At 48.1% G+C, this 52,057-nt stretch overlaps 1 protein-coding gene across 3 annotated transcripts; it reads left to right on the top strand.

Annotated features, from left to right (window-relative positions):
• The first annotated feature begins 3,783 nt into the window (after positions 1-3,783).
• Positions 3,784-51,255, top strand: LOC140730199 (zinc finger protein 395-like). 3 transcript variants are annotated; one of them, XM_073050363.1, is made up of 7 exons: positions 3,784-3,994; positions 4,202-4,308; positions 11,249-11,463; positions 12,536-12,636; positions 27,140-27,389; positions 30,824-30,936; positions 50,339-51,255. In XM_073050363.1, the coding sequence occupies exons 1-7, from the start codon at positions 3,909-3,911 to the stop codon at positions 50,454-50,456; spliced, it is 990 nt and encodes a 329-aa protein (XP_072906464.1). In that variant the 5' UTR covers positions 3,784-3,908; the 3' UTR covers positions 50,457-51,255. The 3 variants fall into 3 exon arrangements, with proteins under 3 accessions (XP_072906464.1, XP_072906465.1, XP_072906467.1); XM_073050364.1 differs by having other exon boundaries at positions 3,786-3,994; positions 4,205-4,308; positions 50,339-51,254; XM_073050366.1 differs by having other exon boundaries at positions 3,787-3,994; positions 50,335-51,254.
• The last annotated feature ends 802 nt before the right edge of the window (positions 51,256-52,057 follow it).

The raw sequence follows: 52,057 nt of genomic DNA on the forward strand, positions 1-52,057 counted from the left end.
ACAACACTCTGATAGCGGGGGGGCAGAAGCTTCCTCTTAGTGTACCACACCTGAATTTCGGGGGGAGCAGGGGGGGCAGAATCTAGGCCTTTATTAACAACTCTGATAGCGGGGGGGCGAGATCTGTCCTCTTATGTACCACACTCTGATAGCGGGGGGCAGAGCTGTCCTCTTATTGTACCAACCTCTGATAGCGGGGGGGGCAGAAGCTGTCCTCTTACTGTACCACACTCTGATAGCGGGGGGGCAGAAGCTGTCCTCTTATTGTACCACACTCTGATAGCGGGGGGGGGCAGAAGCTGTCCTCTTACTGTACAACACTCTGATAGCGGGGGGGCAGAAGCTGTCCTCTTCATTGTACAACACTCTGACTAGCGGGGGGGGCAGAAGCTGTCCTCTTATTGTACAACACTCTGATAGCGGGGGGGGCAGAAGCTGTCCTCTTATGTACAACACTCTGATAGCGGGGGGGCAGAAGCTGTCCCTCTTATTGTACCACACTCTGATAGCGGGGGGGGGCAGAAGCTGTCCTCTTATTGTACACCACTCTGATAGCGGGGGGGGCAGAAGCTGTCCTCTTACTGTACAACACTCTGATAGCGGGGGGGCAGGAAGCTGTCCTCTTACTGTACAACACTCTGATAGCGGGGGGGCAGAAGCTGTCCTCTTACTGTACCACACTCTGATAGCGGGGGGGCAGAAGCTGTCCTCTTATTGTACCACACTCTGATAGCGGGGGGGCAGAAGCTGTCCTCTTATTGTACCACACCTCTGATAGCGGGGGGGCAGAAGCTGTCCTCTTACTTGTACCACACTCTGATAGCGGGGGGGGCAGAAGCTGTCCTCTTATTGTACCACACTCTGATAGCGGGGGGGGGCAGAAGCTGTCCTCTTATTGTACCACACTCTGATAGGGGGGGGGGCAGAAGCTGTCCTCTTATTGTACCACACTCTGATAGCGGGGGGGGAGAAGCTGTCCTCTTATTGTACCACACTCTGATAGCGGGGGGGCAGAAGCTGTCCTCTTATTGTACCACACTCTGATAGCGGGGGGGCAGAAGCTGTCCTCTTATTGTACCACACTCTGATAGCGGGGGGGCAGAAGCTGTCCTCTTAATGTACCGACACTCTGATAGCGGGGGGGCAGAAGCTGTCCTCTTATTGTACAACACTCTGATAGCGGGGGGGCAGAAGCTGTCCTCTTATTGTACCACACTCTGATAGCGGGGGGGCAGAAGCTGTCCTCTTATTGTACAACACTCTGATAGCGGGGGGGCAGAAGCTGTCCTCTTATTGTACCACACTCTGATAGCGGGGGGGCAGAAGCTGTCCTCTTATTGTACCACACTCTGATAGCGGGGGGGCAGAAGCTGTCCTCTTATTGTACCACACTCTGATAGCGGGGGGGCAGAAGCTGTCCTCTTATTGTACCACACTCTGATAGCGGGGGGGCAGAAGCTGTCCTCTTATGTACAACACTCTGATAGCGGGGGGGCAGAAGCTGTCCTCTTATTGTACCACACTCTGATAGCGGGGGGGCAGAAGCTGTCCCTCTTACTGTACCACACTCTGATAGCGGGGGGGCAGAAGCTGTCCTCTTACGTGTACCACACTCTGATAGCGGGGGGGGCAGAAGCTGTCCTCTTATTGTACCACACATCTGATAGCGGGGGGGCAGAAGCTGTCCCTCTTACTGTACAACACTCTGATAGCGGGGGGGCAGAAGCTGTCCTCCTTATTGTACCACACTCTGATAGCGGGGGGGCAGAAGCTGTCCTCTTATTGTACCACACTCTGATAGCGGGGGGGGCAGAAGCTGTCCTCTTATTGTACACCACTCTGATAGCGGGGGGGCAGAAGCTGTCCTCTTATTGTACAACACTCTGATAGCGGGGGGGCAGAAGCTGTCCTCTTACTGTACAACACTCTGATAGCGGGGGGGGGCAGAAGCTGTCCTCTTACTGTACCAACACTCTGATAGCGGGGGGGCAGAAGCTGTCCTCTTATTGTACCACACTCTGATAGCGGGGGGGCAGAAGCTGTCCTCTTATAGTACAACACTCTGATAGCGGGGGGGCAGAAGCTGTCCTCTTATTGTACAACACTCTGATAGCGGGGGGGGCAGAAGCTGTCCTCTTATTGTACAACACTCTGATAGCGGGGGGGGCAGAAGCTGTCCTCATATTGTACCACACTCTGATAGCGGGGGGGCAGAAGCTGTCCTCTTATTGTACAACACTCTGATAGCGGGGGGGCAGAAGCTGTCCTCTTACTGTACAACACTCTGATAGCGGGGGGGCAGAAGCTGTCCTCTTATTGTACCACACTCTGATAGCGGGGGGGCAGAAGCTGTCCTCTTACTGTACAACACTCTGATAGCGGGGGCAGAAGCTGTCCTCTTATTGTACCCACACTCTGATAGCGGGGGGGCAGAAGCTGTCCTCTTATTGTACCACACTCTGATAGCGGGGGGGGGCAGAAGCTGTCCCTCTTACTGTACCACACTCTGATAGCGGGGGGCAGAAGCTGTCCTCTTACTGTACCACACTCTGATAGCGGGGGGGGCAGAAGCTGTCCTCTTATTGTACCACACTCTGATAGCGGGGGGGCAGAAGCTGTCCTCCTTACTGTACCACACTCTGCTAGCGGGGGGGCAGAAGCTGTCCTCTTACTGTACCACACTCTGATAGCGGGGGGGGCAGAAGCTGTCCTCTTATTGTACCACACTCTGATAGCGGGGGGGCAGAAGTTGTCCTCTTACTGTACAACACTCTGATAGCGGGGGGGCAGAAGCTGTCCTCTTACTGTACAACACTCTGATAGCGGGGGGGGCAGAAGCTGTCCTCTATTGTACCACACTCTGATAGCGGGGGGGCAGAAGCTGTCCTCTTATTGTACCACACTCTGATAGCGGGGGGGCAGAAGCTGTCCTCTTATTGTACCACACTCTGATAGCGGGGGGGCAGAAGCTGTCCTCTTATTGTACCACACTCTGATAGCGGGGGGGCAGAAGCTGTCCTCTTACTGTACAACACTCTGATAGCGGGGGGGGCAGAAGCTGTCCTCTTATTGTACCACACTCTGATAGCGGGGGGGGCAGAAGCTGTCCTCTTATTGTACCACACTCTGATAGCGGGGGGGCAGAAGCTGTCCTCTTATTGTACCACACTCTGATAGCGGGGGGGGCAGAAGCTGTCCTCTTATTGTACCACACTCTGATAGCGGGGGGGGCAGAAGCTGTCCTCTTATTGTACCACACTCTGATAGCGGGGGGGCAGAAGCTGTCCTCTTATTGTACCACACTCTGATAGCGGGGGGGCAGAAGCTGTCCTCTTATTGTACCACACTCTGATAGCGGGGGGGGCAGAAGCTGTCCTCTTATTGTACCACACTCTGATAGCGGGGGGGCAGTAGCTGTCCTCTTATTGTACCACACTCTGATAGCGGGGGGGCAGAAGCTGTCCTCTTACTGTACAACACTCTGATAGCGGGGGGGGCAGAAGCTGTCCTCTTATTGTACCACACACTGATAGCGGGGGGGCAGAAGCTGTCCTCTTATTGTACCACACTCTGATAGCGGGGGGGCGAAGCTGTCCTCTTATTGTACCACACTCTGATAGCGGGGGGGCAGAAGCTGTCCTCTTATTGTACCACACTCTGATAGCGGGGGGGGCAGAAGCTGTCCGTCAGCCTGATGGTGCGTACTTCCAGGCTTTTGTACTTTTGCCCGCTGGGAGAGGGGAGACGAGAGAACGTCTGGGGTGGGTGGGGTCCTCTGATGATGCTGCCCGCTTTACTGAGCATCGTGGACAGACTGTATGGAGGGGAGGCTGGTTCCTGCGGTGTGCTGAGCTGTGTTCACAACTCTCTGCAGGTCGGAGCATTACGTTTGGATTCCGGGAGCAAAGATGGCTGATTCATGGACTGAAGCGAGGATGTCATCGGCCCAGGCTTCCGGAGCCTGGCACAGGTCAAACTCCGCCTGGGACAGGAGGTGGGTTCACCGCGGGTCTAGCAACCCCCTGCAGGAGCTCGGCCGAGGGAAAGAAAGAGCCCGGGGAGAGGGAGAAGGGAGGGAGCCTGGAGCAGAGTGAGGGAGCTCAAGGCCGAGGGAAAGAGGGAGCCTGAGGCAGAGGGAGGGAGCCAAAGTGAAGGTCTGACCCCTTCGCCTGCTCCACCTGACCCCCTGCTCTCTACCCAGCAGGGCGTCAGCCACAGTCGACCTGGACGAGATCACGGCTGCCTTGGTCCTCAGCAGCCTCTCCTGCAGTCCACGGGTTAACCTTTCGTACCCCACACCAGAACCAGGTAGGACCATCACCTCATTGCGGAATCTCCGTGTACACAGGGTTCAGTGCAAACACACGGGTGTGATCGGGTGTATTGTGAATTCACATGTGTGGAGGGAGATTTGTGAAAGGGTTCTCCCTGTGACGTCACTAAAGATTACCGATTAGCCTGATGTGTCACGTGTGCACTGAAACACAGAGTGAAATGCATCATTTGCATCAACAGCCTACACCGTCCGAGGATTTGCTGGGGGCAGCCGGCAAGTGTTGCCATAATTCCAGCACCAACGTAGCATGTCCACACATCCTAACTCTGACCTGTGGAATGTGGGAGGGAACCGGAGCACCCAGAGGAGAGGCACGCGGGCACAGGGAGAGCGGGCAAACTCCCTCAAAGTATGTCTGCAGTATCCAACCCTGAGGTTTGTCTTCTCCAGGCAGCCACAGAAACCACGTTCAGATAACCCTAATCCTAACCACCCCCCACACAAAATCATCAACATCCCCCCAACCCCACATACAAAAAACAAATTGCATAAAAGGCAGTAAGAGAGAGCGAACTCCGAGGAGGGAGAACCACTCAAAGGCAGGGGTCTTTCCTCGGGACAGCGGCAGGAATCGAACCACCATCGCTGGTCCTGTCATAGTGCGATGCTCACTGCTACACTGCTCTGCTACCCAGGTTTGCCCTGCATGCTTCCACTTCCTCCCTTATAAATCCGGTTTATTAGTGCAGGCTTTCAGACCCCTGTAGCTCATCTCGATGGTGGTAATTGTGTGTGTGTGTGTGTGTGTGTGTGTGTGTGTGTGTGTGTGTGTGTGTGTGTGTGTGTGTGTGTGTGTGTGTGTGTGTGTGTGTGTGTGTGTGTGTGTGTGTGTGTGTGTGTGTGTGTGTGTGTGTGTGTGTGTGTGTGTGTGTGTGTGCGCGCGCTACTCGATGGTAGTAATCCATTGTGAGAAGGTACAGGAGATTGTGTGTGTGTGTGCGCGCGCATGCGTGCGCGCTACTGAATGGTAGTAATCCATTGTGTGTGCGTGTGTGCGCGCTCGCTACTCGATGGTAGTAATGAGAAGAGGGCATGTCCCAGATGTTGATGGTCCAGAGGAGATTTCACTAGAATGATTCTGGAGTGAACGGGTGAATGTATGAGGTGTGTTTGATTGCTTTGATTTTGTGCTCATTGGAATTTGCAAGAATGAGGTGGGATCTCATTGAAACCTATCGAAAGTTGAAAGGACTGGACAGAGTGGATGTGAGGAGGATGCTTCCGTTGGTGGGGGAGTCTAGGACCAGAGGGCACAGTGTTAAAACAGGGACACGCCCATTGAGAACAGAGAGGAGGAGGAGTTTCTTTAGCAAGGAGGTAGTGAATCTGTGGAATTTCTTGTCATGGCTGCATGCATTAAATGCAGAGGCTGCTAGATTCTTGATTATTCAAGGGTTGAAAGCTTACGGGGAAAAGGCTGAAGAATGAGGTTGAGAGGGAAATGGATCAGTCATGATGAAATGATGGACAGACTCGATGAGCTGAGAAGCAGGACCTCCAGGGTAGTAATTTTTGGATAGTTGCCAGTGAGGGTAGAAACAGGATGATTTGGCAGATAAATGTGTGGCTGAAAAGCTGGTGCAGGGGGCAGGGCTTCAGGTTCTTGGATCATTGGGATCTCTTCCGCGGGAGGTCTGACCTGTTCAGAAGTGACGGGTTGCACCTGAACTCGAGGGGGGCCAATATTCTTGTGGGCAGGTTTGTGAGAGCTGTTGGGGAGGGTTTAAACTAATTTGGCAGGGGGTGGGAACCAGAGTGAAGGGACTCAGGATAGGATAGATGGCAAAAAAGCAAAGATAGCCGGCAGTCAGACTGTCAGGAAGGGCAGGGAAATGATAGGACTTAGTTGCAGTCAGCTTACTGAGTATCAAATCACTAGGGATGCAGAATCAGAAAGGATAGCAAATACAGTACTCAGGGTATGCACAGAGTATAACAAATAAGGTAGATGATCTAGTTGCAATATTACAGATTGCCGGGTATAATGTTATGGCCATCACTGAGTTGTGGCTGAAGAATGGTTGTAGTTGGGAGCTGAATGTCCAATATCACAGGTTATATCGGAGGGACAGGAAGGTAGGAAGTGGGGGTGGTGGGGCTCTACTAGTAAAGAATAGAATCAAATCAGTAGAAAGATGTGACAAGATCGGAAGATGTTGCATCCTCGCGGGTTGAGTTAAGAAACTGCAAGGGTTAAAGGACTCTGATGACAGTTATCTACAGGCCTCCCAACAATGGCTGGGAGGTGGACCACAGGTTACATCAGGAAATAGAAAAGGCCAGTCAAAATGGCAATGTTATGATAGTCATGGGAGATTTTAAGGTGCAGGTCAATTGGGAAAATTAGGTTGGTGATAGCTCAAGAGAGTGAGTTTGTTGAATGCCCAAGAGGAGGCTTTTTAGAGCAGTTTGTCATTGAGCCTATCAGGGGATCAGCTATACTGGATTGAGTGTTATGTAATGAACTGGAGGCAGTTAGGGAGCTTAAGATAAAAGAACCCTCTGGAACCAGTGATCAACTGGTTCAACTTGAAATTTGATGGGAAGAAAGTAAAGTCTGACATAACAGTATTTCAGTGGAGTAAGGGAAATTACAGTGGTATGAGAGAGGAGTTGGCCAAAGTAAATTAAAAAAACTTACAGAGAGCAACTTAAAAGATCATTACAAGAGAAAAGATGAAATATGAAAGCAAGCTAGCAAATAATATTAAAGTAGATAGTAAAAGTTTTTTCAAGTTTCTTAAAAATATAAGAGAGATGAGAGTGGATATAGGACCGCTAGAAAATGAGGCAGGAGAAATAATAACGGGTGACAAGGAGATGGCTGATGAACTAAATGAGTATTTTGCATCAGTCTTCACTGTGGAAGACACTAGCAGTGTGCCAGGTGTTGATGGGTGTGTGAAGGAAGAGAAGTGGGTGCAGTTATTGTTACAAGAGAGAAGGTGCTCAAAAAGCTGAAAGATCTAAGGGTACATAAGTTACCCGGACCAGATGAACTCCACCCTAGGGTTCTGAAAGAGGTAGCATTAGAGATTGTGGAGGCATTAGAAATGATCTTTCAAAAATCATTGGTGCCAGAGGACTGGAAAATTGCAAATGTCACTCCACTATTTCAGAAAGGAGGAAGGCAGCAGAAAGGAAATTATAGACCAGTTAGTCTGACCTCAGTGGTTGGGAAGATGCTAGAGTCAATTGTTAAGGATCAGGTGATGGAGTACTTGGTGACACAGGACAAGATAGTACAAAGTCAGCAATGGTTTCCTTCAGGGAAAATCCTGCTTGAGGAACCTGTTGAAATTCATTGAAGAGATTACAAGTCGGATAGATAAAGGGGATGCAGTGGATGTTGTATATTTGGTCTTTCAGAAGCCTTTGTCAAGGTGCCACACATGAGGCAAGTTAAGAGCCCATGGTACTGCAGTAAAGTTACTAACATGTTAGAGCATTTGCTGATTGGTAGGAGGCAGCGAGTGGGAATAAAAGTGAAAATAAAACTTTTCTGGTTGGCTGCCAGTGACTAGTGGTGTTCTGCAGGGTTGGTGTTGGGACCACTTCTTTTCATGCAGTATATCAGTGATTTAGATGATGGAATAGATGGCTTTGTTGCCAAGTTTGCAGATGATACGAAGATTGGTGGGGGGAGGTAGTGTTGAGGAAACAGGTAGGATGCAGAAGAACTTAGACAGATTAGGAGAATGGGCAAGAAATTGGCAAATGAAATACAATGTAGGAAAATACATGGACATGCACTTTGGTAGTAGAAATAAATGTGCGGACTATTTTCTAAACGGGGAGAAAATCCAGGATCTGAGATGCAGAGGGAGTTGGGAGTCCTTGTGCAGAACACACTGAAGGTTAACTTGCAGGTTGAGTCGATGGTGAGGAAGGCAAATGTCATGTGAGCATTCATTTCAAGAGGTCTAGAATACAAGAACAAGGATGTGATGCTGAGGCCCCATCTTAGGTGGGGGAGTGTAGGACAAGAGGGCACAGGCTCAGGATAGAGGGGTGCTCTTTCAAAACAGATGCAGAGAAATTTCTTTAGCCCAAGGGTGGTGAATTTGTGGAATTTGTTGCCACATGCAGCTGTGGAGGCCAGGTCGTTGGGTGTATTTAAGGCAGAGATTGATAGGTTTTTGATTGGACATGGCATCAAGGGTTACAGGGAGAAGGTTGGGGAGCGGGGCTGAGAATGGGAAGAAGGTTCAGCCTTGGTTCAATGGCGGAGTGGACTCGATAGGCCAGATGGCCTCAAGCAGCTCATGTCTTCTTGGCTGAATGGTCTAATTCTGCTACCAGGTCTTATTGTCATTGACATGTGTCATGAAATGTGTTGTTTTCTCAGCAGCAGTACAGTGTAAGGTATGAAAAATATTTCTACAAGTTACAATAAATAATAATTCATTAATTAGTGCAAAACAAAAGAGCAAAAGTAGTGACATTGACAGCTGAGACATCTGATGGCAGCTCTTGCCGGATCACTGAGTGCCTGCCTTTCCCCTCACTGGCAGTAAGGAGAAGATGGCATCTCCTCGATGGTGAGGGTCCTTACTGATGGGTACTCCCTTCTCAAGCTGATTACAGACACACTGGGCTGAAGGAACTGTGTCCATTTCACGTGCTGTTCCCGTGTTCTCTCACACGCATCCCTCTACACGTGTAAATGTGTTTTGCTCATTGGTTCATTCCTGTTACAGTGAAAATTATCTGCCCATCCGATCCCTGCCTTGAACCGAGTGCGGAATAGAGAGTGGCGTGTACAGGCAAGGGGCGGTGCAGGCAGACAACAGGGTGCAAGGACCGTGACAAGGCAGGTGGCAAAAACCAATCTATTTATTTCGAGATGCAGCGAGGAGCTGGTCTTTCTGACCCACCCAGTTGCAGCCGTTGATTTTAACCCTAACCTCATCACAGGACAACTCACAGTGACTACTTCACCTACTTTGGACTGTGGGAGGAAAGCAGAGCACGCGGTGGAAGCCCTCGTGCACACGAGAAGGAACGTGCAAACTTGCTGAGCGAGGTCGCTGGGATTGAACTCTGAGCTCCGACGCCCCAGGCTGTAATGGAGTCGGGCTAACCGCCATGTTACCGTTACAGCCATGGAGAGTACATCTTTTTTGGGGATTGGTTTATCATTGTCGCTACCGAGGTTCAGAGAAATAGTTCTGCACGTCATCCACACAGATCAATGCACCACAAAATGAACTGAGGTAGAACAAGGGAAACAATACCTGAATGCAGAATGAAGTGTCACAGTCACAGAGAGAGACAAAAAGGTGCAACTTCATAACGAGGTCAAGAGTCTATCTTATCGTAATGGGAACTTCTGGTTCAAGATAGCACAGCTGAAGACAAGTGACAATGTACTAGTGTTTCCTAAAACAAGAAATATAAATAAATAAATCATTAATAAGAATTTTTCTGTAAAAAAAAAGTAAGAAACCACTGCAACCAATATAGAGGTGAGTGAAGGTGGGGCTGAGTTGGGTCGAAGTGTGTGTGTGGGAGTGAGATCGAGGCATGTTTGAGGCGGTTTCTGAGCCAGAGTGGAGAAAAGTCAGAGCCAAGGAGATTTGAATCCTATCCACCTAAACCAAGAGTGGAGTTTGATCAATCTACGCGCCAGACTGCTTTGGAAAGGTTGTTATGGCGACGAGACCCAGGTCCGGAGTGTGTAGATGCGACAGGGCCGGGGTGTTAGAGCTCGGAATGACTTGATGTTTGGGCCAGATGGATTGAAAAGGCCAGGTGTTGGATCCAGAGGCGAGGCTGAGGGTTGGGCTGGTTCTGCCTGCTCCTTCACGAAATTTATTCCGCTCTTCACTGGGCCAGGGCTGTGGGCCTACTTGGCTGCTTCGAGCTTCGTATCTGCTGTGGTGGTCAGTGTGAGGGAGAGCGCAGACACACACTGGGGCTGTGGGCCTACTTGGCTGCTTCGAGCTTCGTATCTGCTGTGGTGGTCAGTGTGAGGGAGAGTGCAGACACACACTGGGGCTGTGGGCCTGTTTGGCTGCTTCGAGCTTTGTATCTGCTGTGGTGGTCAGTGTGAGGGAGAGCACAGACATACACTGGGGCTGTGGGCCTACTTGGCTGCTTCGAGCTTCGTATCTGCTGTGGTGGTCAGTGTGAGGGAGAGCGCAGACACACACTGGGCCAGGGCTGTGGGCCTACTTGGCTGCTTCGAGCTTCGTATCTGCTGTGGTGGTCAGTGTGAGGGAGAGTGCAGACACACTGGGGCTGTGGGCCTACTTGGCTGCTTCGAGCTTCGTATCTGCTGTGGTGGTCAGTGTGAGGGAGAGTGCAGACACACACTGGGGCTGTGGGCCTACTTGGCTGCTTCGAGCTTCGTATCTGCTGTGGTGGTCAGTGTGAGGGAGAGTGCAGACACACACTGGGCCAGGGCTGTGGGCCTGTTTGGCTGCTTCGAGCTTCGTATCTGCTGTGGTGGTCAGTGTGAGGGAGAGCGCAGACACACACTGGGCCAGGGCTGTGGGCCTACTCGGTTGTCCTGGGCTTCACGTCTGAGGACTCACTTTCTTTCTAAATGATATTCGCCTACTTCGATTGTTTGCCTGATCTGTTTTTTCTGCACATTGGGTGTTTGTTGGTCTTTTTTAACGGGTTATTTCAGTTCGTGTTTGGTGGCTGCCTGTAAGGAGACAAATCTCAAGGTTGTGTAATGTTTACCTACTCTGATAACGAGTGCACTTTGAACTTTGAACTTCAGGGGATCATTCAATAGACAGTCCTTCACCCTGGTTGTCATGTACTCAATGTCCTCTGCCCGACACACTAGTGTTTTCACATTAGAGCCGATCACACTCGCACTGCCTGTGGACACACGCGTGTGCCCTGCATGTGAGCAGGTGTAGGAGGAGCAAATCTGTCTGTTCAATTCATCTGCAGTGGTGGGAGACTCCAGGAAGAGATCGGGAAGTGGGAACAGCAGCGACTGTGGGACTGGTGACTCCTCTTCCCCGTCACCCCCTCCACTCAGCAAGCCCGTCACCACCGTCCCCCGATGGGACGGAGTTAATCTGCGTGACCCACGACCTCCATCGCCCGAGGAGTCGGAGCCTCGGAAGTGCAGAGTATGGACTGCTGGCCGGACACAGAGTGGGGTACGTGGGTCGGATTTGGGGACGGGGCAGGGGGCATGGGGAGAGGAAGTGGGCGCAGGGACAAGAATGGGAGCGGAGGAGAAATCGGGGAAACAGGCAGCGGTTGTAACGGAACAGGGAGACGGAGTGGGCGTGAGACCGGAATGATGTCAGATGAGGAGTGGAGGAACTGAGTGAGGAGACAGAGTGGATGGAGTGTGTGGGGGCAGATGAGGAGTGGAGGCACTGAGTGAGGAGACAGAGTGGATGGAGTGTGTGGGGGGCAGATGAGGAGTGGATGCACTGAGTGAGGAGACAGAGTGGATGGAGTGTGTGGGGGCAGATGAGGAGTGGTGGGCAGGAAGTGGGGGCAGATGAGCAGTGGGAGTAACAGAGCGGGAAGGTGGAGTTGGAGGGGACAGGAAGTGTGGGTGGGTGAGGAATGGGAGACACCTCAGGAAGGCAGGGTGGATGGGGGTGGCTGAGGTTTTATGAGACACTGGTGAGGCCTCGCCTTGAGTACTGTCAATAGTTTTGTCCCTCATCTTGGAAAAGATGTGCTGCCATTGGAGAGGGTTCAGAGGAGATTAACAAGGATGATTCCAGCAATGAAAGGGTTATCATACGTGGAACGTTTGATGGCTCTGGGTCTGTACTCACTGGAATTCAGAAGGATGAGGGAAGGATCTCATTGAAACCTTTGGAATGTTGAAAGCCTAGACAGAACAGATGTGGAAAGGATGTTTCCCATGGTGGGGGAGTCTAGGACAAGAGGGCACAGCCTCAGGATAGAGGGGCGCCCTTTCAAAACATACGGAGATATGGAGGAAGTCTTTTGCCGGAGGACGGTGACTTTGTGGAATTTATTACCACAGGCGGCTGTGGAGGCCAGGTCGTTGCGTGAATTTAAGGCAGAGATTGACAGGTTCTTGACGACATGGCATCGAAGGTTACAGGGAGTAGGCCGGGCAGCAGGGCTGAGGAGGGGAAAAAAGGATCAGCCAAGATTGAAAGGTGGTGCAGACACGATGGGCCAAAAGGCCGAGTTCTGCTCTTATGGTCTAATGACCCCACGCTTGTCCTCTCCCTCCAGAACTCGGTGAAGCCATCGTACCGCTGTATGTGGCCTTGCTGCGACAAATGTCTCTCATCGACGGTGGGAATACGGAGACACATACGGACCATCCACCTCGGGTATGGCACACCTCTGGAATCAGCTGTGCACCGTCGTAGAGCTGGGTTAGGGGACTGGTAAAGCAATGGTCTGACACAAAGTGAAGCCTTGCCTACACCGTCCCATCACATCTTCCCATCGCACACTCCCGGGGTCAGACACAGAGTGACAATCCCACCGCACCGTCCCATCACACACTCCCGGGGTCAGACACAGAGTGAATCTCCCTCCACACCGTCCCATCACACACTCCCGGGGTCAGACACAGAGCGAATCTCCATCCACACCGTCCCATTACACACTCCCGGGGTCAGACACAGAGTGACAATCCCTCCACACCGTCCCATCACACACTCCCGGGGTCAGACACAGAGTGAATCTCCCTCCACACCGTCCCATCACACACTCCCGGGGTCAGACACAGGTTGAATCTCCCTCCACACCGTCCCATCACACACTCCTGGGGTCAGACACAGAGTGAAACTCCCTCCACACCGTCCCATCACACACTCCTGGGGTCAGACACAGAGTGAATCTCCATCCACACCATCCCATCACACACTCCCGGGGTCAGACACAGAGTGAATCGCCCTCCACACCGTCCCATCACACACTCCCGGGGTCAGACACAGAGTGAATCTCCCATCACATCTTCCCATCGCACACTCCCAGGGTCAGACACAGAGTGAATCTCCATCCACACCATCCCATCACACACTCCCGGGGTCAGACACAGAGTGAATCGCCCTGCACACCGTCCCATCACACACTCCCGGGGTCAGACACATAGTGAATCGCCCTGCACACCGTCCCATCACACACTCCCGGGGTCAGACACAGAGTGAATCTCCCTCCACACCGTCCCATCACACACTCCCGGGGTGATACACAGGTTGAATCTCCCATCACATCTTCCCATCACACACTCCTGGGGTCAGACACAGAGTGAATCGCCCTCCACACCGTCCCATCACACACTCCCGGGGTCAGACACAGAGTGAATCTCCATCCACACCGTCCCATCACACACTACCGGGGTCAGACACAGAGTGAATCTCCATCCACACCATCCCATCACACACTCCCGGGGTCAGACACAGAGTGAATCGCCCTCCACACCGTCCCATCACACACTCTCGGGGTCAGACACAGAGTGAAGCTCCCACCGCACTATCCCATCGCACACTCCCGGGGTCAGACACAGAGTGAATCTCCCACCGCACCGTCCCATCACACACTCCTGGGGTCAGACACAGAGTGAAACTATCTCCACACCACCCATCACACACTCCCGGGGTCAGACACAGAGTGAATCTCCCATCACATCTTCCCATCGCACACTCCCAGGGTCAGACACAGAGTGAATCTCCCTCCACACCGTCCCATCACACACTCCCGGGGTCAGACACAGAGTGAATCTCCCATCACACACTCCCGGGGTCAGACACAGAGTGAAACTATCTCCACACCACCCATCACACACTCCCGGGGTCAGACACAGAGTGAAGCTCCCTCCACACCGTCCCATCACACACTCCCGGGGTGAGACACAGAGTGAATCTCCCACCACACCGTCCCATCACACACTCCCGGGGTCAGACACAGAGTGACAATCCCACCGCAATGTCCCATCACACACTCCCGGGGTCAGACACAGAGTGAAACTATCTCCACACCACCCATCACACACTCCCGGGGTCAGACATAGAGTGAATCTCCCATCACATCTTCCCATCGCACACTCCCAGGGTCAGACACAGAGTGAATCTCCCACCGCACCGTCCCATCACACACTCCTGGGGTCAGACACAGAGTGAAACTATCTCCACACCACCCATCACACACTCCCGGGGTCAGACACAGAGTGAATCTCCCATCACATCTTCCCATCGCACACTCCCAGGGTCAGACACAGAGTGAATCTCCCTCCACACCGTCCCAACACACACTCCCAGGGTCAGACACAGAGTGAAGCTCCCTCCACACTGGCCCATCACACATTCCCGGGGTCAGACACAGAGTGAATCTACCTCCACACCGTCCCATCACACACTCCCGGGGTTAGACATAGAGTGAATCTCCCTCCACACCGTCCCATCACACACTCCCAGAGTCAGACACAGAGTGAAGCTCCCTCCACACTGTCCCATCACACATTCCCGGGGTCAGACACAGAGTGAATCTCCCTCCGCACCGTCCCATCACACACTCCCAGGGTCAGACACAGAGTGAATCTCCATCCACACCATCCCATCACACACTCCCGGGGTCAGACACAGAGTGAATCGCCCTCCACACCGTCCCATCACACACTCCCGGGGTCAGACACAGAGTGAATCTCCCTCCACACCGTCCCATCACACACTCTCGGGGTCAGACACAGAGTGAAGCTCCCACCGCACTATCCCATCGCACACTCCCGGGGTCAGACACAGAGTGAATCTCCCTCCACACCGTCCCATCACACACTCCCGGGGTCAGATACAGAGAGTATCTCCCTCCGCACCGTCCCATCGCACACTCCCAGGGTCAGACACAGAGTGAATCTCCCTCCACACACTCCCGGGGTCAGACACAGGTTGAATCTCCCTCCACACCGTCCCATCACACACTCCTGGGGTCAGACACAGAGTGAAACTCCCTCCACACCGTCCCATCACACACTCCTGGGGTCAGACACAGAGTGAATCTCCATCCACACCATCCCATCACACACTCCCGGGGTCAGACACAGAGTGAATCGCCCTCCACACCGTCCCATCACACACTCCCGGGGTCAGACACAGAGTGAATCTCCCATCACATCTTCCCATCGCACACTCCCAGGGTCAGACACAGAGTGAATCTCCATCCACACCATCCCATCACACACTCCCGGGGTCAGACACAGAGTGAATCGCCCTGCACACCGTCCCATCACACACTCCCGGGGTCAGACACAGAGTGAATCGCCCTGCACACCGTCCCATCACACACTCCCGGGGTGATACACAGGTTGAATCTCCCATCACATCTTCCCATCACACACTCCTGGGGTCAGACACAGAGTGAATCGCCCTCCACACCGTCCCATCACACACTCCCGGGGTCAGACACAGAGTGAATCTCCATCCACACCGTCCCATCACACACTACCGGGGTCAGACACAGAGTGAATCTCCATCCACACCATCCCATCACACACTCCCGGGGTCAGACACAGAGTGAATCGCCCTCCACACCGTCCCATCACACACTCTCGGGGTCAGACACAGAGTGAAGCTCCCACCGCACTATCCCATCGCACACTCCCGGGGTCAGACACAGAGTGAATCTCCCTCCGCACCGTCCCATCGCACACTCCCAGGGTCAGACACAGAGTGAATCTCCCTCCACACACTCCCGGGGTCAGACACAGGATGAATCTCCCATCACATCTTCCCATCGCACACTCCCGGGGTGAGACACAGAGTGAATCTCCCATCACACACTCCCGGGGTCAGACACAGAGTGAAACTATCTCCACACCACCCATCACACACTCCCGGGGTCAGACATAGAGTGAATCTCCCATCACATCTTCCCATCGCACACTCCCAGGGTCAGACACAGAGTGAATCTCCCACCGCACCGTCCCATCACACACTCCTGGGGTCAGACACAGAGTGAAACTATCTCCACACCACCCATCACACACTCCCGGGGTCAGACACAGAGTGAATCTCCCATCACATCTTCCCATCGCACACTCCCAGGGTCAGACACAGAGTGAATCTCCCTCCACACCGTCCCATCACACACTCCCGGGGTCAGACACAGAGTGAATCTCCCATCACACACTCCCGGGGTCAGACACAGAGTGAAACTATCTCCACACCACCCATCACACACTCCCGGGGTCAGACACAGAGTGAAGCTCCCTCCACACCGTCCCATCACACACTCCCGGGGTGAGACACAGAGTGAATCTCCCACCACACCGTCCCATCACACACTCCCGGGGTCAGACACAGAGTGACAATCCCACCGCAATGTCCCATCACACACTCCCGGGGTCAGACACAGAGTGAAACTATCTCCACACCACCCATCACACACTCCCGGGGTCAGACATAGAGTGAATCTCCCATCACATCTTCCCATCGCACACTCCCAGGGTCAGACACAGAGTGAATCTCCCACCGCACCGTCCCATCACACACTCCTGGGGTCAGACACGGAGTGAAACTATCTCCACACCACCCATCACACACTCCCGGGGTCAGACACAGAGTGAATCTCCCATCACATCTTCCCATCGCACACTCCCAGGGTCAGACACAGAGTGAATCTCCCTCCACACCGTCCCATCACACACTCCCGGGGTCAGACACAGAGTGAATCTCCCTCCACACCGTCCCATCACACACTCCCGGGGTCAGACACAGAGTGAATCTCCCTCCACACCGTCCCATCACACACTCCAGGGGTCAGACACAGAGTGAATCTCCCTCCACACCGTCCCATCACACACTCCCAGGGTCAGACACAGAGTGAAGCTCCCTCCACACTGGCCCATCACACATTCCCGGGGTCAGACACAGAGTGAATCTACCTCCACACCGTCCCATCACACACTCCCGGGGTTAGACATAGAGTGAATCTCCCTCCACACCGTCCCATCACACACTCCCAGAGTCAGACACAGAGTGAAGCTCCCTCCACACTGTCCCATCACACATTCCCGGGGTCAGACACAGAGTGAATCTCCCTCCGCACCGTCCCATCACACACTCCCAGGGTCAGACACAGAGTGAATCTCCATCCACACCATCCCATCACACACTCCCGGGGTCAGACACAGAGTGAATCGCCCTCCACACCGTCCCATCACACACTCCCGGGGTCAGACACAGAGTGAATCTCCCTCCACACCGTCCCATCACACACTCTCGGGGTCAGACACAGAGTGAAGCTCCCACCGCACTATCCCATCGCACACTCCCGGGGTCAGACACAGAGTGAATCTCCCTCCACACCGTCCCATCACACACTCCCGGGGTCAGATACAGAGAGTATCTCCCTCCGCACCGTCCCATCGCACACTCCCAGGGTCAGACACAGAGTGAATCTCCCTCCACACACTCCCGGGGTCAGACACAGGTTGAATCTCCCTCCACACCGTCCCATCACACACTCCTGGGGTCAGACACAGAGTGAAACTCCCTCCACACCGTCCCATCACACACTCCTGGGGTCAGACACAGAGTGAATCTCCATCCACACCATCCCATCACACACTCCCGGGGTCAGACACAGAGTGAATCTCCCATCACATCTTCCCATCGCACACTCCCAGGGTCAGACACAGAGTGAATCTCCCTCCACACCGTCCCATCACACACTCCCGGGGTCAGACACAGAGTGAATCTCCCATCACACACTCCCGGGGTCAGACACAGAGTGAAACTATCTCCACACCACCCATCACACACTCCCGGGGTCAGACACAGAGTGAAGCTCCCTCCACACCGTCCCATCACACACTCCCGGGGTGAGACACAGAGTGAATCTCCCACCACACCGTCCCATCACACACTCCCGGGGTCAGACACAGAGTGACAATCCCACCGCAATGTCCCATCACACACTCCCGGGGTCAGACACAGAGTGAAACTATCTCCACACCACCCATCACACACTCCCGGGGTCAGACATAGAGTGAATCTCCCATCACATCTTCCCATCGCACACTCCCAGGGTCAGACACAGAGTGAATCTCCCACCGCACCGTCCCATCACACACTCCTGGGGTCAGACACAGAGTGAAACTATCTCCACACCACCCATCACACACTCCCGGGGTCAGACACAGAGTGAATCTCCCATCACATCTTCCCATCGCACACTCCCAGGGTCAGACACAGAGTGAATCTCCCTCCACACCGTCCCATCACACACTCCCGGGGTCAGACACAGAGTGAATCTCCCTCCACACCGTCCCATCACACACTCCCGGGGTCAGACACAGAGTGAAGCTCCCTCCACACTGGCCCATCACACATTCCCGGGGTCAGACACAGAGTGAATCTACCTCCACACCGTCCCATCACACACTCCCGGGGTTAGACATAGAGTGAATCTCCCTCCACACCGTCCCATCACACACTCCCAGAGTCAGACACAGAGTGAAGCTCCCTCCACACTGTCCCATCACACATTCCCGGGGTCAGACACAGAGTGAATCTCCCTCCGCACCGTCCCATCACACACTCCCAGGGTCAGACACAGAGTGAATCTCCATCCACACCATCCCATCACACACTCCCGGGGTCAGACACAGAGTGAATCGCCCTCCACACCGTCCCATCACACACTCCCGGGGTCAGACACAGAGTGAATCTCCCTCCACACCGTCCCATCACACACTCTCGGGGTCAGACACAGAGTGAAGCTCCCACCGCACTATCTCATCGCACACTCCCGGGGTCAGACACAGAGTGAATCTCCCTCCACACCGTCCCATCACACACTCCCGGGGTCAGATACAGAGAGTATCTCCCTCCGCACCGTCCCATCGCACACTCCCAGGGTCAGACACAGAGTGAATCTCCCTCCACACACTCCCGGGGTCAGACACAGGATGAATCTCCCATCACATCTTCCCATCGCACACTCCCGGGGTGAGACACAGAGTGAATCTCCCACCACACCGTCCCATCACACACTCCCGGGGTGAGACACAGGTTGAATCTCCCATCACATCTTCCCATCGCACACTCCCAGGGTCAGACACAGAGTGAATCTCCCACCGCACCGTCCCATCACACACTCCCGGGGTCAGACACAGAGTGAATCTCCCATCACACACTCCCGGGGTCAGACACAGCGTGAAACTATCTCCACACCACCCATCACACACTCCCGGGGTCAGACACAGAGTGAAGCTCCCTCCACACCGTCCCATCACACACTCCCGGGGTGAGACACAGAGTGAATCTCCCACCACACCGTCCCATCACACACTCCCGGGGTCAGACACAGAGTGACAATCCCACCGCAATGTCCCATCACACACTCCCGGGGTCAGACACAGAGTGAAACTATCTCCACACCACCCATCACACACTCCCGGGGTCAGACATAGAATGAATCTCCCATCACATCTTCCCATCGCACACTCCCAGGGTCAGACACAGAGTGAATCTCCCTCCACACCGTCCCATCACACACTCCCGGGGTGAGACACAGAGTGAATCTCCCACCACACCGTCCCATCACACACTCCCGGGGTCAGACACAGAGTGAAACTATCTCCACACCACCCATCACACACTCCCGGGGTCAGACATAGAATGAATCTCCCATCACATCTTCCCATCGCACACTCCCAGGGTCAGACACAGAGTGAATCTCCCACCGCACCGTCCCATCACACACTCCTGGGGTCAGACACAGAGTGAAACTATCTCCACACCACCCATCACACACTCCCGGGGTCAGACACAGAGTGAAACTATCTCCACACCACCCATCACACACTCCCGGGGTCAGACATAGAGTGAATCTCCCATCACATCTTCCCATCGCACACTCCCAGGGTCAGACACAGAGTGAATCTCCCACCGCACCGTCCCATCACACACTCCTGGGGTCAGACACAGAGTGAAACTATCTCCACACCACCCATCACACACTCCCGGGGTCAGACACAGAGTGAATCTCCCATCACATCTTCCCATCGCACACTCCCAGGGTCAGACACAGAGTGAATCTCCCTCCACACCGTCTCATCACACACTCCCGGGGTCAGACACAGAGTGAATCTCCCTCCACACCGTCCCATCACACACTCCCGGGGTCAGACACAGAGTGAATCTCCCTCCACACCGTCCCATCACACACTCCAGTGGTCAGGCACAGAGTGAATCTCCCTCCACACCGTCCCATCACACACTCCCAGGGTCAGACACAGAGTGAAGCTCCCTCCACACTGCCCCATCACACATTCCCGGGGTCAGACACAGAGTGAATCTACCTCCACACCGTCCCATCACACACTCCCGGGGTTAGACATAGAGTGAATCTCCCTCCACACCGTCCCATCACACACTCCCAGGGTCAGACACAGAGTGAAGCTCCCTCCACACTGTCCCATCACACATTCCCGGGGTCAGACACAGAGTGAATCTCCCTCCGCACCGTCCCATCACACACTCCCAGGGTCAGACACAGAGTGAAGCTCCCTCTGACCCAGCACACACTCTCACAATCTGATGCAGAGTTAAACTGCCTCTAAACCGTGTGGTGGGATGAGGAGGAGACTAATTGCTTGGGATGGTGTGCGTGTGTGTGTGTCTTGGTGAGAGTGTGTGTGTGCGTGTGAGTGTGTGTGTGTGCGTGTGTGTGTGTGTGCGCGTGTGTGTGCGCGCGTGTGTGAGTGTGTGTGCGCGTGTGTGAGTGTGTGCGCGCGTGTGTGCGTGCGTGTGTGTGCGTGCATGTGTGTGCGCGTGTGTGTGTGTGAGTGTGTGAGAGTACGTGTGAGTGTGTGCGTGAGAGTGCGTGTGTGTGTGAGTGCGTGTGTGAGTGCGTGTGTGAATGCGTGCGTGTGTGTGTGCGTGTGAGTGCATGCGTGTGTGTGTGCGTGTGTGTGTGCGCGCGTGTGTGCGTGTGAGTGTGTGTGATTGTGTGAGAGTGCGTGTGTGCGTGCGTGTGCGTGCGTGTGAGTGCGTGTGTGAGTGCGTGTGTGAGTGCGTGTGTGTGTGCGTGTGTGTGTGCGTGTGCGTGTGTGTGTGCGTGTGTGTGTGCGTGTGTGTGTGCGTGTGCGTGCGTGTGTGCGTGCGTGTGTGTGGGCGCGTGAGTGTGTGGGCGCGTGAGTGTGTGGGCGCGTGAGTGAGTGTGTGTGTGTGAGTGTGTGTGTGTGTGCGTGCGTGTGTGCGTGTGTGTGTGCGTGCGTGTGTGTGAGTGTGTGCGCGCGTGTGTGTGAGTGTGTGCGCGCGTGTGTGTGAGTGTGTGCGCGCGTGTGTGTGAGTGTGTGTGCGCGTGTGTGAGCGTGTGTGTGCATGCGTGTGCGTGTGTGTGTGTGCACATGTGTGTGTGAGTGTGTGTGATTGTGTGAGAGTGCGTGTGAGTGTGTGCGTGCGTGTGAGTGTGTGCGTGCGTGTGAGCGTGCGTGTGAGTGTGCGTGTGAGTGTGCGTGTGAGTGCGTGTGTGAGTGCGTGTGTGTGTGCGTGTGTGTGTGCGTGTGAGTGTCTGTCTGTGTGCGTGCGTGTGTGCGCGTGTGTGTGTGGGCGCGTGAGTGTGTGGGCGCGTGAGTGTGTGCGTGCGTGTGAGTGTGCATGTGAGTGTGAGTGAGTGTGTGTGTGTGTGGGCGTGTGTGTGTGCATCCTCAGCACCCTCACTGCCTGGGCGAGGGAACTGGAATGTTTGATATCCCAGATGGGCTTTGGGGATTGGGAAGCTGAAGCTGACCTGGGTGAAGGCACATCCTCCCCTCCTCCCCTCCTCTCCATCCGACTGTGACTGCAGCATCACTGGGCTTCCTCTTCTGTTCCTGCCCTCTTTCCCTGACTAGTTCGGAACATAGACCAGGACAGCACAGGACAGTCCCTTTGGCCCACAATGTTGTTAAACTAGCAATCCGATTTCCAACTGCCTACACAATGTTCATATCCTCCATTTTTCTCTCATTCATCTTATCTAAGCTTCTCAAGTGTTGTTGATGTATCTGGCTCTATCACCACCCCAGACAGAGCATTCCAGACACCCACCACTCTCTGTGTCAAGAAAACTCACCCCTTTGAAATTACACCCTCTCACCTTAGATGCACGCCCTCTGCTACTGGGCATTACAACCCTGGGAAAGGGTACTATCTGTCTATTCCATCCCTCCCGTAACCTCCCTCACCTTCACCACTCACTCCAGAGAAAGCAACCCGAGGTTAGGACCGTCAGACGGAAGCGTTTGTCCACTCTCTTGTTATAACACGACCCTTTAATCCAGGCAACATCCTTGCAGACCTCCTCTGCACTCTCTCCAAAGCCTCGACATCCTTCCTTATAATGGGCTGACCAGAACTTCATGCAACCGAACTAGAGTTTATAAATCTACAGCGTATCTTCCCAACACTTGAAACACAAGAGATTCTGCGGGGCAACACACACAAAATGCAGGAGGAACTCAGCGGATCAGGCGGCATCTGTGGATATGAATAAACAGTTACTGTTTTGGGCAGATATGGATGCTGACTGAAATGTCGACTGTTTACTCATCTCCACAGATGCCGCTAGGCTTGAGTTCCTCCAGTGTGTGTGCTCAACACTCGAACTCAGTTCATAGAATAATGAAGCAAACGTGCCATATACCCTATCAACCTATGCAGCCAATACCTGACTTTTCTCTAAATAATATATTCCTGACTGGCTGTGGGTTGCAGACTCCTTGTCGGCCTGGGGTTAGCGATCTCCTGACACAGCCACAGACTGACGGCACAGGGCATCGACTCGGAGTGAAATGCTGGGCTGTGTCTCCCCCGAGTGGCAGAGCCGGGTATTGCAGACCCCGCCGCATGTCCCATTCATGTAGACTGATGGGGCTATTAGGATCAGATTTATTATCCCAGATGACGTGAAATTTGTTCTTTTGCAGCAACAGTACTGTGAAAAGTCACAAAATTACTAAAAATCACAAAGCTTGGGGTGGCAATGTAGCATAACGCCACGAATGCTGTTCGTTTCCTGTCACTGTCTATAATGCGTATTCACGTTCTCCCTGGGACCACATGAGTTTCTTCCGGGTGCCGGGGTTTCCTCCTTAGGATGTACAAGTTAGGAGGTCAGTTGGTTACGTGGGTGTAATTAATTAGTGTGTTGCTCTTTGGGACTCTGAACAGCCTCAAGAGTAACGAGTTGGCCGTTTGGGGCAGAGAGGCAGAGAAATTCCATTGTGTGAAGGGTGGTGGGTTTTGGAATTCAAGATCAAGTTTGTTGTCATATGACTGTACATAAGAGAGTACAGTAAACAGCTCACTGTCCTGGTGGCGAGACCTCAGGATTGACAGGGTATCCATCAGTCTCACAGCCTGAGGGAAGAAGCTGTTACCCAGCTCTTGATGGTTTTCACTATCCTCTTTAGGGTTTGCGGTCCAATGCCTTCCATACCACACAATGACGCAGCCAGACAGGACTCTCTGGATGATGTACCTGTAGGAAGTTGCAATTAATTTAGCATTTCTCCACCCACTGGGCTGTGCTCAGTCCCCAAAATGGAGATCCGCATATTTCTGGACATTGTGGGAATCAGAAATTGGGGTTTATGGTCACTGTCATATGTCGTGAATTTTGTTCTTTTGTGGCAGCAGTACAGTGCAATATGTAAACATCACAATAAATTGCAATCAGAAATAGATAAAAATAAGTAAATAGTGCAAAAAGAGAGCAAAATATTGAGGTAGTGTACATGGTTCACTGTCCATTCAGAAATCTGATGGCAGAGGGGAAGAAGCTGTTGCTAAGATGCTGAATCTTTGTCTTCAGGCTCCTGTGCTTGCCTCCTGATGGTGGTAATGAGAAAAGGGCATGTCCTGGGCCATGGGGGGGCATTAGTGATGCTACTTTCTTGAGGCATCGGCTTTTGATAGTGGGGAGGCCAGTGGCTGAGTTTGCAACTTCCAGCAGCTTTTCCTGGCCCTGTGATGCCACCAGTCAGAATGAAAAAAGAAGCGATTGCTTGGAATACGTATAAGAACTTCGTATCATTTTAATACTAAACACTATCATTTTAATAGCGTTAATTCGACTGATTAATGATAATGTCAGAGGAGACCATTTAGAAGGTACTCGTTGCGTGTATTCAATTAACGGAAGAAAGTTATATTTATCCATGTCCTTAAAATTTTTGGTAATTATAATACCAAGATAAGTAAAGTTATTTTTAGCAATACTAAAAGGAATTTGATCATATTGATCCAAGTAGTTATTAATAGGAAATAACTCACTTTTGTGCAAATTTAATTTATATCCAGAAAAACTACTAAATTCAGAAAATATACATAACATAGCAGGAATAGATTTCTTAGGATCTGAAATATAAACTAACAAGTCATCTGCATACAATGAAACCTTATGCTCTTTATCTCCTCTCTTAATACCTTGAAACTTATTGGAGTCCCGAAGAGCAATAGCAAGAGATTCTAGAGCCAGGTTGAATAACAGCGGACTAAGAGGACAACCCTGCTGGTATCTCTGTATAGCCTAAAATAAGGCGATTTTTGATTGTTAGTTATAACTGCCGCCATAGGACCTTGATAGATTAGCTTAATCAAGGAAATAAAACCTGGACCAAAATTGAATCTTTCTAAAACCTTGAATAAATGGGACCATTCTACCCTATCAAAGGCTTTCTCTGCGTCAAGGGAAACAACACATTTGGATTCTCTAGATGGAGAGGAATGAATAATGTTCAATAATCTCTGAATATTAAAATATGAATATCTATTCTTAATAAATCCAGTTTGATCCTTAGAAATAACCATAGGAAAATTATTCTCAAGCCTGTTAGCCAAAATCTTAGAAAGAATTTTAGAATCCACATTTAATAAGGAAATTGGTCTGTAAGAGGTACATTCAGATAAATCTTTTTCTTTTTTGGGAATTAATGAAATTGATGCCTCATAGAAAGTTTTTGGGAGGGTCCCAGAAGATATAGAATCAGTGAAAATTTGGCATAAATGAGGTGTAAGTATTTCAGCAAATGTCTTAAAAAATTCTACAGTAAATCCATCCGGTCCCAGAGTTTTACCTGATTGAAAAGAGAATATAGCCCTTGCTATTTCCTCTCATTTAATAGGTGCATCTAATGTATTAATATCTTGAATAGAAATGTTGGGTATATTCAATCTTTGCAAGAATGTATTCTTAAAAGTAGTGTTGTCTAGAAAATCAGATTTATAAAGATTAGAGTAAAAATCAAAAATACCTTATTAATTTCCTGACAATCTGACGTTTCAGTTCTATCATTTCATCGTACTTTCAAAATCTGCCTTCTAGCCGTAGTTGCTTTAAGTTGAGCGGCCAACAATTTACCTGACTTATCCCCATGTATATAAAATGACTTTTAGATTTCAAAAGGTGCTGCTCAATGGGAAAAGTCAAAAGCAGATCGTGCTGTGTTTGAAGTTTCACCCCTTCCCTTATATAGATCTTCACTAGGTGTTAATTAATAAACTTTATCTATTTCTTTAATCCTGTTAGTAATCACTAAAAGCTTCACTTTAGTTTTCCTTCTTAAAGCTACTGAATGTGAAATTATCTGTCCCCTGAGAAAAGGTTTCATTGCATCCCAAATAACCAAATTTGACATACCCTCAGTTGTATTTAACTCAAAAATAGAGACATTTGCTCTTTAATAAAACTTACAATTGCTGAATCATGCAGCAGTGGAGCATCAAATCTCCACTGAGGTGCATTCCACATATTATCAGGGAACTTCAGTATTAGTTTCGTGGGTCATGATCCGACAATACAATTGTATCATACGCACAGTCAGCAACAAAAGACACCAATCGTGTATCCAACAAAAAATAATCAATTCTTGAATATTTATGATGTACATGTGAAAAAAAATGAAAAATCCTTATCTTTAAGATGGAGAAATCTCCAAATATCGACCAAACCGTATTCTAGTAAAAAGTAATTAATGCAGGACACAGCCTTAATAGGGAGCCACAGATTGTTTGATGACCTATCAATTGACGGATTGACACTACAGTTAAGGTCACCGCCCATGATCAACTTATATACATTTAAATTCGGTAATGCAGAGGATAAACTTTTAAAAACTTCAGCGCTACCTACATCAGGTGCGCACGCACGCACACACACACACCCTTTTGACCACAAAACAAACCAGTAACAATTAAGTATCTTCCAATTGAATCAGTGACAGTATTAAAATGTACAAAAGGGATTTTAAAACTAATAAAAATATTTGGTCATTTGGGGTTGGATTTGGTGTTTAGTGTGGGGATTTGGGATTGGGGTTGGATTTGGTGTTTAGTGTGGGGATTTGGGATTGGGGTTGGATTTGGTGTTTAGTGTGGGGATTTGGGATTGGGGTTGGATTTGGGGTTTAGTGTGGGGATTTGGGATTGGGGTTGGATTTGGGGTTTAGTGTGGGGATTTGGGATTGGGGTTGGATTTGGGGTTTAGTGTGGGGATTTGGGATTGGGGTTGGATTTGGGGTTTAGTGTGGGGATTTGGGATTGGGGTTGGATTTGGGGTTTAGTGTGGGGATTTGGGATTGGTGTTGGATTTGGGGTTTAGTGTGGGGATTTGGGATTGGGGTTGGATTTGGGGTTTAGTGTGGGGATTTGGGATTGGGGTTGGATTTGGGGTTTAGTGTGGGGATTTGGGATTGGGGTTGGATTTGGGGTTTAGTGTGGGGATTTGGGATTGGGGTTGGATTTGGGGTTTAGTGTGGGGATTTGGGATTGGGGGTTGGGAGTTAAGTTTAGAAATGAGGTCCAGCATTTCAGTTATGGTTCCTGTTGTGTTTCTGCCCAACAGCCATGGTGACTCTGAGCACAGCAATGGGGAGGAAGACTTCTACTACACCGAGATTCAGGCAGGAGCGGAACGGTGCTCAGAGAGTCCCGGAGTTCCTCGCTGTGCATCGCCGTTCCCCGGTCCACAGTTCACCGAGGCAGTTGGACCGCAGCAACTCGGCGCACCAGATGTCGCAGCCCCCACCACACCCACTCTGAGCCGGTCTGCACCCAGCTCCCTGAGGCAGGTCTGTGTGGACCGCACATTCCAGGTAGGACCAGGAACCAGGGACGTCGAGCAGATCTCCCTTGCCTACTGATTGTCCATCAGCAGCAACTCTTGACCACATTGACCTGGGTGGTGCCATGTCCACGTATCAAACACAGAGCCCAGACTCTCTGTATCAATTGGAGATCCCAGAGGCCTGTGTATTGATTAGAGGAAGGGTGTGAAGAGGATACAGGAGGGGTTCACCAGGATGCTGCCTGGATTACAGAATTTCAGGGGATATTTGTGTGGAGATCTGCATAGGTACATTCCAATGAGACAGGGAAGTTATGGTAGGGTACAGGAACCGTGGTGTACAAAGGCTGTAATAAATCTAGTCAAGAAGAAAAGAAAAGCTTACAAAAGGTTCAGAGAGCTAGGTAATGTCAGAGATCTAGAAGATTATAAGGCTAACAGAAGGAGCTTAAGAAGGAAATTTGGAGAGCCAGAAGGGGCTGTGAGAAGGCCTTGGTGGGCAGGATTAAGGAAAACCCCAAGGCATTTTACAGGTATGTGAAGAGCAAGAGGATAAGACGTGAAAGAATAGGACCTATCAAGTGTGACAGTGGGAAAGTGTGTATGGAACCGGAGGAAATAGCAGAGATACTTAATGAATACTTTACTTCAGTATTCACTATGGAAAAGGATCTTGGTGATTGTAGTGATGACTTGCAGCAGATTGAAAAGCTCGAGCATGTAGATATTAAGAAAGAGGATGTGCTGGAGCTTTTGGAAAGCATCAAGTTGGATAAGTTGCCAGGAATGGATGAAATGTACCCCAGGCTACTGTGGGAGGTGAGGGAGGAGATTGCTGAGCCTCTGGCAATGATCTTTGCATCATCAGTGGGGATGGGAGAGGTTCTGGAGGATTGGAGAGTTGTGGATGTTGTTCCTTTATTCAAGAAAGGGAGTAGGGATAGCCCAGGAAATTATAGACCAGTGAGTCTTACCTCAGTGGTTGGTAAGTTGATGGAGAAGATCCTGAGAGGCAGGATTTATGAACATTTGGAGAGGCATAATATGATTAGGAATAGTCAGCATGGCTTTAACAAGGGTAGATCATGCCTTACGAGCCTGATTGAATTTTTTGAGGATGTGACTAAACACATTGATGACGGTAGAGCAGTAGATGTAGTGTATATGGATTTCAGCAAGGCATTTGATAAGGTTCCCCATGCAAGGCTTATTGAGAAAGTAAGGAGGCATGGGATCCAAGGGGACATTGCTTTGTGGATCCAGAACTGGCTTGCCCACAGAAGGCAAAGAGTGGTTGTAGACGGGTCATATTCTGCATGGAGGTCGGTCACCAGTGGAGTGCCTCAGGGATCTGTTCTGGGACCCCTACTCCATGATTTTTATAAATGACATGAATGAGGAAGTGGAGGGATGGGTTAGTAAGTTTGCTGATGACACAATGGTTGGAGGTGTTGTGGATAGTGCGGAGGGCTGTCCGAGGTTACAGCGGGACATTGATAGGATGTAAAACTGGGCTTAGAAGTGGCAGATGGAGTTCAACCCGGATAAGTGTGAGGTGGGTCATTTTGGTAGGTCAAATATGATGGCAGAATATAGTATTAATGGTAAGACTCTTGGCAGTGTGGAGGATCAGAGGGATCTTGGGGCCCGAGTCCATAGGACACTCAAAGCTGCTGCGCAGGTTGACTCTGTGGTTAAGAAGGCATACGGTGCATTGGCCTTCATCAATTGTGGAATTGAATTTAGGAGCCGAGAGGTAATGTTGCAGCTATATAGGACCCTGGTCAGTCCCCACTTGGAGTACTGTGCTCAGTTCTGGTCACCTCACTGACAGGAAGGATGTGGAAACCATAGAAAGGGTGCAGAGGAGATTTACAAGGATGTTGCCTGGGTTGGGGAGCATGCGTTATAAAAACAGGTTGAGTGAACTCGGCCTTTTCTCCTTGGAGCGATGGAGGATGAGAGGTGACCTGATAGAGGTGTATAAGATGATGAGAGGCATTGATCATGTGGATAGTCAGAGGCTTTTTCCCAGGGCTGAAATGGTTGCCACAAGAGGACACAGGTTTAAGGTGCAGGGGAGTAGGTACAGAGGAGATGTCAGGGGTAAGTTTTTCACTCAGAGAGTGGTGAGTGCGTGGAATGGACTGCCGGAAACGGTGGTGGAGGTGGATACAATTGGGTCTTTTAAGAGACTTTTAGATAGGTACATGGAGCTTAGAAAAATAGAGGGCTATTGGTAAGCCTAGTAATTTCTAAGGTAGGGACATGTCTGGCACAACTTTGTGGGCCGAAGGGCCTGTATGGTGCTGTCGGTTTTCTATGTTTCTATGTGTGTGCACTGAAAGGTTGGATAAACTTGGAGCAGTGGAGGCTGAGGGGAGATCTGATAGAGGTTTATCAGATTATGAGAGGCATAGTTGAGGTAGACAAGCTCATAGAGTTATAGAGGGGTACAAAGCAGAACCAGACCACGTCAGCCTGATCTCCTGACCAGTCCCATTGACTCGCACCCAGACCAGACCCTCCATACCCCTCCCATCCATGTACCTATCCAAACTTCTCTTAAACGTTGCAATCAAACCCACATCCACACTTCCTCTGGCAGCTCATTCCACACTCTCACCACCACTGAGGGAAAAAGTTGCCCCCCCCATGTTCCCCTTAAACATTTCACCTTTCACCCTTAACCCATGACCTCCAGTTCAGTCTCACTACCTCAGAGGGGAAAACCTCCTTGCATTTACCCTATCTGTACCCCTCCTAAAATCTCCCCTCCCAACCTTGTCAACTTCCCCAGGGTAGAAATGGCAATTCTTCGGGGTGTTTATTGAAGATGAGGAGGAGTAGCTGAAAGAAGGGGTGTGGGTAGGTTTTCTTTGACCCACAGTGGTGGCTGTTGGAACAGACTGCTGGGGCAGTGGTGGAGGCAGAGAGGGCAGTGCTGTTTAGGAGGTTTTTAGATAGACGTATGTACAGGGAGGGAATGGAGGGATATGGACCATGTGCAGGCAGACGGTTTGTTTAATTGGGCATCATTGTTGGCATGGACAGGATAGGCTGAAGGTCCTCTGTACCATCCTGATCTGGGCTAGACAATAAGACATATCAGCAGAATTAGGCATTCATCCCATCGAGTCTGTTCTACCTTTCCATCATGGCTGATGTATTATTCCTCTCCAAACCATTCTCTCCATAAACTTTGACACCCTGACTAATCAAGAACCCACGAACCTCTGCTTTGAATATACCTTGGTTTCCTCAGCTGCCTGTGGCAATGAATTTCACAGATCCACTCCCTGTGGCTAAAGAAATTGCTCCTCATCTCTGTTGCTAATGGACGTCCCTCTGTCCTATGATCGATTGATCCTATGGCCTGTGTATCGAGTGGAGACCTCGGAATGAGGTTTCATGTGGTCTCTGATCTGGCCAACAATGTGATCGACTCTCCTTCATTCCCAGGTTTCGCCGGAGTCCAGCTGCAGCTTTGTGAATTTGTCCAGTACGCCACAGGTGGCTCTGCTCAAACCACGCATCGTATTCGCGTCCACGCCAGCAATACTCCACGGAGGCAAGTAAGTGATGGAAGGGTAGTTGTATAAGTAATTGGTGAGGCCACGATTCAAGTTCAAATGTTCGAAGGTTCATTTATTGTCAAAGCATGTATCCATTACAACTCTGAGATTTGTCTTCTCCAGACAGTCACAAAACAAAGAGAGAGCATGAGTCATTCAGAGAGAAACATCAAACCCACCCCATCTCAATTATCAACCCCCCAAAACCCCCCTCAAACCCACCCCCATCTCAATCATCAACCCCCCAAACCCCCCTCAAACCCACCCCATCTCAATCAAACCCCCCAAAACCCCCTCAAACCCACCCCATCTCAATCATCAACCCCCAAAACCCCCCTCAAACCCACCCCATCTCAATCATCAACCCCCCAAAACCCCCTCAAACCCACCCCATCTCAATCATCAACCCCCAAAACCCCCTCAAACCCACCCCATCTCAATCATCAACCCCCAAAACCCCCCTCAAACCCACCCCATCTCAATCATAAACCCCCTCAAACCCACCCCATCTCAATCATCAACCCCCAAAACCCCCCTCAAACCCACCCCATCTCAATCATTAAACCCCAAAACCCCCCTCAAACCCACCCCATCTCAATAATCAACCCCCAAAACCCCCCCAAATCCACCCCATCTCAATCATCAACCCCCAAAACCCCCCTCAAACCCACCCCATCTCAATCATCAACCCCCAAAACCCCCCTCAAACCCACCCCATCTCAATCATCAACCCCCAAAACCCCCTCAAACCCACCCCATCTCAATCATAAACCCCCCTCAAACCCACCCCATCTCAATCATCAACCCCCAAAACCCCCCTCAAACCCACCCCATCTCAATCATAAACCCCCTCAAACCCACCCCATCTCAATCATCAACCCCCAAAACCCCCCTCAAACCCACCCCATCTCAATCATTAAACCCCAAAACCCCCCTCAAACCCACCCCATCTCAATCATCAACCCCCAAAACCCCCCTCAAATCCACCCCATCTCAATCATCAACCCCCAAAACCCCCCTCAAATCCACCCAATCTCAATCATCAACCCCCAAAACCCCCCTCAAACCCACCCCATCTCAATAAACCCCCTCAAACCCACCCCATCTCAATCATCAACCCCCAAAACCCCCTCAAACCCACCCCATCTCAATCATTAAACCCCAAAACCCCCCTCAAACCCACCCCATCTCAATCATCAACCCCCAAACCCCCCCTCAAATCCACCCCATCTCAATCATCAACCCCCAAAACCCCCCTCAAACCCACCCCATCTCAATCATCAACCCCCAAAACCCCCCTCAAACCCACCCCATCTCAATCATCAACTCCCAAAACCCCCCTCAAACCCACCCCATCTCAATCATAAACCCCCTCAAACCCACCCCATCTCAATCATCAACCCCCAAAACCCCCCTCAAATCCACCCCATCTCAATCATCAACCCCCCAAAACCCCCCTCAAACCCACCCCCATCTCAATCATTAAACCCCCCTCGAACCCACCCCATCTCAATCATTAAACCCCAAAACCCCCTCAAACCCACCCCATCTCAATCATCAACCCCCAAAACCCCCCTCAAATCCACCCCATCTCAATAATCAACCCCCAAAACCCCCCTCAAATCCACCCCATCTCAATCATCAACCCCCAAAACCCCCCTCAAACCCACCCCATCTCAATAAACCCCCTCAAACCCACCCCATCTCAATCATCAACCCCCAAAACCCCCTCAAACCCACCCCATCTCAATCATCAACCCCCAAAACCCCCCTCAAATCCACCCCCATCTCAATCATCAACCCCCAAAACCCCCCTCAAACCCACCCCATCTCAATCATCAACCCCCAAAACCCCCCTCAAACCCACCCCATCTCAATCATCAACCCCCAAAACCCCCCTCAAACCCACCCCATCTCAATCATCAACCCCCCAAACCCCCCTCAAACCCACCCCATCTCAATCATAAACCCCCTCAAACCCACCCCATCTCAATCATCAACCCCCAAAACCCCCCTCAAACCCACCCCATCTCAATCATCAACCCCAAAACCCCCCCTCAAATCCACCCCATCTCAATCATCAACCCCCAAAACCCCCCTCAAACCCACCCCATCTCAATCATCAACTCCCAAAACCCCCCTCAAACCCACCCCATCTCAATCATCAACCCCAAAACCCCCCCTCAAACCCACCCCATCTCAATCATCAACCCCCAAAACCCCCCTCAAACCCACCCCATCTCAATCATCAACTCCCAAAACCCCCCTCAAACCCACCCCATCTCAATCATAAACCCCCTCAAACCCACCCCATCTCAATCATCAACCCCCCAAAACCCCCCTCAAACCCACCCCATCTCAATCATCAACTCCCAAAACCCCCCTCAAACCCACCCCATCTCAATCATCAACCCCAAAACCCCCCCTCAAATCCACCCCATCTCAATCATCAACCCCCAAAACCCCCCTCAAACCCACCCCATCTCAATCATCAACTCCCAAAACCCCCCTCAAACCCACCCCATCTCAATCATAAACCCCCTCAAACCCACCCCATCTCAATCATCAACCCCCCAAAACCCCCCTCAAACCCACCCCCATCTCAATCATCAACCCCCCAAAACCCCCCTCAAACCCACCCCCATCTCAATCATTAAACCCCCCTCGAACCCACCCCGTCTCAATCATCAACCCCCCAAAACCCCCCTCAAACCCACCCCCATCTCAATCATCAACCCCAAAAAACCCCCTCAAACCCACCCACCATCTCAATCATCAACCCCCCAAAACCCCCCTCAAACCCACCCCATCTCAATCATCAACCCCAAAAAAACCCCTCAAAACCACCCCCATCTCAATCATTAAACCCCCAAACCCCCCTCAAACCCACCCCCATCTCAATCATCAACCCCCAAAACCCCCTCAAACCCACCCCCATCTCAATCATTAAACCCCCAAACCCCCCTCAAACCCACCCCCATCTCAATCATTAAACCCCCAAACCCCCCTCAAACCCACCCCATCTCAATCAAACCCCCCAAAACCCCCTCAAACCCACCCCATCTCAATCATTAAAACCCCAAACCCCCCTCAAACCCACCCCCATCTCAATCATCAACCCCCAAAACCCCCTCAAACCCACCCCATCTCAATCATCAAACCCCCAAAACCCCCCTCAAACCCACCCCATCTCAATCATTAAAACCCCAAAACCCCCTCAAACCCACCCCATCTCAATCATCAAACCCCCAAAACCCCCCTCAAACCCACCCCACATCTTAATCATTAAACCCCCCAAAACTCCCCTCAAACTCACCCCCATACAAATAAAACGGCATCTCAATCAACCCCCCAAAACCCCCCTCAAACCCACCCCCATCTCAATCATCAACCCCCCCAAACCCCCCTCCTCCCGCACAAAATGGTACTAGAAAGACAACCCCTCCCCCACACAAATAAACTAACAGAACCGAGCAGACCGCCCTCCCCTCGCTCGACAAAACGGAAAAGGAGCGGGTGATAAACACAGAATGTAAAGACCATAAGCCTGGAAACACCCACAGTCCATAGACGATGGATACCATCCTCCAATATCACCGACAGAGAGGGACGGCACAGTCCAGCTACAACGGCAATAGGCCGCTCTGAGATTCCTTCTCCGTCAGCAGTCAGAAGGAAGGCAGTCAACACTGAACTCTCACTCGCCTCGATGTCTCAGTCTCCCTCGACACCTTAATTGGCGAAATGGAGTCAAACATTGGCTCAAGTCTACTGTCATTTAACCATACACGTGTATACAGCTAAATGAAACAGTTCCTCGGGGGCCAGGGTGTGAAACACAGAGTGTACAGTCACACACAGCACATATACTGTGGTTACGATCCTGCACACAATAATGTTAGCACAAGCCCCTGGGCAACGTGACCTGAGGATTGACAGGTTGATATAAAGTGTGAGGTGCGTGTTTATGAGAGACAGGATAATGTCGCTGACGCTGTTATAATAAAACCAAGCAGACACATAAAGATGTGAAACAGCAGCAATGTAAGATGATAAGTGACCAGAGCGGGATGAGATTGTGTCTGTGAGTCGGTGGGAGGGTTAGACTGGGTGACGGCAGAGTGTTAACAAGTTTAACAGCCTGGGGAAGAAGCTGTTACTCAGTCCGTTAGTTCTGGTTCTTACACCCTCTGCTTGATGTCAGGAGGGCAAAGAGGTTGTGGGAAGGATGGTGGGGTCTTTGACAATACTGGAGTACTGCGTATACAGCACTTCTGATATACAGAGTCTATAAAAAGAATTCACCCCCTTGGAAGTTTTCATGTTTTATTGTTTTACAACATTGAATCACAGGGGATTTAATTTGGCTTTTTTGACACTGATCAACAGGAAATGACTCTTTCGTGTCAAAGTGAAAACAGATCTCTATGAAGTGATCTCAATTTATTACAAATATAAAACACAGGATAATTGATTGCATAATTACTCACCCCCTTCAAGTCAGTATTCAGTAGATGCACCTTTGGCAGCAATTACAGCCTTGAGTCTGTGTGGGTAGGTTGCTATCAGCTCTGTACATCTGAACAAATTTCCCCCCATTCTTCTTTACAAAACTGCTCAAACCCTTTCAGATTGCATGGGGATTGTGAGTGAGCAGTCCTTTTCCAGTCCAGCCACAAATTCTCAATTGGTTTGAGCTCTGGACTCTGACTTGTCCACTCCAGGACGTTTACTTTGTTTTTAAGCCATTCCTATGTAGCTTTGGCTTTATGCTACGGGTTATTGTTTTGCTGGAAAACAAATCTTCTCCAAAGATGCAGTTCCCTTGCAGTCTGCATCAGGTTTTCTCCAGGGTTTCCCTACATTTTTTTCTGCATTCATTTTACCCTCTACCTTCACAAGCCTTCCAGGGCCTGCCGCAGTGAAGCATCCCCACAGCACGATGCAGCCACCACCGTGCTTCACGGTAGGGATGGTGTGTTTTTGATGATGTGCGGTGTTTGTCTTACACCAAGCATTGCGCTTATTCTGATGGCCAAAAACTCAATTTTGGTTTCATCAGGCCATAGAACCTTCTTCCAGCTGATTTCAGAGTCACCCATATTCTTCTTTTAAATTGGAGCAAGTGGCTGAGAGTGAAGGAGTAAGGAATCTCGGAGAGAAGCCATTTTTTGTTACACTGCTCAGGAAGAAGAGGCTAGACTGCGCAGGCACGTGACGTAGAGCGCCAAAGGTCTAAAAAGGCGACCACCATATCCAGCGGGCAGCGGAGTGAGAGGGAGCAGACTGGGATGGCTTTGGCTCAACAGGCTTCGGTGTGAACAGGCAGAGGCGAGGGTAGGTTCCAGTAAATTCTGTTTTGTTTGTTTAGAGTAGAGAGAATGCCAGGCAGGATGTTGGAATGCTCCTCTTGCAGGATGTGGGAAGTCAGGGAGACCTCATGTGTCCCTGACAACGATACCTGCAAGAAGTGCATCCAGCTGCAGCTCCTAACAAACCGCGTTAGGGAACTGGAGCAGGAGCTGGATGACCTCCGGATCATTCGGGAGACTGAGCAGTTTATAGACAGTAGCTACAGGGAGGCAGTTACACCAAAGAAGCAGCACACAGGTAATTGGGTTACCGTCAGGCGAGGGAAGGGGAAAGGGCAGGTAGTGCAGGGTTCCCCTGTGGCCATTCCCCTCCAGAACAGGTATACCGATTTGGATACTGTTGGGGGGGATGACCTACCCGGGACAAGCTGTGGCAGCCGGATCTCTGGCACTGAGTCTGGTTCTGCAGTGCAGAAGGAAGGGTGGAAGGAGAGGAGAGCGGTAGTGATAGGGGACTCGATAGTTAGAGGTACAGACAGGAGGTTCTGTGGTCGCGACAGAGACTCCCAGGTGGTTTGTTGCCTCCCAGGTGCCCGGGTCAGGGATGTCTCTGATCGTGTGCACAGCATTCTGAAATGGGAGGGAGCAGCCAGATGTCATGGTACACTTCGGTACCAATGACGTAGGAAGAAAGAGTGAGGAGGTCCTGAAGAGTGAGTACAGAGAGCTTGGTAGGAAGTTAAAAAGCAGGACCTCGAGGGTAGTAATCTCCGGATTGCTGCCTGTGCCACATGCCAGTGAGGGTAAGAATAGGATGCTCTGGAGGATGAACACGTGGCTGAGGAACTGGTGTAGGGGGCAGAGTTTCAGGTTTCAGGATCATTGGGACCTCTTCTGGGGCAGGTGGGACCTGTTCAACAGAGACGGGTTACACCTGAACTCGGGGGACCAACATCCTTGCAGGGAGGTTTGTTAGTTCTATTCGGGGGGGGGGGTTAAAATAGATTTGCAGGGGGATGGGAACCAGAGTGCCAGAGCAGATAGTGGAGTGCGGGGTGGAAATAAATGATGTTCAAAGTTCATGCAGAGTCACAAATAGAAGGTTTGTGTGTGGTGGTGGTAATCTTCTGAGGTGTGTCTATTTCAATGTGAGGAGTATTGTGGGGAAGGCTGACAAGCTGAGGGCCTGGATTGACACGTGGAATTATGAGCAAACACGAGGAAATCAGCAGATGCTGGAAATTCAAACAACAACACACACAAAATGCTGCTGGAACGCAGCAGGCCAGGCAGCATCTATAAGGAGAAGCGCTGTCAATGTTTCAGGCCGAGACCCTTCGTCAGGACTAACTGAAAGGAAAGATAGTAAGAGATTTGAAAGTAGTGGGGGGAGGGGGAAATGTGAAATGATAGGAGAAGACCGGAGGGGGTGGGATGAAGCTAAGAGCTGGAAAGGTGATTGGCGAAAGGGATACAGAGCTGGAGAAGGGAAAGGAACATGGGACAGGAGGCCTAGGGAGAAAGAAAAAGGGGGGGAAACACCAGAGGGAGATGGAGAACAGGCAAACAACTAAATATGTCAGGGATGGGGTAAGAAGGGGAGGAGGGGCATTAACCTCCATCTCCCTCTGGTGCTTTCCCCTCCCCTTTCTTTCTCCCGAGGCCTCCCATCCCATGATCCTTTCCTTTCTCCAGCTCTGTATCACTTTTGCCAATCACCTTTCCAGCTCTTAGCTTCATACCACCCCCTCCGGTCTTCTCCTATCATTTCGCATTTCCCCCTCCCCCCACTACTTTCAAATCTCTTACTACCTTTCCTTTCGGTTAGTCCTGACGAAGGGTCTCGGCCCGAAACGTCGACAGTGCTTCTTCCTATAGATGCTGCCTGGCCTGCTGTGTTCCACCAGCATTTTGTGTGTGTTGCATGGAATTATGACATTGTAGCTATTAGTGAAACTTGGCTACAGGAGGGGCAGGACTGGCAGCTTAACGTTCCAGGGTTACGATGTTTCAGACAAGATAGAGGCAGTGGGATGTAGGGTGGGGGACGGTGGCATTGCTAGTCAGGGAAAATGTTACAGCAGTGCTCAGACAGGACAGATTAGAGGGCTTGTCTACCGAGGACATATGGGTGGAGCTGAGAAACAGGAAAGGTATGACCACATTAATGGAGTTGTATTATAGACCACCCAATAGTCAGCGAGAATTGGAGGAGCAAATCTGCAGAGAGATAGCAGACAACTGCAGGAAACATAAAGTGATAGTAGGGGATTTTAATTTTCCACATATTGATTGGGACTCCCGTACTGTTAAAGGTCTAGATGGGTTAGAGTTTGTAAAATGTGTTCAGGAAAGTTCTAAATCAATATATAGAGGTGCCAACTAGAGAGGATGCAATATTAGATCTCCGATTTAGAAGTGAGTTAGGACAGGTGACGGAAGTGTGTGTAGGGGAACACTTTGGTTTCAGGGATCATAACACCATTAGTTTCAACTTGATCATGGATAAAGACAGATCTGGTCCTTTTTCCTAAACTGGAAAAAGGCCAAATTTGTGGAAATGAGAAAGGATCTAAAACGTGTGGATTGGGACAGGTTGTTCTCTGACAAGGATGTGATTGGTAAGTGGGAGGCCTTCAAAGGAGAAATTTTGAGAGTGCAGAGTTTGTATGTTCCTGTCAGGATTAAAGGCAAAGTGAATAAGAATAAGGAACCTTGGTTCTCTAGGGATATTGGAACTCTGATAAAGAAGAAGAGAGAGATGTATGACATGTATAGGCAACAGGGAGCAAATAAGGTGCTTGAGGAGTATAAAAAATGCAAAAAAATCTTAAGAAAGAAATCAGAAGGGCTAAAAGATGACATGAGATTGCTTTGACAGTCAAGGTGAAGGATAATCCTAAGAGCTTCTACAGGTATGTTAAGAGCAAAAGGATAGTAAGGGATAAAATTGGTCCTCTTGAAGATCAGAGTGGTTGGCAATGTATGGAACCAAAAGAAATGAGTGAGATCTTAAATGTTTTTTTCGCATCTGTATTTACTAAGGAAACTGGCGTGGAGTTAATGGAAATAAGGCAAACAGGTAGTGAGGTCAACATATACAGGTTGAAGAGGAGGATGTCTTTTTTTTAAATTTTATTTAATTGAATTTTTAAATGATTACAAGTGTAGAAAAAAAAGTATGTGACCCTTCCCCCCTCCCCTTAATCCCTCCCCCCTAACTTCCCTATATGAAAAAAAATTAAGAAAGAAAGAAAAGAAAGAAAGAAAGAGTGCCTGGTTGTTGGAAGGTCTCCACATGCTCCATGGAGTTCTTAATAACTTTAGTATATGTATTTATTTCTTTCCCCAAGTAACCATTAATTTTCTCTTCAGAGCACCTATATATTTAATCCTGTCTTTTGTAAATAAGGGCCCCAGATTTTCAAAAATGTTTCATATTTATCTCTTAAGTTATAAGTAATTTTTTCTAATGGAATACAGCCATAGATTTCTTTTTTCCAACAATCTATACTTAAATATGTATCTGATTTCCAAGTAATTGCAATAGCCTTTTTGGCTACAGCCAGCGCAATTTTTATAAATTCTTTCTGATATTTATTAAGTTTGAGTTTCGGTTTTGTCCCTTCAATATCACCTAGTAAAAGTAATATTGGATTATGAGGAAGTTTTATTCCCGTAATTTGTTCCAATAAAAGTCTTAAATTTGTCCAAAAAGGTTGAATTTTAGAACAAGACCATGTAGAATGTAAAAATGTACCAGTTTCTTGTTTACATCGGAAACACTGATCAGATAAACTTGGATTTAATTTATTTATTTTTTGTGGTGTAATATATAATTGATGTAAAAAGTTATATTGCACTAATCTTAACCGAACATTTATTGTATTTGTCATACTATCAAGACACAGTCTTGACCAATTTGTTTCTTCAATTTTAATATTCAAATCACTTTCCCATTTTTGTCTTGACTTATGGACTCCTTGTTTAGTTGCCTGGTTTTGAATCAAATTATACATACAAGATATAAATTTTTTAATATTTCCTTTTTGAATTAAAATTTCTATTTCTTTAGATTTCGGCAATAACATTGTTTGACCTAGTTTTTCTCTTATATAAGCCCTTAATTGAAAGTAACAAAATAAAGTGTTATTTGATATTTTATATTTATTCTTTAATTGATCAAATGACATTAATATACCTCCTTCAAAACAATCTCCTATATATTTAATCCCTTGTTGAAACCAATTATATAAAAGTTGATTGTCCATTGTAAAAGGAATAAGTCTATTTTGAATTAAAGATCTCTTTGCTAATAAAGATTTTTTTGTCTCATCATCAACATTTATCTTATTCCATAAATCAATCAAATGTTTTAATATAGGAGATTCTTTCTTTTCCCGTATCCATTTAGATTCCCATTTATATATAAAATCTTCTGGTACGTTTTCTCCTATTTTGTCCAGTTCTATTCTAATCCATGCCGGTTTATCTTTCTCAAAAAAAGATGCAATAAATCTAAGTTAATTTGCTTTATAATAGTTCTTGAAATTTGGAAGTTGTAACCCTCCTAGATCAAATTTCCATGTCAATTTTTCCAACGATATTCTTGACATCTTACCTTTCCAAAGAAACTTCCTCACATATTTGTTTATCTCTTGAAAAAACTTCTGGGGTAATTGTATTGGTAATGATTGAAATAAATATTGTAGTCTAGGGAATATATTCATTTTTATAGTATTTACTCTACCTACTAATGTTATTGGTAATGCCATCCATTTATCAAGATCCTCCTGAATTTTTTTTAAAAGTGGTAAATAGTTTAATTTATATAAGTTTTTTGTGTCATTATCAATTCTTATACCTAAATATTTTATACCATTTGCCGGCCATCTAAATTGAGTTATTAATCGACATTGACTATAGTCTCCATTAGTAAGAGGTAAAATTTCGCTTTTATCCCAATTTACTTTATAACCTGATATTTTCCCATATTCTTCTAGTCTATAAGATAATTTACCCAATGAGTGTAATGGATCTGTTAAATAAAGTAGAACATCATCAGCAAATAAATTAATCTTATATTCTTCCTGATTAACTCTAAAACCCTTAATATCTGGGTCCATTCTAATTAATTCAGTTAATGGCTCTATTGCCAACACAAACAAAGCAGGTGATAATGGACAACCTTGCCTAGTTGATCTTGTTAACTGAAATGGTGTCGAAATTTGACCATTTGTCACTACTTTAGCTTTGGGATTAGTATTCAAGGTTTTAATCCATCTTATAAATGGTGTTCCTAATCCATATTTTTCCAATACCTTGAATAAAAAATCCCATTCCAATCTATCAAATGCTTTTTCTGCATCTAAAGCAACTGCCACACTCATTTCCTCCCTCTTTTGCGCTAAATGGATTATACTAATTAATCGGGTTACATTATCTGCCGATTGTCTATTTTTGATAAATCCTGTTTGATCCATATGCACTAATTTTGGTAAACATTTAGATAATCTATTAGATAAGATTTTTGCTATTATTTTATAATCAGTATTTAATAAAGAAATAGGTCTATATGATGCTGGTTTTAAAAGATCTCTATCTTTTTTTGGCAACACTATTAAAACAGCTGTTGAAAAAGATTCTGGAAGTCTATGTGTTCTTTCCGCTTGATGTATTAACTCCATAAAAGGAGAAATTAATAAATCTTTAAACTTTTTATAAAATTCAGGCGGAAAACCATCTTCTCCTGGGGATTTATTACTTTGAAGTGATCCTAGAGCTTCTTCAACTTCCTTCACTGTAAAAGGCATACCTAATCCCTTCTGTTCTTCCATATCTAATTTTGGAAGAGTTATTTGTGCTAAAAATCTTTCTATCTTAGCATCATCGTTTTTTGATTCTGATTTATACAACTCAGAATAAAAGTTCTTAAAAGCCTCATTAATTTCTAGAGGCTTATAAGTAACCTCATTCACTTTTGTTTGGATTGCATTTATTGTTTTAGAAATCTGATCTGTTTTTAATTGCCATGCAAGGACCTTATGTGATCTTTCACCTAGTTCATAATATCTCTGTTTAGTTCTCATACCGTAGATTCCGGACTACAGAGCGCACCTGATTTTAAGCCGCTGGCTCTAATTTTAGAAATAAAATCATTTTTTTAAATGTAAAGGCCGCACCGGATTTTAGGCCGCACCGGATTTTCGGCCGCAGGTGTCTCACGTTGTAATATGAGATATTTACACAGAAAGATATTACACGTGAGGATTTTTTTAACTTTTAATTAAATCCATATGGTAACAAAAACAAATACATATTGCAAATGCTTTTTTTCGAACCGTGCCCGTACGCGGCTACTTTTAAATATACGTTGCGTATACTTCTTTACTGAACAACATTCCAATATCTCCTAACGACTGGTAAAAAATATATATACTGCAGCCTACCAGGAAAAGTTATTGATACCTTTAACTTAAAAGCAGAGTTCGCTCAGATCCAAAGCCGCTCGCGTAATGCGCTCCCCCCTCCTTTCCGTTTCATCGCAAACGGCATTTAAAAGCAGATTTCGCTCGGATCCAAAGCCGCTCGCGTAATGCGCTCCCCCCTCCTTTCCGTTTCATCGCAAACGGCATTTTTCCCACAAGACGCCGCGAAACCGGGTGTGTCGTCATAGCATCCCGCGATGTAGTACAGAAAACAAATATAGTTTAAACTAAGTAGGGTAGGTAGCACAATGCTTCGAGTGTTTTCCATGTTGATGAGGGTGAGTACAAATGACTGATTTACAATAATTTAATTGTGAAAGTGCGCTTGATTTATCGTACAATTTCATTGGACCTCTGTGAACTACTCATCAATTTTATTGGTCTACTGTTACGAGGCAAAATGTTTACGAGGCGGCATGAAAAAAACCTTGCATTAGCCGCTTCGGATTATTGGCCGCAAAGTTCAAAGCTGTTCAAAATGTGGGAAAAAAGTAGCGGCTTAAAATCCGGAATCTACGGTAATTGCTTTTTCTGTTCGGTATGTCTGGAGTGTATTGTATTTTAACTTCTTATTGATAAGTTGTCTTCGTTTTTCTTCTGTCATATTTCTTTGAGATTCTTTTTCTAATTTTATAATCTCTTTTTCCAATTGATCTATTTCTATCATATATTCCTTCTTAATTTTAGAAGTATAACTTATTATCTGACCTCTCAAATATGCCTTCATTGTTTCCCACAGTATGAATTTATCATCAACTGAATGTAAATTTGTATCTAAAAAGAACTGAATCTGTTTTTTCATAAAATCACAAAAATCCTGTCGTTTTAGTAAAATTGAGTTAAATCTCCATCTATAAATTGATTCCTCTTTATCTATCATAATCATTGTCATTATTAAAGGAGAGTGATCAGACAATATTCTTGCTTTATATTCCACATTTTTCACTCTATCTTGAATATTCGTTGATAATAAGAAAAAATCTATCCTTGAATATGTTTTATGTCTATTTGAATAAAATGAATAATCTCTTTCTTTTGGATTGATTCTTCTCCATATATCAATCAAATTTAGATCTTTCATCAATGATAGAGTTAGTTTTACTACTTTTGATTTTGTAGTAGCCTTTATTGATCTATCTAAAACTGGATCTAGACAAAAATTAAAATCTCCACCTATTAATATTTTATCATGTGCATTAGCCAAATTCAGAAAGACCTCCTGTATAAATTTTACATCGTTTTCATTTGGTGCATAAATATTCATAAGTGTCCATAGTTCTGAAAAAATTTGACAATGTATAATTAAATATCTTCCTGCCGAATCAATTAATACATTTTGTATTTTAATTGGTAAGTTTTTATTAACCAATATTGCAACTCCTCTCGCCTTTGAATTAAATGAAGCTGCAATAACATTTCCAACCCAGTCTCTTTTTAATTTCTGATGTTCTATGTCCGTTAAATGAGTTTCTTGTAAGAAAGCTATGTCTATTTTCATTTTTTTAATATATGTTAAAATTCTTTTTCTTTTTACTGGTCCATTAAGCCCATTAACATTAAAACTTAAAAAATTCAATAAGTTAGTCATTATTTTTAATTATGTTACTCCAATCTATAATAATACCTAATCTTTCAACTTTCATGGTATCTTGGGAAATCCTTTTAGAAGTCTCCATGTTGCTATGTGTGTCCCCACCAATCATCCAGGCAAAAAAGTAAAAGAAAAATAGAGTATAAGGAAAAAAACAAAATACCCCCCTACTAATGTTGTGAAAGAAAAAAAACACAACATTACCCCCCTCTGTTGTACGGGTCATGGCAATCGCCATGATTACACACGTGAATCCCGTAGTAACCGATTCAAAGCTCCCCATCCCCCCCGCAACGTAAAAAGTGTATATATAAGAAAAGGAAAGAAAAAAAAAACATATTCTTCTCAATTAACATTTCTAAAATTTTACTTTTCTCCCTTGTATCGTCCTTAAATGTCCATCAATTCCATTCGCTGTCTCTATCTTCGTCTTTAACCATTACATTTATAAGTCTCTACGTTTAATTAGCAAATAGATGGAAGTTTTTGTGCGAACACCTCCGCGTCTCGATAATCGGGAAAATTAAATTTTTTTTTTTTATTTATTTATTTTTTTTTTTTCCCCCCCTCTTCCAGAAAAACTATCAGTGTTGCTGGGTGGCGCATTAAAAATTTATAACCTTTTTCCCATAAAATTTTTTTTGCTGAATTAAATTCTTTCTTTCTCTTCAAAAGGTTATAACTTATATCAGGATAAAAAAGAACTGGTTTCTCTGCTATCATCAATGGACCCTTTCTTCTTTTGGCACCTTGGGCAGCCGCCCTCAAAATCTTTTCTTTATCCTGGTATCTTAAACATCTTATCAAAATTGATCGCGGATTTTGTTCATCTTGAGATCTTGGTCTTAAAGCTCTGTGCGCCCTTTCAATCTCAATTGAAAATTCTTCCCCCATTTCCAATTTTTCAGGAATCCATTTTTGAAAAAATTTTATTGGGTCTTCTCCTTCGATACCTTCTTTAAGTCCAACAATTTTAATATTGTTGCGTCTATTAAAATTTTCAAGTTTATCCATTTTTTCCACGAGTTGTTTTCTTTCTGATGTCCAGGCAATATTATCTACTTCCATTTCCTTCATTCTTCCATCCATGTCTTCCATTTTCATTTCCAAATCTGTAATTTTCTTTTCCATTTTTTCTTGTTTCTTTGTCATATTATCAAACATAGCCTCCATACTCATCATTTTTTCTTTCATTACTTTTTGGTTACTTTTAATTACTTTTAATGCATTTAATTTATGCATTATTTGCCTCAAAATCTTGTATATATTTTCAAAGGACTTCTCATCTCTGTCTTCACCTGGTTTTTCCAGAGAGTCTGATTCTCTCTCAGAGTCGCTGTCACTTTCAGTTGAAGTCACTGTTGGGATTTGTAGTTTTTGCTGTTCTCGTTCGCGCATGCTCACTCCTTTAAGCTTGCGCAGTTCTCGTTGATCTTTTCCTTTCGAAATGGCCGATGTTGCTGCAGTTTCCTGTTCCATTTCGCCAGTAGCGTGTTGTACCTGAGTCCGCGGTTCTTCGGTAGAAGTAGGCCTTGATTCTTTTCGAACTTCAGCTGTCTTCGCGGTAGTATTTTTCTTCGTCCTCTGTCTATGAGGCATAGCTTGAAACAATCCAGAGTAATTTATAAGTAACCTTATGAAAGCATTGGCTAATTTTTCTTCATTTAAGTATTGATTTATTGATTTTTTACGGGAGGGCTGGGTTCCAGCGTCTCGATCCTACGTCATCACGTGACATCCCCGAGGAGGATGTCTTGAGGCAAATCAGAGTAGATAAATGCCCAGGACCTGATAGGGTATTCCCTCGGACCTTGAAAGAGACTAGTGTTGAAATTGCAGGGGCCCTTGCAGATATATTTAAAATGACGGTATCTACAGGTCAGGTGCGAGAAGACTGGAGGATAGCTCATATTGTTCTGTTGTTTAAAAAATGCTCTAAAAGTAATCCGGAAAATTATAGGCCGGTAAATTTGACGTCAGTAGTAGGTAAATTATTGGAAGGAGTACTAAGAGATAGGATCTACAAGTATTTGGATAGACAGGGACTTATTAGGGAGAGTCAACACGGCTTTGTGCGTGGTAGGTCATATTTAACTAATCTATTAGAGTTTTTCGAGGAGGTTACAAGGAAAGTGGATGAAGGGAAGGCAGTGGATGTTGTCTACATGGACTTCAGTAAGGCTTTAACATCTGCCAGACGATGCTGAAGATGTTCTATGAGGCTGTGGTGGCCAGTGCTATCATGTTTGTTGTTGTGTGTTGGGGCAGCAGGCTGAGGGTAGTAAACACCAACAGAATCAACAAACTCATTCGTAAGGCCAGTGATGTTGTGGGGGTAGAACTGGCCTCTTTGACAGTGGTGTCTGAAAAGAGGATGCTGTCCAAGTTGCATGCCATCAGGACAATGTCTCCCATCCACTCCATAATGTACTGGTTAGGCACAGGAGTACATTCAGCCAGAGACTCATTCCACCAAGATGCAACACTGAGTGTCATAGGAAGTCATTCCTGTCTGTGGCCATCAAACTTTACAACTCTTCCCTCGGAGTGTCAGACACCCTGAGCCAATAGGCTGGTCCTGGACTTATTTCCACTTGGCATGATTAACTTATTATTATTTAATTATTTATTAATTGCTATATTTCTACACTATTCTTGGTTGGTGCGGATGTAACGAAACCCAATTTCCCTCGGGATCATTAAAGTATGTCTGTCTGTCTGTCATTGACAAGGTCCTGCATGGGAGATTAGTTAGGAAGATTCAGTCGCGAGGTATACATGGTGAGGTAGTAAATTGGATTAGACATTGGCTCAATGGGAGAAGCCAGAGAGTGGTAGTGGAGGATTGCTACTCTGAGTGGAGGCCTGTGACTAGTGGTGTGCCACAGGGATCAGTGCTGGGTTCATTGTTATTTGTCATCTATATCAATGATCTGGATGATAATGTGGTAAATTGGATCAGCAAATTTGCTGAAGAAACAAAGTTTGGAGGTGTAGTGGACAGCCAGGAAGGTTTTCAAAGCTTGCAGAGGGATTTGGACCAGTTGGAGGAATGGGCTGAAAAATGGAAGATGGAGTTTAATGGGGACAAGTGTGAGGTATTGCACTTTGGAAGGTCAAACCAAGGTAGAACATACAAGGTAAATGGTAGGACACTGAGGAGTGCAGTAGAACAGAGGGATCTGGGAATACAGATACATAATTCCCTAAAAGTGGTGTCACAAGTAGATAGGGTCGTAAAGAGAGCTTTTGGTACATTAGCCTTTATATATCAAAGTATTGAGTATAAGAGTTGAAATGTTATGGTGAGGTTGTATAAGACATTGGTGAGACCGTATTTGGAGTATTGTGTGCAGCTTTGGTCACTGAATTACAGGAAGGATATTAATAAGGTTGAAAGAGTGCAGAGAAGGTTTAAAAGGATGTTGCCGGGACTTGAGAAACTGAGTTACAGAGAAGGTTGAATAGGTTAGGACTTTATTCCCTGGAGCATAGAAGAATGAGGGGAGATTTGGTAGAGGTGTATAAAATTATGATGGGTATAGATAGAGTGAATGCAAGCAGGCTTTTTCCACTGAGGCCAGGGGAGAAAAAAAACAGAGGTCATGGGTTAAGGGTGAAGGAGGAAAAGTTTAAAGGGAACATGGGGGGGGGGGGTTTCTTCACGCAGAGAGTGGTGGGAGTGTGGAATGAGCTGCCAGATGAAGTGGTGAATGCGGGCTCACTTTTGACATTTACGAAAAACTTGGACAGGTATATGGATGAGAGGGGTTTGGAGGGATATGGCCCAGGTACAGGTCAGTGGGACTAAGCAGAAAAATGGTTCGGCACAGTCAAGAAGGGCCTGTTTCTGTGCTGTAATGTTCTATGGTTCTATATGCCTTCTGGCACACTCTAGCTGAGATTTCATGTGAGTTTGTTTCCAACAGTGGCTTTCTATTTGCCACTCTTCCATAAATCTACGACTGGTGAAGCACCCGGGTAACAGTTGTTGTTTGTACAGTCTCTCCCATCTCAGCACTGAGGCTTGTAACTCCTCCAGAGTTGGCATAGGTCTCTTGGTGGCCCCCCTCACTAGTCCCCAGGTGTACCGCTGTGCCATATTCCTTCCACTTCTTGATGACTGACATAACTGTTCTCCAAGGGATATTCAATGACTTGGAAATATTCTTGTATCCATCTCCTGACTTGTGCTTCTCAATAACCTTTCCATGGAGTTGCTTGGAGTGTTCTTTTAACTTCATGGTGTAGTTTTTGCCAGAACAGTGACTCATCAGCAGTTAGACCTTCCGGATACCGGTGTATTTTTACTACAGTCAATTGAAACACCTTGACTGCACACAGGTCTCCAAAAATAGATCTCCATTTAACTAATCTTTTAAAACTAGTTGTCTGCACCAGTGATGATTTGGTGTCATATTAAAGGGGATGAATACTTATGCGATCAATTATTTTGTGTTTTATATTTGGAATTAATTTAGATCACTTTGTAAAGATCTGTTTTCAATTTGACACAAAAGAGACTTTTTCTGTTGATCAGCGTCAAAAAAGCCAAATTAAATCCCCTGTGATTCGATGTTGTAAAACAATAAAACATGAAAACTTCCAAGGGGGTGAGTACCTTTTCTAGGCAATGTATGATCTGTGTGGGGGTGGGAGGGGTGATACAGTGCAGAGCTTTGGCCATCCTGTTGTCAGAAAGTTGTGGTTCAACTGGAGAGAGAAGGTTTATGAGAATGCTGCCGAGACGAGATGGAGGGAGTTAGGGGGAGTGGTTGGTCATCCTGAGTCTTTATTCCTTGGGATGTACGAGAATAAGGGGTGACCTTAGAGTTCACGACATTATACAGATAAGGTGAAAGTTTGCAGTCTTTTCTCCACGATAGAGGAGTCCAGAACTAGGAGGTATAGGCTTACAGGGAGAGGGTTAAGATTTAAAAGGGACCTGAAGGACAACAATTTTTCACACAGAGGGTGGTGAGGGGATGGAACGAGATGTCAGAGGGCAGGAGTGGATGGAACGTGATGTCAGAGGGCAGGAGTGGATGGAACGAGATGTCAGAGGGTGGAGGGAATGGATGGAACGAGATGTCAGAGGGCAGGAGCGGATGGAACGAGATGTCAGAGGGCAGGAGTGGATGGAATGAGATGTCAGAGGGTGGAGGGAATGGATGGAACGAGATGTCAGAGGGTGGAGGGAATGGAACGAGATGTCAGAGGGCAGGAGTGGATGGAACGAGATGTCAGAGGGCAGGAGTGGATGGAGCGAGATGTCAGAGGGTGGAGGGAATGGATGGAACGAGATGTCAGAGGGCAGGAGCGGATGGAATGAGATGTCAGAGGGCAGGAGTGGATGGAACGAGATGTCAGAGGGTGGAGGGAATGGATGGAACGAGATGTCAGAGGGCAGGAGCGGATGGAATGAGATGTCAGAGGGCAGGAGTGGATGGAACGAGATGTCAGAGGGTGGAGGGAATGGAACGAGATCTCAGAGGGTGGAGGGAATGGAACGAGATGTCAGAGGGCAGGAGCGGATGGAACGAGATGTCAGAGGGTGGAGGGAATGGATGGAACGAGATGTCAGAGGGTGGAGGGAATGGAACGAGATGTCAGAGGGCAGGAGTGGATGGACGGAATGAGATGTCAGAGGGTGGATGGATGGAATGAGATGTCAGAGGTATTGGTTGAATCAGGTACAATAGTATCATTTGAGAAACATTGGGATAGGTACAAGGCGAAGAAAGGGTTTGGAGGGATGTGGGCTGAATGCAGGAAACTGGGACACCATGGCCAGCATGGAGTGGATGGGCCGATGCTTGAGGACTCTGGGAGGGGTGAGTGGTCGGGTAACTGGACCTCACACGCAAGGGAAGTATGGGTGGACTCCTGTGTGGAACTCCTGGGGTCATAAAGGTGTGTTGGAATGCAGCAGAGGCTCTTTGGCTCAGGATGTTGTGCCAGCTTTTCACCGACCAAGAGTAAATCCTGGCTTTCCTCTCGTTGGCAGGAAGGTGCGCGGTGAAGCAAAGAAATGCCGAAAAGTCTACGGTGTGGAGAACCGTAGCCAGTGGTGCACGGCCTGCAGGTGGAAGAAGGCTTGCCAGCGCTTCCATGACTGAACGCTGTTGACTGACCACCTCCCCAGGATCGCTGTCTTCTCCCCGGTGGGCCAGCTTGCTGGGTGGCTGATGCCGGGTCGAGGGGTGGTGGCACCCTCTGGTTCTCCAGGGCTGGACGTCTGCAATAGGCGGGAGATCAGTAGGGCCATGTGCTTGGCCCTGTCCCTCGTGTTCTCCTGTCCCAGAGATCTAGTGTTTCAAATCCAATGCAAGCAGGCTGCTTATGGTGTGGGTGTGTGTCTGTGTGTGTACAGTTTGTTTGTGTATATGTACCATGTGTGAGTGAGTGTGTACCGTGAGTGCACGTGTGTGTGTGTGTGTGTGCGTGCGTGTGACTCCCTTTGCTCATGGTGTAGCACTGTTTCGGAGTACGCGTGTGTGTGTGTGCACGGCACACTATCTCTGCTGTGACACACTCCCTCCCTCTGAAGCTTTGCCACTGCCCCGTCCTTCAGCCACACCCACACCAGCAGTGCAGCCAGTGGTGTACGTGTTCAGTTCCTGTAGGTGGGCCGGGGATGGAAGGGAGGTCCACACCACTGTCTGGTCTGGAACTGTGCTAACCGGTTGGTCATTCATATGTGATCGTTGGTGTACTTGGTTCCGAACTGCGGTTTGTTTTGTCTTGTGCAATGGGTTGCTCTGCAGACTGATCGTGGCGCTGCTGAGCCAGGGTCAGTAAAGTGCACATGCAAACAGCTGGGCTGTGTGCAAGCATTCCTCTCTTCAGTCTTTGCTCAACTGTCCTGTCATTAGATCCTGACAATCTTATTTTGTATATTTAACAATCTTTATGATTTAAAATAAAAAAATTAAAGATGGTGATCTGGAATTGAGTATTTTTCTTCTCTTTCTCACAGTGTTGGCTTTGCTGAAGAGGCCAGCTTTTCTGCCTAACGGTGGTGTGGTGAGCTGCCTTTCTGAGGCTCCCACACTGCTGTTGAGGTGGGGGCGGGGGGGGGGGTGGTTCCAGGGTTTAGGCCTCATACTGCTATTGAGGAGAGAGATCCAGGGTTTAGGCCTCACACTGCTGTTGAGGGGGGAGATCCAGGGTTTAGGCCTCACACTGCTGTTGAGGAGGGAGATCCAGGGTTTAGGCCTCACACTGCTGTTGAGGGGGGAGATCCAGGGTTTAGGCCTCACACTGCTGTTGAGGTGGGGGGGGGAGATCCAGGGTTTAGGCCTCACACTGCTGTTGAGGAGAGAGATCCAGGGTTTAGGCCTCACACTGCTGTTGAGGAGGGAGATCCAGGGTTTAGGCCTCACACTGCTGTTGAGGAGGGAGATCCAGGGTTTAGGCCTCACACTGCTGTTGAGGAGGGAGATCCAGGGTTTAGGCCTCACACTGCTGTTGAGGAGGGAGATCCAGGGTTTAGGCCTCACACTGCTGTTGAGGAGGGAGATCCAGGGTTTACGCCTCGCACTGCTGTTGAGGAGGGAGATCCAGGGTTTAGGCCCAGGCGATGCTCCATGTCAGGATTTATTTACCGATCTATTTCCCTCTTCAGCTTGAGATACAGTGTGGAACTGGCCATTCTGGCACCATCCAACAACCCCTGATTTAACCCTAGCCTAATGATAGATTATTTATGATGACCTATAACCTCTGGA

Source organism: Hemitrygon akajei, chromosome 7 (genome assembly GCF_048418815.1).
Source record: "Hemitrygon akajei chromosome 7, sHemAka1.3, whole genome shotgun sequence".
Lineage (NCBI taxonomy): Eukaryota > Metazoa > Chordata > Chondrichthyes > Myliobatiformes > Dasyatidae > Hemitrygon > Hemitrygon akajei.

Excerpts from the sequence above, each read along its gene's own strand:
- LOC140730199 (XM_073050363.1), top strand. The coding sequence starts at position 3,909 with ATGGCTGATTCATGGACTGAAGCGAGGATGTCATCGGCCCAGGCTTCC. Across the intron at positions 4,309-11,248 it reads GTACCCCACACCAGAACCAG|TGGTGGGAGACTCCAGGAAG; the intron begins GTAGGACCATCA and ends ATTCATCTGCAG. Across the intron at positions 30,937-50,338 it reads GCAATACTCCACGGAGGCAA|GTGCGCGGTGAAGCAAAGAA; the intron begins GTAAGTGATGGA and ends GTTGGCAGGAAG.